Source organism: Xenopus laevis, chromosome 1S (assembly GCF_017654675.1).
Source record: "Xenopus laevis strain J_2021 chromosome 1S, Xenopus_laevis_v10.1, whole genome shotgun sequence".
NCBI lineage: Eukaryota > Metazoa > Chordata > Amphibia > Anura > Pipidae > Xenopus > Xenopus laevis.
In genome coordinates, this window is record NC_054372.1 from 9205493 (window position 1) to 9277581 (window position 72089).

Below are 72089 nucleotides of genomic sequence, written 5' to 3' on the forward strand. Positions count from 1 at the left end.
CCCAGGGTGCCACAGAGGATGAAAAAAGTGACACTTGAAGGGGCCGATTCACTAAGGGTCGAATTTCGAAGTTAAAAATACTTCGAAATTCGACCCTCGGATTGAAATCCTTCGACTTCGAATATCGAAGTCGAAGGATTTAGCGCTGATCCTGCGATCGATCGATCGAAGGATTTTTCGTTCGATCGAACGATTAAATCCTTCGAATCGAACGATTCGAAGGATTTTAATCCAACGATCGAAGGAAAATCCTTCGATCAAAAAATCACAGGCAAGCCTATGGGGACCTTCCCCATAGGCTAACATTGACTTCGGTAGCTTTTAGCTGCCGAAGTAGGGGGTCGAAGTTTTTTTTAAAGGGGAAGTACTTCGACTATCGAATGGTCGAATAGTCGAACGATTTTTTGTTCGATACGTTCGATTTCGTTCGACTTCGAACGAATTTAACCAATTCGATGGTCGAAGTACCCAAAAAATACTTCGAAATTCGAAGTATTTTTACTTCGAATCCTTCACTCGAGCTTAGTGAGTCAGCCCCTTATTGTATTAGATTAAGGTACTGATGCCCATACATAAATTCTTTGAACCAAAGCAGTTTAGTACTGAGCACATAAGGAGCTTGTTCCTACATATTGTGTACGCTCCAATGGAGTATAAACTAAGCTGAGCATATGGACATGAGGGGTTACCCATGAGCCTTCAATTTTTTCTAACTTGTAAAGGTGCCAATGTTTTTTTTTTAAAAAAAAAATATTCTTTTGGGCCCCAATTTTTTTCTAACTTGTAAGGGGGGCCCTGGCACCAATGCTTTTAAAAAAAACTTTTATGGGGGGCCCTGGTGCTAAAGTTATTTTTTTAAACTTATAGGGGGGCCCTGGTCCCCAATAGCTTTTTATAACTTGTGTGGGGGGGATTACCTTTTTTAGTGCTGATGTCTGCGTGGTCTTTTAACTGTGGTGTGGAGTGTGGAGTGTGGCTTGGGGCCGGGTGAGCAGGGCCCAGGGGGCCCCAAAAATTTTGTTGTACGGGCCCCATGATTTCTAACGGGGGCTCTGGCTATATTATACAATAAGTGGAAAGAAATACAAGTCCCATGTATCTCAGCAATTGGGGCAAGTTGTGTTACAGGTGAAAAACAAGTTGATTTGGCTGATTATTCTCTGGACAGTTGCCTTATAGTTGACCAGCAAAACATAAAACTGGAGAGCCCAGTGACCCTGATCTGCTTTTGTATACGGCAACTGATCAGCCCAGAATGGCACAGCCTTACATTCCTTGCACTTCCATCCAAGTGTTCTCAACATTCAACCCACATCAATATCATTGGGGCAAATTGCCCAAATGGATCAATGTAATGCAATATAAGGGGAGGAGTTGAGGCTTCTCTTGCTATCTCATATGCTGGTGGCCTATCAGGTCCTTAGATTCATTATTGTGCTGTGATCCACTAAGATGCCAGTGTCTGTGTCCAGTTATATATCAAGAGCAAGTCTACCTTCTGACTCAAACATGACATATTTCATTTCAATTACTACACATTAGTAATAAAAAGAGTCCATTTGTGCCCCCCCCCCCCAGGGAAATGGGGCCATGTAGACTCATTGGTTAAGCAAACCCTGACCTACAGTAAATACTCTTGGAGATGTCATGCTGTCAGACATAAGATGTTAATTGGGACCAATTAAGGGCACATGACACAACGAGGCCCAGGTTTGTGAAGCAAATCCCAGCGGCCTCCCATACATGCTGAATGGGCACTAGACTTCATTTAATAATTACATGACTTTTTTGATCTGAAAGTAAATTGCGGGACCCCTTTTATTTGCAAAGGATTTCTGGGAGTGAATGTAAACTTATGCCCTTTCCTCCACTGAACCTTAATCTCTTCCTTTTCTATCTTTATCTCTTCTATCTTCTCTGCCTCCTTCAATCTGAGAGGCTCAGTGGCCAACAAAGCACTTTGGACTTTCAGTGGAAGAAAAAGATCGAGGCATCTCTGAGCCCTCCTTATACAATATGTACGAATATTATATTATATATACTACTCATTTATTATCCTTTATATATAATATAATTGTAAAACTATCCTCACTCCAGTGCAAAAACATATAAATCAGGGTGCACAGTCACATCCAATGTATAGAAAGATTTAAGGGCGGCACAGCCTTTTCTTTAAAAAAAAAAAAAAAAAAGTACAACTTTTAGGGAGTTATTTACTAAAGTCTGAATGCCAAAAAGAGGGGTTTTTTACTATAAAATCTGAATTTTAAGTGGAAAAAAAAACTAACATTTTTCGAGAATTATTATACACGGAGGATGGAAAAAAAATCAGAATTCGAACATCCGGCATCTCAGACCTGCTGAGGTTGTGATCGTATGATACGATTTTTTCTTATGATTTTTACGGGGTTTTCCCCAAACCATTTAAATTGTGCTTTTTTATTAATAAGTAAGGAAACATCGTGGATACTAGTTTGGTCTGACTTTTTTATTTAAAATAATCAGAATAGAATGGATTTTGACAAATAACCCATGTCCAACGTTTCAGTCCTCATTAGGACCTTTTGTATTGACAATAGGGGGGTTATTTATCAAAATCCAAATTTATCTCATTATTTTCTGAAATATACTCTGATTAAATCCGCACTGGTTATTTCCCCTTATTTATCAATACATTTTCTAGTTCCAAAATGCCAGATCATGAAAAAATTTTGAAATTTGTCCGAAAATTCAAATCTTACAAATTTTTCAGATTTTCCATCAGAAAAATAATTTTGACCCGGTGACAGGTAAGACATTTTTATTTTTTGTGCTGAAGCATGCAAGAATTTAGGGGGTGTGTACAGGAAAATGGGAGTGGTTTATGGGTGTGGCTTTAAAAGTGGCTGTGGCCTAAGCAATTTTGCCCCGGCGCACGCTGTGCGCCACCTACTTTTCCCTGTCCCCGAATTTCTCTACAAAAATCTGGTCACCTTAATTCAAACCCGTTTTTTTTTAAATGATATTAAAGAGGTGGTTCAGCTTTTTGTTATTTCTACTTTTTATTACTCATCTTTCTATTCAGCCCTTTCCTACTCTTATGCAAGTCAGAGCATGGTTGCTTGGTGCATGGTAATTTGGATCTTAGCAAATAGATTGTTGAAATGGCAAACTGGAGAATTGCTGCATAAAAAGCCACGTAAAAGACACTGCAACATAATAGATATGTTACACTTTATCTTTTATTAAAAATATTATTATATCATATAATAATGAAAATATAAAAAATATTTAGGAAACGAGTTGCTATTGACGGAGAAAATCAGTCTGTAGTCTTGCACGTGTATTTACTTATTTACATTGACTTGTTTAACTGTACTGCTCCAATCACATCATACAGCAGCCCTGACACTGGTTAGCGATGACATCACAATGCGCAGACATGTGACACCTGTAATCTCAATATGAAAGATTAAATATAATGTACTTTCTAAATAACATTACACAGGAAAGTAAAATAACACCTATAATGATATTAATACAATTATAAATGTATTTTATTCACACACACACCATCCCTAGCTCATATTAATATATCCTTTAGCCATTCTATATAACTGTAATGTGTCAGTTACCAGCCATACTGCAGCCCTGACATCACAATGCAGGCTATGACTTCACAATGCACAGTCATGTGACCTCATCCTGTATCCTGACCAGTAGCAACAACACAATCATCAGTTGGAGCAGGAGATTGAACGAAGCAGAGTCATGCAGAGTTTTATCTTCACCCAAATCTTTATTTTTCTATTTTTAATCAATTTTATCTTTATTGCTACGGGCTTCCCAGTTCACAGACTGGATGGTAATGTATCCTCTATTTATATTTATTCTCAGATAGATTTATTTCAAATTTTTGGAAGGACTTTGAGTGTCAGTGTATTCGGTAATGCAAGAGGGAGTCGGGAAGGTAGAGTTATTGTGTAAGACAAGATGTCAGTGGATGGGTGTAATTGTGGGACAGAGTGTATATAGTAAGACAAGATGTCAGTGGATGGGGTGTAATTGTAGGACAGAGTGTATATAGTAAGACAAGATGTCAGTGGATGGGGTGTAATTGTGGGACAGAGTGTATATAGTAAGACAAGATGTCAGTGGATGGGTGTAATTGTGGGACAGAGTGTATATAGTAAGACAAGATGTCAGTGGATGGGTGTAATTGTGGGACAGAGTGTATATAGTAAGACAAGATGTCAGTGGATGGGGTGTAATTGTAGGACAGAGTGTATATAGTAAGACAAGATGTCAGTGGATGGGGTGTAATTGTAGGACAGAGTGTATATAGTAAGACAAGATGTCAGTGGATGGGGTGTAATTGTAGGACAGAGTGTATATAGTAAGACAAGATGTCAGTGGATGGGGTGTAATTGTGGGACAGAGTGTATATAGTAAGACAAGATGTCAGTGGATGGGGTGTAATTGTGGGACAGAGTGTATATAGTAAGACAAGATGTCAGTGGATGGGGTGTAATTGTGGGACAGAGTGTATATAGTAAGACAAGATGTCAGTGGATGGGGTGTAATTGTGGGACAGAGTGTATATAGTAAGACAAGATGTCAGTGGATGGGGTGTAATTGTAGGACAGAGTGTATATAGTAAGACAAGATGTCAGTGGATGGGTGTAATTGTGGGACAGAGTGTATATAGTAAGACAAGATGTCAGTGGATGGGTGTAATTGTGGGACAGAGTGTATATAGTAAGACAAGATGTCAGTGGATGGGGTGTAATTGTAGGACAGAGTGTATATAGTAAGACAAGATGTCAGTGGATGGGGTGTAATTGTAGGACAGAGTGTATATAGTAAGACAAGATGTCAGTGGATGGGGTGTAATTGTAGGACAGAGTGTATATAGTAAGACAAGATGTCAGTGGATGGGTGTAATTGTGGGACAGAGTGTATATAGTAAGACAAGATGTCAGTGGATGGGGTGTAATTGTGGGACAGAGTGTATATAGTAAGACAAGATGTCAGTGGATGGGTGTAATTGTGGGACAGAGTGTATATAGTAAGACAAGATGTCAGTGGATGGGGTGTAATTGTAGGACAGAGTGTATATAGTAAGACAAGATGTCAGTGGATGGGTGTAATTGTGGGACAGAGTGTATATAGTAAGACAAGATGTCAGTGGATGGGTGTAATTGTGGGACAGAGTGTATATAGTAAGACAAGATGTCAGTGGATGGGGTGTAATTGTAGGACAGAGTGTATATAGTAAGACAAGATGTCAGTGGATGGGGTGTAATTGTGGACAGAGTGTATATAGTAAGACAAGATGTCAGTGGATGGGGTGTAATTGTAGGACAGAGTGTATATAGTAAGACAAGATGTCAGTGGATGGGTGTAATTGTGGGACAGAGTGTATATAGTAAGACAAGATGTCAGTGGATGGGTGTAATTGTGGGACAGAGTGTATATAGTAAGACAAACGATGCTCGAGTGGATGGGGTGTAATTGCTGGGACAGAGTGGTATATAGGTAAGACGAAGATGTCAGTGGATGGGGGTGTAATTGTGGGACAGAGTGTATATAGTAAGACAAAGATGTCAGTGGATGGGGTGAATTGTGGGCACAGGAGTGTATTTAGTAAGACAAGATGTCATGATGGTGTAATTGTGGGACAAGAGTGTATATGAGTAAGACAAGATGTCAGTGGATGGTGTAATTGGGACAGAGTGTAGATAGTAAGACAAGATGTCAGTGGATGGGGTGTGTAATTGTAGGACAGAGTGTAGTATAGTAAGACAGATGTCAGTGATGGGTTGTTAATTGTGTAGGACAGAGTGTATTATAGTAAGACAAGATGTCAGTGGATGGCGTGTAATTGGTGGGACAGAGTGATATAGTAAGACAAGATGTCAGTGGATGGGTGTAATTGTGGGACAGAGTGTATATAGTAAGACAAGATGTCAGTGGATGGGTTGTAATTGTAGGACAGAGTGTATATAGTAAGACAAGATGTCAGTGGATGGGGTGTAATTGTAGGACAGAGGTGTATTATGTAAGACAAGATGTCAGTGGATGGGGTGTAATTGTAGGACAGAGTGTATATAGTAAGACAAGATGTCAGTGGATGGGTGTAATTGGGGACAGAGTGTATATAGTAAGACAAGATGTCAGTGGATGGTGTAATTGTGGGACAGAGTGTATATAGTAAGACAAGATGTCAGTGGATGGGTGTAATTGTGGGACAGAGTGTATATAGTAAGACAAGATGTCAGTGGATGGGGTGTAATTGTGGGACAGAGTGTATATAGTAAGACAAGATGTCAGTGGATGGGTGTAATTGTGGGACAGAGTGTATATCGTAGGCAGAGGGTGTTAATAGAAGAAACCATAACTGTGGTGTATATCAGATCTGTCCAACACCTACAAATCCCAGTATCATCCCCATTATGTCATTATGGGATAAATAGTTTTGTTAAAAAAGTGTGTGTTGGTCTCTTAGTGTAATATATAGTAACTATTAGCAACTCAGTATTATACACAATGCACAGGCTCCTGTAATCTCAATGTGAAAGATTAAATATAATGTATTTTCTAAATACCATTACACAGGTAAGTAAAATAACACCTATAATGATATCAATACAATTATAAATGCATTTTATTCACACACACCATCCCTAGCTCCTATTCTTATATCCTTTTGCCATTCTATATAACTGTAATGTGTCAGTTACCAGCCATACTGCAGCCCTGACATCACAATGCAGGCTATGACTTCACAATGCACAGTCATGTGACCTCATCCTGTATCCTGACCAGTAGCAACAACACAATCATCAGTTGGAGCAGGAGATTGAACGAAGCAGTTATGCAGAGTTTTATCTTCACCCAAATCTTTATTTTTCTATATTTAATCAATTTTACCTTTATTGCTACGGGCTTCCCAGTTCACAGACTGGATGGTAATGTATCCTGATTTTATACTTATTCCTATGTTCTGGGAATGTGAGTGATTGATTATAACTATCCTATAGTGTGCATGCATTCTCTATTACTGCTATTTATATACTGTAATGTTAATTATGTTTATTCTTTATAGGACCCAATGATCAGGAGGCAGAGATTATTACAACAACAACACAACATAAGGAGCTAACAGGTAAACTATCACAGCTTCAGTACATGTCCCAAATACATCCGCCAATATTTTCGACCCTAACATGAGACAATGGTGTCCTTGCTGCTTTCTCTGCCCTTGTTGAATGCCAACCAAGCGATCTTACACAGTTAAAAAGTGCCAGAAATGTACCGATGAGCCCAAACTTTAGTAGCTGTTTCCAGTGTTGCCAATTGATCTGTATGTTACTGGCCTGGGCAGTTATAATTGTTAGCGATGGGTGAATTTATTAGGCAGGCGCGAATTCGCGGCGAATCTGCGCGATTCGCCACCGGCAAATAAATTTGCGAAATGGCTGCAAAAATTCGTTGGGGAAAATGGCATCAAAAATGAGACGCTACGCCGTTTTCGGGAATTTTTCGCCCATCACCAGTGTCGGACTGGCCCGGCGGGAAACCGGGAAAAAACCCAGTGGGCCCCGACCCTCGTGGGCCCCCGCCGGGCCAGAACCCTTCTCTAGATATTTCCAATCGCGGCACAGCGCTGTTGCGCATGCACGCCGAACGGCGCTGTTGCGCATGCGCGCCGAACGGCGCTCTTGCGCATGCGCGCCAAGCGGCGGTGTTGCTGGGCCGACGCATTTTAGTAGGGGTGCAGGGGGCCGGAGGGGGGCCCCTGGACAGCAGTCCCGGTGGGCCCTGGGCCCCCCGTCCGACCCTGCCCATCACTAATAATTATGCCTGATTCCAATTCTATTAATACAGAAGAATGTAAGAAAAGATAGGAAGGCTGTTACTTGTACCCCTATCAGTTCCATGCTTGGATTTTTTCTCAAAGATTATTGAGATGTTGGTTTAATCAGGGAAGAATTTGAAAGTAGAATCAATTTATAGATATTTCTTGACATTTTATTCCTTCCATTTAATGTATCAATATGTGTATTATTCTTTCTACTTATCCTCTTAACATAAAGTTTCTTTTTTGAAGTCTCATTTCTTGAGGTTTTTAATTTCTAACCCCCAGATGTGCATCCCATCCAGATTGCTGGCAGCATCCGTGTTTTTGGAATTGGTAAGATTTCTGTGGCCTTTATCCATCTCTAATATTCACTATTTCCTTTGATCCTACTTTCCTATTACTCTGCTTCACATGTAATTCTACGTCTTCTATATGATTACAGCTATACTAATCACATATGTGTTTGTTGTGTTGCAGATATCAATATTAATATCCCAGTTGGACTACTAATCCGTGTCGCTGGTGGATGCTTTGGCTTACTCATAATCGCAGTCCTGGCGTTATACATTCGATACTGGTAAGGACAATTAGGGTGCTATATAGATAAACAAAGTTAAATTCACATTAATTTTCTTAAATAAGTAAAAATATATTGCCATGCTTTCCTATTTTTATGAAGCCATGCAATGCCTGTAGTGTTTTCTAAGCCCATAATTTATACCATCCCTTGCCGTTTTCTATGTACTTTTTGGAGTAGAATGTGCTCCTAAAAATTATATTTCTCTGTTCTGTCGTAGCAACAAGAATGTAAGAGATTTAAGAGAAGCCGAGGAAGAGTTGCGCTGCCTCCGAGTTGTTGTACAAGGTAAAAAATGATGAGATTGTCGTTTGTTTGTGATATGTCCGCCCTATAAATGTCTGAAATAGGTTCATATGGATAAAAAGGCACTACTGGGGCAAATTCACTAACATTCGCAGTTTCGCCAGGCGCAACTTCGCCGCACTTCGCCAGGCGTAGTTTCGCCAGCGCTCCGCAAATTCACTAAAATCCGAAGTTGCGCACAGGGGGTAGCGTAAGATTGCGAAGTTGCGCTAGCGTTGATTCACTAAGTGAAGCGAAGTTACGCTAGCGAAGGTTAATTTGCATACGGCGCCAAATTCAAATTTCAATGGAGGAATACGTATCAGCACTACAAATGCCTAGAAAACCTTCAAAACATCAAATAAAAATATTATTTTGCCCTACACATGTGCCCACTGTCTAGGTAAGTTGCCATGAGTCAGGAAATGTAGGGGGGAAGGAGGGGAGCCCCAAAAAATTTTTCGATCTTTTTCAGCCTATCACCCATAATGTAGAAAACACGCCAGCGTTTTTTGGGACTTAGAAAAAATGTTGACTTTTTTTGAAGCAATCCCTATCTACTCTATTGCGCTTCGCCAGGTCTGAGGTGGCGAAGGAAGTCTAGCGTAAAAGGTAGCGTTCAGTACACTGCGCAAGGTAGTGAATTTGCGTAGTTACGTCCGTAGCGAAAATTCGCCAGGCGTAAGGGTGCGAAGTAACACTAGCGAATCTACGCCAGCGTTCGTTAGTGAATTTGCGCAGTAACGAAAATGCCAAACGCTAGCGAATTAACGCTAGCATTCGGCGCTTAGTGAATTTGCCCCACTGTCTCTATAAAATAACATTATTCAGGGCTAATAAGAAAGGATTTTTCTCTCCTGTCAATATTTTTGAAAACATATGTGAGATTAAGGAATGTGCTTTAAGCCTCTCTACCATTTCCACTTGTAGATTCATTTGTGGGAATTATACAACATAGGAGGCAAGGCAGGTGATAAGGGAAACTATAAAACTACAATATACCAATTAGACAGTTACAAAAAATACATCCTATTGATGGAAACCTTCATCAGCTCCAGTAACTCCAAGAAAACAATGAGAAGTTATTATTTGCTGGTTTGATATTTAAAAGAAGGCATCTGATTGGTTGCTATGGCTTGCCACCGAGCAAACCTTCACTGCCTTGTTTGAAATAGTTAATTGAAGTGTTGGACTCTTTACTTTTTAGGTGACAAAATAGAGAGGCCACAAGAAGACACTAAGGAAAAGGATGATACTCCTACTAAAGAAATAGAAAATGAAAAGAAGGAAGTATCTGTGCCTACCATTAAAGCTGAACCCCTGAATTAGATTTGTGCTGATAGAGAGAAAGAGATAACAGAAAGTAAGTACAAATGAAATCAAAAGGAAAAATGAACCACAGGTTAAGAGAAGTTGATAGGGATTGAATTTGTAAGTCTCATAGTTTGGAGCTGTATTGTTGTATTGGCAGGGCCACTGCAGAATAATTAAATAAAGGGCTCACTTTAAGGCATTTTGGTAAAAATAAAGAATATAATCTAAAGGAAATATAAAATATGGGGGCCGATTCACTAAATTCGAGTGAAGGATTCAAAGTAAAAAGACTTCGAATTTCGAAGTATTTTTTGGGCTACTTCGACCATCGAATGGGCTACTTCGACCTTCGACTACGACTACGACTTTGAATCAAAGGATTCGAACTAAAAATCGTTGGACTATTCGACCATTCGATAGTCGAAGTACTGTCTCTTTAAAAAAAAACTTCGACCCGCTAGTTCGGCATCTAAAAGCTACCGAAGTCAATGTTAGCCTATGGGGAAGGTCCCCATAGGCTTGGCTAACTTTTTTTGATCAAAGGATATTCCTTCGATCGTTGGATTAAAATCCTTCGAATCATTCGATTCGAAGGATTTTATCGTTCGATCGAAGGAATAATCCTTCGATCGTACGATCGCAGAATTTGCGCTAAATCCTTCGACTTCGATATTCAAAGTCGAAGGATTTCAATTCCTAGTCAAATATCGAGGGTTAATCAACCCTCGATATTCGACCCTTAATGAATCAGCCCCTAAATGTCATTTCAACCTATAACCCTTAGGCTGGATACTTTGGAGCAGATATATCTAAAAAAAATTCACCCACTTTCTGAATTTTTCAGAATACTATTCAGCAACGGGTGGAAGTAAGTGTAACCATTTGATAAATACAAAACTAAACATCCCATAGGAATAAACAGAAAGTGGATGAAATTGTCTGTGCTGAGCTCCAATCTCACATTTTGATAAATACGCCCCTTAGTTATACTCTTACTACACCTAAAAGGACTTACTAAATTACAGCCAATTCTATTTGTGGCTAGTGATGGGCGAATTTGCGCCATTTCACTTTGCCGAAAAATTCGTGCACCGGCGTCTCGTTTTTGACGCTGTCGCCCGTTTTTGACGCCGGCGTCCGTTTTTTTTGACGCCGGCGTCCGTTTTTTTCGATGCCGGCGAAAAATTTTTTTGGACGCCGGCGAATTTTTTCAGCCGAATTTTCGCGGGCGCTTCATGAATTTATTCGCCGTGAATTCGCGCCTGGCGAATAAATTCGTCCATCACTATTTGTGGCAAAACAGAAGAATGAGAGATGCCTCGGGGTACAGGAGATTAGACATTAGTGCTTGTCATATGGAACACTGAATGGAGAGTTTGCTGAACAATTTTATGTTTTAGGTGTCAAGGAAATCATAAAACCAGAATTGGTAGAGGAAATAAATGAACACGAGGAAACAGAAGAAATGAGAACTGATAATAAGAACCAAGAAGCTCAGAAAGCAAATGAGACACAACAAAAACAAGGGAAGAAGAAGAAACAGGAAACACAGAAAGTAAAGAGAAAAAGAATCATATGGACCTGGGGGAATAAAAGCCAAACGTTGAAAGAGCCGCCATTCACAATACAGAATGGAATCACAGCAGCCCTTTGCTGAGCAACTTCCAGACTATTTCTAACCCTATGGATTATGGACACATGATGTTTGGCTGCTGTGTTGCTCTTACTGAATTAAAGGCAGCGAGTCACAATTAAATCGCTATAGAATTACCACCAAGTGGTGAAAAAGTCTTCTCCAAACAACGTCAGCTTGAAGCAACGTCAGTGTCTATCTTTGCTATTACGTGCCAAGAGGATTTATGTTACACAATCCCCCCAGATAGAGCTCAGCGGATATCAGAGACTAAAGCAGCTCGCTCTACACCCCTAACCACAGTTCCCTTTTATGTGCTATGTGCACAAAAATAATTTGAAATAAAGTTTCATATTATAAAAAAAACACTGCCTCTCTGTATGAACTTTTTTTCACTACTATATCAAGAGATGTCTAGAGAGTAAAGATAAAGCTCTGGCTTAAAAGGCCACATGCTGAAACCAATATGGGAGTTGACCATTGATGACTCAGTATTATTGCTAAACCTATTCAGTTTGAGACAAGGGTGGTGGCCGACATGGCTACTGGGGGAGATTAATTGCCCAGCAACAAATCGCCTCTTCTTCAGGCGACTAATCTCCCCTAAATGTCTTCCCGTCTGCTAGAATGTAAATTGCCGGCGGGATGGGGCTCAGATCGCTTCAGCTTTCCGAAATTGCCCAAAGTTTCCTCTTGAGGCAAATTTGGGCAACATTGGAAAACAAATCAGAAGGCTTCACTTTGCATGTAATTGCTTGTGAAGGGCTTTTTAGCTCCTTTCAGCCGTCCTCATCCTAACCAGGTTCGGTTTTCCATTTCGCTACTCTCCAAGTCCTACCCCCTCAGAAACCATGTTCCAATATGTTGCACTGATGAGATCTAACATGATGGAAACAGTCTGTGTGCTAGTTTGGATATATGGCTCTCAGCTCTGGACTATTAGGCTGTATCTGTGCTAATAACCAGCGGTTCTGGATGCAGAGTTGGCCAAAGGGACATAAAGGAGTGATTTGCTTGTCTCCGCCCATGATGCCTTATGGGTGAACTAAAACTCTCATTTATGGTATGTAGGCAGTGCTGTGTGTATGGCATGAGACAAGTAAATACCTTCTGATTTCAGAAGACTTTGCAAGTAATTGCTTGTGAAGGGCTCTATGGCTCCTTTCAGCCCTCCTCACCCTAACCAGATTCGGTTTTCCCTTTAAAGAGTAAAGCCAAGGTCAGAAAAGAGCAAATTTATACCTCACTCCCCCCCAATTAGGCCAACCGCCTAATAGCATAATCATACTGGTGACTGAGGGGCCAACAATTACGTCATATAGGTGGTCCCATGAGACCTGATGGGATTTTCAATAGATAAATGGCTGATATTAAACTGAGTAAAATTTCCACATGATATATAACTTTAAGGGGCAGATTTACTAAGCTCGAGTGAATAATTCGAATGGAAAAAAATTTGAATTTCAAAGTATTTTTTTTGGGTACTTCGATCTAATGATTCGAACGATTCAAAGTAAAAATCGTCCGACTATTCGAACCATTCGATAATCGAAGTACTGTCTCTTTAAAAAATACTTTGACTTCATACTTCGCCACTTTAAACCTACCGAGGTGCAATGTTAGCCTACGGAGACCTTCCCCGGCACTTTTCTAAGTTTTTTTTTTGGTCGAATAAAAATCCTTTGATCGATCGCTTAAAATCGTTCGAATTGTTCGATTCGAATGATTTTATCTTTCGACCGAACGATTTTTATTCGATCGTTCGAACGAAGCTTTGCGCTAAAATCCTTCAAATTCGATATTCGAATGCGAAGGATTTTACTTCGAGGGTCGAATTTGAGGGGTTTTTAACCCTCAAATTCGAACCTTGATAAACCTGCCCCTAAGTCTCTCTATGGTGTTGTTAAATTTGCCCCTCACTGAGGAGAGAAACGTGGAATGTGTAAAGGAGGAGGGGCTGGGAAAGGGATAATTTGGAGTGGGGGGAGGTAACGACTTATGGTGGTTCACCTTCCAATCTAGAAGAACCTGACCATCCACCTTCCAGATGGCTGGCTTCAAAGGTAACCTCAAAAAACAAGTGATACATATCTTGTTGGCACTATTTAAATTAAAGGCGGAGTTCACTAATAAATTAATTTTGGGTAGATTATAAAGCAGCCTCTTCTAAACAGATTAATTGCTCTTTATTATTTATTTAGCAAACGTTTTGATTGACATTCCTATTCCTATTCCAGACTGTAACTGTTTTACACATGGAATGTGAGGCTTCATTACTAACATTGTCCTTATTTTGTATTGCTTCTGTTTCTGTTATGGTCTTCTCCTGGGCCTAAATAGCAGGGATTTTATTCTGACTTCTACTTCCACCTCATTCCCTCTTTCTGGGAGTTCCTCAAGGCTCTGTCTAATTCCTTCTGTCAGGTCTTAATGTGAGAGGACCAAGGGGAGAGTTGTGGGCAGGCAAGGGAACTGAATGTGTATTAGAAGGACGGGGAACAAGGAACAAGGTCGTGGGACAGGCCGATTCTACACCAATCAGGCAGCACAGTTTTGGAGACAAGAATATGACCATGATCACATGCCAGGTAAAAAAAAACAGAATCCAAGAGAGTGGTCAATAAATGAAAATTATTATTTTTTTTTTTTTACAAATATTGGTAAACCTGCCTCTAAATGTAAAGTGAACATTAAAGAGGTGATTCACATTTAGGGGCCCATTTACTAAGGGTCGAAGTGAATTCAAAGTGAATTTTCGAATTCAAAAATTTCGACTTTCAAAGTCATTTTTCGGTACTTCGATCATCCAATAGGCCAAAATTCAATTTGAATTGAAAAAACTTCGAATATTCGAACATTCGAAAATGTAAGTACTGTCTCTTTAAAAAACTTTGACTTTGACACTTCGCCACCTTAAACCTGCCGAATTGCTATGTTAGCCTATGGGGCCCTCCTAGAACCTAAAGCCAGTATTTGGCTAAGTTTATAGAAGTCAAAGTTTATATTTTTTTGAAAATCGTTCAAATCGTTAGATTTGAACGATTTCTACATACAATTGAACGATTTCAATTTGATCAAAAACTGCTAAAATTAATTAAAAAAAACCTTTGACTATTGAATTTTTACAATTCGATGTTCGAATTTCGAAGTGGTAAAACTTAGTAAGCACTGTCTCTTTAAAAAACTTCGACACTTCGCCACCTTTAACCTGCCGAATCGCTATGTTAGCCTATGGGGCCCTCCTAGAAGTTTTGAGTAGTCAAAGTATTTTTTTTTAAATCGTTCAAATTGTTAGAATCAAACGATTTAATCGATTGATGGAACGATTTTTACTTCAATCGAAAACTGTCGTTTTCGAGCGAAAAAATACTTTGACTATCGAAGTTTTTTAACTTCGAAATTCGATCCTTAGTAAATGTGCCCCTAAATTCACATGAATGGCCATTTCTAATCAACTTTTCAAATGGTCTTTATTATTTTTTTTATAGTTCTTTAGTTGTTTGCCTTTTTCTTTGGATTCTTCTCAGCTTTCAAATGGGGGGTCACTGACCCCATCTAAAAACAATTGCTCTGTAAAGCTATAAATTTATTGTTATTGCTACTTTTTATTACTGATCTTTCTATACAGGCCTCTCCTATTCATATTCCAGTCTCTTATTCAAATCAGTGCATGGTTGTTGGGGGAATTTAGACCCTAGCAACCCGATTTTTGAAATTGCAAACTGGAGAGCTGCTGAATAAAAAGAAACCACAAATAATAAAATAACCACAAATAATAAAAAATAAAAAACAATTGCAAATTGTCTCAGAATATCACTCTCTACATCATACTTAATTTAAAGGTGAACAACCCCGTTAATGGGGACCAGTACGCCTGATCTGTCATTGCATTCCATTAAAAATGTGCCCATAAAATGCATTTTCTCAATGCTTTTACATCACCTCCATAGATTTCAACTATTGGAAAACAATAGCAAAGATTTGATCGGTTGCTGTGAGCTACATCACCGGTAATGTTTCTCTCCCTTTTTACATAGAATGATAAATAGACCCCTAAATGTACATTAATAATATCATAAAGAGTATTTTTTCTCTCATGTCAGATTCCCTTTAAATCTAAACGTAATGCAGGAAGCAGCTTTTGACGCTTCTCTGCTCAGTTCTGCAACCAGGTCATGTCAGGCAACTGCTATTTTTGTTCTCCACTCACAGAGCTACTGAACACCTGGCTGACAATACACTCACCCCATCTGCCATTGTCCTAAAAAGAGACTAGAAAATACAAAAGTGTGGCAAATAAAAAATACATAAAAAAAAATCAGTGAGCAAATCTTTAATATTAAAAGTTCCATATCATTTCTTTAAAGGGGTAAGTTAACTTTGGTCTTCATTATTTATTTATTATAGTTTTTAAATTATTTGCAGTTTTCTTCTGACTCTTTCCAGCTTTCAAATGAGGGTCACTGACCCCATCTAAAAACCATATGCTCTGTAAAGTTACACATTTAGGGGCAGATTTACTAAGCTCGAGTGAAGAATTCGAATAAAAAAAAAATCGAATTTCGAAGTATACTTCGACCATCGAATGGGTCAAATTCGATTGAATTCAATTGAATCTAATGATTTGAACGATTCGAGGTAAAAATCAATTGACCATTCGATAGTCGAAGTATTAAAAAATACTTTGACGTCATACTTCTCCACTTTAAACCTACCGAGCTGCAATGTTAGCCTATGGGGACCTTCCCCAACACTTTTCTAAGTTTTTTTTTTGATTGAATGAAATCCTTCGAATCGTTTGATTTGAAAGATTATATCGTTCGATCGAACAATTTTTATTCGATCAAAGTATTTGTGATCGAATTCATAATTGATAAATCTGCCCCCTATTATTATTGCTACTGTTTATTACTCATCTTTCTATTCAGGCCTCTCCTATTCATATTCCAGTCTCATATTCAAATCAATGCATGGTTGCTAGGGGAATTTGGACCCTGGCAACCAGATTGCCGAAATTGTAAGCCAGAGAGCTGCTGAATAACAAGATAAATAACTCAAAAATAAAATAATAAAAAAATGAAAACCAATTCCAAATTGTATCAGAATATCCCTCTCTTCATCAGACTAAAAGTTGATTTAAAGGTGAACAACCCCTTTAACTGCCCCTATCTGCCAAAAAAAAAAACCCCAGTAAGGACAAAGTAAAAAGTGATTTCATTAGCAAAGCCGGCACGTTTGTATAAACTTGGATTGCCCCAAACAGCAAAAATACATAGAAAACAGACTCATACAAAACAGGGAGTATAAATGAGCCCAGACATTTTCTGTAGGCAGCACCCCATGTTGTATAATACAAGTGTTGTAGTTTTAGATGGAATAAACAAAATACCTCTGAGTGGCCAGCTGTAAGAGAACAAGCAGAGGAATAAAATATTCACTATATATATACAGGTACATAAGGTATGGGATCCGTTATCCGGAAACCCGTTGTCCAGAAAGTTCCAAATTACGGAATAGGCTGAAACAGAAGAACCCACCAGCACACCCTGGTCTCTCGATCCCAAATAGGCCCGGTGCATATTCACAGGGGTCGGCACCAGGTCCGGACTGAGAATTAAAATAGGCCCTGGCATTTCAGGTACATAGAGGCCCAAACAGCCCACAGCAGCCCACTAAATACTGACTTTCTATGGGACCTTATAGCCCCTCTGGCATTTGCCAGAACCCACAGATTGCCAGTCCGGGCCTGGTCGGCACCCTCAATTAGAGTAGTAAAAAGAAAATGAACCGGCACTACAGACTCTATACAAGCGGGACAAGCCCTGTGTGTTTATTCAAGGTAACGTTACCTTGAATAAACACGCAGGGCTTGTCCCGCTTGCATGGAGTCCGTAGTGCCAGTTCATTGTCTCCCATAGGCTCCATTTTATCCAAATAATCCAGTATTTTAAAAATAATATCCTTTTTCTCTGTAATAATAAAACAGTAGCGTTTCAAACTCCTGAAAGCAGGATTTACATAGCGTGCGCCCCAAGGCCTGTTGCTTTTCGTCACCCCTTCCGTTTGCCTGAAAACCAAAAAATCTTCAGATTTTTGCATGAAACCCAGCACAGATCAGGATATCTTCGGAACTTCTCCAGATTGACTTATATACAACCTCGGCAGGTCTGAGTTGCCGGATTTTATCGTTTATATAAATAACAAAAAATTTGAGGGTTTTTTTCCACCAAAAATTCAGTTTTTCGACTAAAAAAACTTGTATTTCTCGAGTTTTTGGCATTCGGATTTTAATAAATAGCCCCCTAAAAGTTTAAAAACATTTTTTAAAGAAAAGTGTGTGCCGATCTTAAGATATATATATTTATTGTAGGCATTACTGGTCAGACATCCTATATTCCTTCTGCTTTACCATTGAAAGAGGCTATAAGTAACATAGGGGCTAAACTGCCAGATTAAGGGGCCGATTCACTAACTTCGAGTGAAGGATTCGAAGTAAAAAAACTTTGAATTTCGAAGGCTTTTTTGGGCTACTTCGACCATCGAATGGGCTACTTCGACCTTCAACTACGACCAGGGGTGCTTCGCCAATGAGGCAAGTTGAGGCTGTCGTCTCAGGCGGAAGCGCCCCACTAGGTACCAGGGGCAGCAAAAATGCTCGTCCTGGTACTTTAAGAGCGAATTTCTGGGGGAGGGGGGGCAGCAGCAACTGCTGCTGCCTCAGGCAGCGGATGGGCCAGGATCGCCCCTGACTACGACTTCGAATCGAAGGATTCGAACTAAAAATCATTCGACTATTCGACCATTCGATAGTCGAAGTACTGTCTCTTTAAAAAAAACTTCGACCCCCTAGTTCGGCAGATAAAAGCTACCGAAGTCAATGTTAGCCTATGGGGAAGGTCCCCATAGGCTTGGCTAACTTTTTTTGATCGAAGGATATTCCTTCGATCGTTGGATTTAAATCCTTCGAATCGTTTGATTTGAAGGATTTAATCGTTCGATCGAAGGAATAATCCTTTGATCGTTCGATCGAACTATCTGCGCTAAATCCTTCGACTTCGATATTCGAAGTCGAAGGATTTAAATTCCTAGTCGAATATCGAGGGTTAATTAACCCTCGATATTCAACCCTTAGTGAATCAGCCTTTAAGGGTCAGATTTCTCAAGGGTTGAATTTCGAATTAAAAAAACTTCGAAATTCGAATAAAAAAATACCAACCGAAAATTATTAAAAAAAAAAAAATCAAAGTTTTGGGTGAATGGGCCATTTTCATTTGAATTCAAACCATACGAATCGAAGTAACATCATATTCGATCGAATTCGATTCAAAGTTTTTTTTCTAAAAAAACCTTTGATTTCTCAAAGTCCACCAGTTGACTTTATTTTTCAAATTCAAATCAGATTTGGACTATTCCCTAGTCGAAGTACACAAAAAATAGCTCGAAATTAGAATTATTTTAATTCTAATTTTCACTTCGACCGTTGATAAATCTGCCCTAATTGTCAGGAGCCTATAGGAGCTCAGTAGTCAGTTATGAAACAGAGAGGCAAATAATAGGGGGCAGTTTGTCTTTATTAGAGGGAAATTGTGGAAGCACTCAAGGCTAAATCAAAATATATTTAAATATAATGGAAGTGCTACTTACAATGCACTTCCCTGGGCCCCTGTCTCATAAGTAATTCAGTATAAATGCAAGTGCATGTTTACAAAACAGGGGTTTTTAGTTACCAAAGTTATGATCATAAAATTGAAAAGCCACCATACCACGTCAAGGTAAACCCCATATGGCGGTCCCTAACTTACTTATTAAAAAGAAATGTTTCTCTGCATAATAGCATTACCTGTGTTCAGTGTATTTTGAGCATTGGTTTCAATTTGAAGGCTGAATCCTCCCCCGCCAGTAAAGGCTTTTAAGAGAGAGTGATTGCCCAAACCAACGCCCACATTTAAAAGCATAGGACCACCATTAGTTTTAAGGGGTGGGTATGGGGTGCTATTGAAAAACCACATGAAGCTAGGCCACAGCTTCAGGCCAATATACTATATTAGAGGGAAATTGTGGAAGCACTCAAGGCTAAATCAAAATATATTTAAATATAATGGAAGTGCTACTTACAATGCACTTCCCTGGGCCCCTGTCTCATAAGTAATTCAGTATAAATGCAAGTGCATGTTTACAAAACAGGGGTTTTTAGTTACCAAAGTTATGATCATAAAATTGAAAAGCCACCATACCACGTCAAGATTTAGCCTTGAGTGCTTCCACTATTTCCCTCTAATATAGTATATTGGCCTGAAGCTGTGGCCTAGCTTCATGTGGTTTTTCAATAGCACCCCATACCCACCCCTTAAAACTAATGGTGGTCCTACGCTTTTAAATGTGGGCGTTGGTTTGGGCAATCACTCTCTCTTAAAAGCCTTTACTGGCGGGGGAGGATTCAGCCTTCAAATTGAAACCAATGCTCAACATACACTGAACACAGGTAATGCTATTATGCAGAGAAACATTTCTTTTTAATAAGTAAGTTAGGGACCGCCATATGGGGTTTACCTTGACGTGGTATGGTGGCTTTTCAATTTTATGATCATAACTTTGGTAACTAAAAACCCCTGTTTTGTAAACATGCACTTGCATTTATACTGAATTACTTATGAGACAGGGGCCCAGGGAAGTGCATTGTAAGTAGCACTTCCATTATATTTAAATATATTTTGATTTAGCCTTGAGTGCTTCCACTATTTCCCTCTAATGCAGTTTGTCTTTAGACCATTTGTTGAGTAAAGGGATGAATGTAACATCGTTAGTTTACTTTTTGCGCTTAAAACTTTAAAAGGACCGAATGCTTAGAGGTCTTTCCATAATTCTCCTGCAGTTACTGAACAATCACCTAGGGGCCGATTCACAAAGGGTCTAATATCGAGGGTTAATTAACCCTCGATATTCGACTGGGAATTAAAATCCTTCGACTTCGAATATCGAAGTCGCAGGATTTAGCCCAGATAGTACGATCAAACGATCGCAGGATTATTCCTTCGATCGAACAATTAAATCCTTCGAATCGTTCGATTCGAAGGATTTTAATCCAACGATTGAAGGAATATCCTTCGATCAAAAAAACTTAGGAAAGCCTATGGGGACCTTCCCCGTAGGCTAACATTGACTTCGGAAGCTTTTAGATGGCGAACTAGGGGGTCGAAGTTTTTTTTAAAGAGCCAGTACTTCGATTATCGAATGGTTGAATAGTCGAACGATTTTTAGTTCGAATCGTAGTCGAAGGTCGAGGTAGCCCATTCGATGGTCGAAGTAGCCCAAAAAACACTTCGAAATTCGAAGTTTTTTTACTTCGAATCCTTCACTCGAAGTTAGTGAATCGGCCCCTTAATGATCACCCCACGGCATCACTTGTTTGGAGAAAAACCAACGCAGGGGGCAGATGAGTCAGGGTCTTTCATTTCCAAACATCTCACAATACCATTCCTAATGGAATTAGTAGGTGTTAAAGGGATCTGCAGTATTTACTTCCTATAGCTGCTGCACAGATTCATTCCTGCTCATCAACAAAGGCCTTTCTTAAGCTGAGAGCTCGTAAAATCAGTATCTCTCCATCTATCAGTTGATCCTCCCATTACTCTCTCTCTACAAATATTTCTACATCAGTCTAAAAACAATTATCGCCACTTAATGTATTTATTTGCTGCTAACTGCCACATCTGAGCTTATACCTTTTACACTCATTGAAGACTGAATTAATTATATATGTGTCCATAGTACCTTGTATGTTCACTGAATGCAGGGCCTCTGTGAATTGGTTACTTGCAGTGATGGGGCGAATTTTTCCCGCGAAATTTGAGTCAAAATGGCCGCCACGGGCCATTAAAGTCAATGGCCATCCATTAATGGTCGCCGGCGTCTACATTGTTGCCAGCATTGATTCCGTCGCCAGCGTCACAAAACCCTTGACGCCGCAGTCGATCCCGTCGACACAAATTCGCGCCTGGTGAATAATTACTTTGGTAGATATAATGTGAGTAAAAACATGGTACTGAAAGAATCCTTGTGTAGCTCAGAAATAACTCCTAAAATAGAATTACTAAATGGCACATTTGTAGAACAGCTGTGATTTAAAATCAAGCAATATATGTTACATACACTGTACAAAAAGGAACAACAAAATTACTACTGGTAGTATTACATTACTTTCGGCTTGCAACAAGTAACAACTTCCTCTTATTGTGGTAGAATGTAGCTGAAAAGGGGAACCTAAACCTATGGTCAGAAGGAATAAGTGAAATTATGGGTTGAGTATTTTCTTGTTTGCCCTGGGTACCCTTGATGCTATAGTGGTTTCTATAGTTTCTATATGTTTTAACCTTGTTACTATAGTTTCTATATATCTGTAACCTTGTTATGAGCTAAGGGGGCCCAGTCTGAAGGTCAGTTAGGGGAAGATTTGGGGTGAGTGTTTATTTGTACCCTGGGTACCCCTGGAACTATAGCAGGGTGACTGTTACCCCAATGTTTCTATATATCTGTAACCTTGTTATGAGCTAAGGGGGCCCAGTTTGAAGGTCAGTTAGGGGGAGATTTGGGGTGAGTGCTTATTTGTGCACTGGGTACCCCAAGAACTATAGCAGAGTGACTGTTACCCCAATGTTTCTATATATCTGTAACCTTGTTATGAGCTAAGGGGGCCCAGTCTGAAGGCCAGTTAGGGGGAGATTTGGGGTGAGTGCTTATTTGTGCCCTGGGTACCCCTGGAACTATAGCAGGGTGACTGTTACCCCAATGTTTCTATATATCTGTAACCTTGTTATGAGCTAAGGGGGCCCAGTCTGAAGGTCAGTTAGGGGGAGATTTGGGGTGAGTGCTTATTTGTGCCCTGGGTACCCCTGAAACTATAGCAGGGTGACACCCCAATGTTTCTATATATCTGTAACCTTATTATGAGCTAAGGGGGCCCAGTCTGAAGGTCAGTTTGGGGGGGTTTGTACCCTGGTTAGTGATAACTGGAAAGAAATGTCTACAGAGATCTTATTACCCAAGAACCTACTGTTGAAAATACTATAAACCTGCCCAAAGTAAAAGATGGAAATTTTAAAGCAACACTAGAGCCTTATTTTTAACTAATGACTATAAATATACGCTTATATTGATATCAGAATACATGATGGTGAAAACTTGTATGTATTTTTCTATTAAACAGAACATAAAATACAATGTATAACTTATATACCTGCATCAGTTTTTTAAATCAATTTACTGCTCAGTAGAATGTTCCTCTCATTATGTGGGTTGTGAGGAATGTTAATTGTATTTAAATGTTCTTGTATAAATTCAGGAATGAATGAATCGAATTGGACACTTAGGGCCTTAATCAAAATCAGAATTTTTCTAAATATTTAAATAAAAAAACTAGAATCCACGATAAGACCTTATTTATTATTAAAAAAGCACATTTTAATCTGGACGGGAGACAAACACAAAAAAACACAAATCACTCAATTTTTTGGATTTTTTTCCCGAAAAGCCTTAATTTTTCAGATTTTTGCCCGAAAAGTCAGAAATAGTCAGATTTTCAGGCTAATTCCAGCACATGCCCCAGAAACTTCCAAACAGGATAGGGACCTCTCCCATTGACTTCTATACAACCTCGGTAGGTCTGAGATGCCAGATTTTCAGATTCTGACATTTTTCCATCCATTTTTTTGCACTAAAAATTCAGATTTTATAGTAACATTTTTTTTTATAGTTTTTGCCATTCAGACTTAATAAATAACCCCCTTAGACCCAAAACATTTTTTACAATTTTTTTTAAGAATATTTATTGCAAAATTAATTTTTTTCTTTTAATGTATCTAGTCAATATAAAAAGTATACAAAACAGGGGGTTTTATAAATAAAATAACTATAAAAACATAATTTACAAAACATGAAATGCATCCAACATAATTGAAAAGTGGACCAGTTGCAGCCATGAATACATTGTGTGCCGACCCTGTTCTCATCTGCAATTGTGACGGTTTTCATTCCCAAAATCTCAGGTGGTGCAGTTGTACTTTATTTTTCTACTATTCAGCCATTATCTTGGGTCTAACCCAGAGTTCTATTAAAACAAAAGGTACACTGAATCCAGGTTTCGTTATTTTAAATGATTCCGATTCAAACAAATATAAAGAGACAGATTTATTCATTTTCAAATTTGAGTTTTCCCGGAACTAAATTGCAACAAAACAAAAATATCACTAGTATATTTACAAAAAAAAGCCTCTAATTGGATAGGCTCAATCTTGTTAATTTGCAGAAAAAACTTACATAAAAAGTGACAACAAAAAGCTTGTTATGCTACTGACAAATGTGTTAAATTTAAATGAATAAAATAAGTTGAATGCTGAATCAACCTCCCCTTGATTTCCATCAAGTTCTCCAGGTTTTTAACTGCCCACTTTTTGTAGTCGAATTTCTGAGATTTTTTCTTTTGACAATCTCCTTAGAGTTACCCTTAAAGTCATTTGACAGCTCTTCACAGCTGAACATTTGTTTCGTTCACAGGTGATGTAGTCTGTATATATTTCTCATATTTGAATATACAAATTATAATTAGGATTTGTTCAGTATTTGCTAATAAATATCAAAAACATCCTGTACCTCAAAATCCATAATAATCAAAGTTTATTAAAGTTTTACTTACTGAACCACTGGAAACCCACCTTAGGCTTTTCATACCCTCCGGTCATAGGTTCGGGGTACGAAATGCGTAAGGTGGTTTCCAGTGGGTCAGTATGTAATTTTTTAAAGTTTTTATTTTTTTATGGATTTTGAGGAAAGAGGTATTTTTGATAATTATTAGTTTGTTGTGCCTTGGGGATTGGGGTGAGATCCCAGTACTCTCTAGCCCTGTTAATATTTTGTTCAGTAATTGGACATATGCAAAAATTATAGACATGGAATACGCTTATTTGAAATGCCAATAATATCTCTAGAAGAAAACCAAATATATCAAACAAATTGAGCAGAAAAGAAAATTCACGGTTCATCGTCTTGCTTTGGCAACTATGGCTTGTTTGTTTATAAATGATATTTCAACCATGTTATTCATCAGGCAGCTCATGCCAAATTAAACGGACAGCGACAATTAAATGGACGCTCATTGACTTTAATGTGCGTCAAATTCAGACAGTTCTGACACCGTCAATATTCTGGTTTGTGAATTTTTCGCCCGTTTCGCTGGAAATTTGGGAATTTCGTGGCGAAGCGAAACTAGACAAATTCGCCCATCACTAGCTGTCTCCCATATGGGCCCATTTACTTAGTTTGAAGGAATAGAGGAAAAATAGTTCAATTTTCGAATGTTTTCTTTGGCTACTTCGACCATCAAATGGGCTACTTCAACCTTCGACTTCGACCTTCGACTTCGAATCGTACGATTCGAACTAAAAATCATTTGACTATTCGACCATTCGATAGTCGAAGTACTGTCTCTTTAAAAAAAACTTCGACCCCCTAGTTCGCCACCTAAAACCTACCGAGGCCAATGTTAGCCTATGGGGAAGGTCCCCATAGGCTTCCTAACAATTTTCTGATCGAAGGATAATCCTTCGATCGATGGATTAAAATCCTTCGAATCGTTCGATTCGAAGGATTTAATCGTTTGTTCGAACGATTATTTCTTCGATCCTTCGATCGAACGAATTGCTTGAAATCCTTCAACTTCGATATTTTCTAGTAGACTTAAGGTAAGAAGATTCAAATTACATTCTGTTATCCGGAAAACCCCAAGGTCCCGAGCTTTCTGGATAACAGGTCCCATATCTGCAGTAGCAGGTTTCATTATACTTTTTGCCTTTTCATATTTTAGATTTATTTGATGAAGGTTGAGGAATGGTTATTGCAGAGCTCTGGGACCTAAGGATTGTTAAATTATGCCTATTTACCTGTGTACCCATTGGCTGGATTCTTCTTGTATTTTTTTGCTAGGCTAGTCCTTCCAAAGGTCTGTCCGTATGTTTAAAAAAAAACCAATAAAATAGTTTCTGAGGGAAGACCAAGAACACCTAGGTATTAGATGAAATTGATATAAACTTCTCTTTTTTTATCAGTCTCATTCTTTTCACAGAATACAGGTATCAGTTCCGTTATCCGGAAACCCGTTATCCAGAAAGGTCTGAATTACAGAAAGGCCATCTCCCATAGACTCCATTATAATCAAATAAACTATATTTCCTTTTTCTCTGTAATAATAAAACAGATCCTTGTATTTGATCCGAACCAAGATATAATTAATCCTTATTGGAAGCAAAACCAGCCTATTGGGTTTATTTAATGTTTACGTGATTTTCTAGAAGACTTAAGGTATGAAGATACAAATTATGGAAAGACCCGTTATCCAGGAAGCCCCACATCCCAAGAATTTTGGATAACAGGTCCCATACCTGTACATGTTAATTGAAAGTCAATGCGATTTTCAAAGGCAGTCCAGAAAAGGCACCATTATCAATGTCTTTCTTTTTCCTGCAGAAGGCTGAGCCTTGAACCTATACTTCACTGCCTTCCCTGGCGTATATAAGGCTATTGACGCTAAAGGTGTTGTAGAAGTGACTGTTGAACTGGTTGTTCTGGTGAGTGCTTGAAAAGGTGCTGTAATATGAGGGCCGGCTGAGGCTCAGGCTGTTGTCTTGTAGGTCCACAGATGGTTCAGCAATGGAGCCTGAGGTGAAACTGCCTAAGCCAGTGATGTTCCTCTGAGACAGTTCATTTACAAGTCCTAAAGACATCTGTCTGTTGACAGAAGTTGAGTCCAAGGAGGTCATGCTGCTGAAGAAGTTGTTCAGACAAGGACTAGAGGTGATCCCACTGGGGGAGGTGCTTCTCCTGTCATCTGAGGCAGCTTCCAACTCTGGAGAGGACGGGGTCAACATTGAAGGGCTCTCACCACCTTTCCCCCCTAGTGCTGGATGACCTTCCTCAGCCTTAATTGGAACGACTTCTGCACTGCTTGAGTCTGACCTGCGCTTTCTCTTTCTGCGGAAGTTTCCGTTGTCAAACATCTTCTCACAGTTGGGGTCCAGAGTCCAGTAATTCCCTTTACCTAGGAGGGAACAAAATTGTTGAAAAATCCAAATCATTTCACAAATGACGTACATTTTTTTTATTTGTTATTTTTGTTAATGTTAACCATAATATAATGTCCTGTGGTGCAATCTTGTATACGTGCCATTTAATTGGATAACATCGAGTTCACTTATTTAATGGTATAATCATTTATGTCAGAGGAGGTTCAGGTTTTAATGAGCTTTTATAATGTTTCACATGGAGGCAATATAGACATATTTATACTTGATCTTTTTTCCTTTTTTATCAGTTTTTTTCTGTTCTATGCCTCTTTCCGAAATGAAAAACATAAAACAAGATTGTTTGCTGGAGTTAGATTTAGGAGAGTAACAACCTGGACCCAAGATCCCACCACCTCTCCTGTGTCTGTGCTGCAAGGTGTAGTCATGGGGGTGGGGGGGGGTATACTGGGGGAGAGGGGCCCAGAGATCAAATTTTTTGGGGGTGTTAATTTATAAACAGTAGTGATGGGTGAATTTATTCACCAGGCGCAAATTTGCGTGTTTCAACGCCGATGGAAATTCGCCGGCATCAAAGGTTTTTCTGACGCCGCGTCAATTACCGGACACCGGTTCTTTAATGCACGTCAAATGCCGCCGGCTTCGAAATCATCACCGGCATCAAAAACATTTTCTCCGGTGTCGAAACACACAAAGTCACCAGCGTCAAAATTCGCATTTGCAAATTTTTCAGCCACTTCGCAAATTTCCCTTGAAATTTTGTGTCGAAGCAAAACAAGACAAATTCGCCCATCACTACTTGCCAGATATACATGTTACTGCTTTTCTTTCCACTACAACTCTTCCCCCCCCCCTTTTCAGCCTCCTCTCAATAAAAAGCCTCTGCCTGGTTGCTACAGTAGGATAACCTGACTACCACATTGCAGATCACTTTCCAAACTAGAGACCTACACAGCAAATAAACACATTGCAATAATATTAAAGGGAGAAACTGATATTAGGTTTTTGTTTGTTTTTATTAAGTACAAAATCCGAATTTCAATGAAAAAAAACTAAAAATTTTTCAAAATTTATCAAACCCTGAGGATGGAAAAAGTCCCAATCTGAAAATCCGACATCTCAGACCTACCGAGGTTGAAAATAAGTCAATGGGAGATGTCCCTATCCTATTTGAAAGTTTCTGTGGTCTGCGTTGGAATCCAACTATTTCTGACTTTTTGGGTAAAATACGAAAAATTCTGGCTTTTCGGTGGAAAAGCCTGAAAAAAATTGAGCGATTCAGGAAAAAAACTTGATTTTTCCTTGTTTGTCCCTGATCTGATTAAATCGGCATTTTTAAGTAGGCCAAATATGTTCCCCTATTGACTCATCCAGGCGATTTACAAAATCTATTATGGTTTGGGTGAGCCCTTATATTATGGAGTTTATTTATCAAAATCCAAATTTATCTTACTATTTTTGGAAACCCACTTCGACTAAATCCACGCTGACTTTTTTCCCCCTATTTATCATTAAATTTTACCAAATAAATTCTTGTGTGAGAAAGGTCTCGATAAGATTGTAAAAAAAAAAAATTCGAACCCACAAATCTTTTCGAATTTGCTGCCTTTTCGGAAACCCAGCGCAAATCAGTATCTTCAGGACATCTGCCATTGACATCTACATGAACTCAGCAAATCTGAGTTGGAGTCGTTTTTTATTCCGACTTTTAACTCCATCGGGGTTTAAAAAATTAAGAAAAATTCTAGTTTTTTTTTCTACGAAAAATAACTACGATAAATAACCCCCTAAATTATGTATATATGTATTTGTATGTATTATAATACAAGTGCATGATCATGAAAGAAGGAGCTGATACCATAGTGTTTGGTACAAGTATGTGATCAGTTATCTGGAAACCCTTTATTCAGAAAGCTCCACGTTATGGAATGTTTGTCTCCCATAGACTGCATTTTATCCAAATAATCTAAATTTTTAAAAACAATTTCCCCTTTCTGTGTAATAGTAAAACAGTGGCTTGTACTTGATCCCAACTAAGATATAATTAATCCTTATTGGAAGCAAAACCAGCCTATTGGGTTTATTTCATGTTTATATGATTTTCTAGTAGGTATGAAGATCCAAATTACAGACAGATCCATTATCCGGAAAACCCAAGGTCCCGAGCATTCTGGATAACAGGTCTCATACCTGTACAAGTAACTGAGGACATGGTTTGTAGAAAACCACTTTCAAATCTGGTTGAGTAGTGTAAGTATACTAGGAGCACGGCTGTAGGGAAGGAGTACAATATATTGCTCTCCTATAAGACAACAGATGTGATTGAGTTTAGGTGAAATGAAGGACAATTAAATTTGCATTTTTTCCTTAGTAAGCAAAGATTGTGCTTAGATATTGCAGCCGTACTTGGTGTAAATGTTACACTTCGCTTAAACCACAGCAGGTACTCGGCTACTAATGTTCTCATATAATAAAAACAATATGGCAGCTCCCTCTCACATACATATGTCATGTTACTAAGACTTTCTGTGTCCATAGAGATATGGGTGGTATTCAAGAGAAAAATGTAATTTTTTTTTTACTTTTCTATATTGCTGGCGCTAACCCCTGAAACAATGTTGCAGGCCAGCCAATTAACAGACCTGGAGGAGTCCCGACTCCTGTTACATTGAGACCAGAAAGGGATAAAGAAACATTGTTTTCAAAAGCAATCACGTTTCCTAAAAACTACAATGAGTTTAATTAATGTTCAGGTATGGCATCATTGTCCTCAATTCCATTAACCTCAAAGCTCGGAAATTACAGCAAAATCATCTTACATAGAGTTAATTTGGAAAAAATTATTTCATTTTTCCCTGTAATAATATAACAGTATGTTGTACGTGATGGTAACTAAACTGCACATAAACCATGTTTATATGATTTATGAGCTATAAATAGTGATTGGATGAATTTTTTCGGCTGCCATGGATTTGCGGTGAAATTCAACATTTCGTCATCTAGAATTTGCGGCAAAATTCACAGCAGAAAATTTAGCCGCAGCAAAAAAGTCACAGAGAGAAAACGCCCATAAGAAAAAACGCCCATTGACTTTAATGCATTTGGACAAAAAAGTCGGCGTAAGAAATAAATTATGACAAATACTGTAAACTTTTTTTGCTGCTTCGCAAATTTTTTCCGCTGTTTCGCAAATTTTTCAGCGAAGCAAAACAGGTCAGATTCGCTCATCCCTAGTTATAAAGATACAAATTAGGGAAACCCCCATTCCATATAGGAGATACCATACCTGTATATTGGCAATTACAGAAACAATTGCTTAGTCTTAACAAATTCATTTACATTGGAACACAGAATCCAATCAGTCACCAATGAGTAATAGTTTTAGTGGAATTACCTGGGTCATCTTCATCTCTTGGGACCTTCTTAAAGCAGTCATTGAGGGACAGATTGTGCCGGATGGAGTTCTGCCACCCTGCTTTACTTCTCTTGTAGAAAGGGAAATTGTCGGCTACATATTGGTAAATCTGACTCAGAGTTAACTTCTTCTCTGGTGCATTTTGTATGGCCATGGCTATGAGAGCTGAGTAGGAATATGGAGGCCTCACCACCTTGAGAAGTTCTTCCTGTGATGCTACAGAAAGCCAACTCAGATCTGTCCCGCAAAAACTTGAGGAATTTGATAGGAACTGTCTTTGGGATCCGTAGGGTTGAGGTATAAAAGAAGAAGGGCTGTTTCCGTGCAGATAGCTAGAAGAATTGCTTACTCCAGGACCTCCAAGCCACAAGTAAGGGTTAGTGGAGGGCGCATAATCTCCAATGCCATAGTTGGGTGCCCTCTGAGAGGAGTGTAGATTTTGCTGGTGGTACATGCTGAAATTGTCACAGTAAACTGCCATTTCAGAGGCTTCCTGAGCTCCTTTCGGGTGATTCTGGTGTAGGCTCGGCGCTGAAGTTCTTTGATGAGATGGAAGGTAAATGGAGTTCATAATCTTTTCCAGCAGCACCTTGAAGCTTCAAGGTGCTTCCAGCAACAGGTGTCTACTGTGTTTGGTTTGCTGTCTTTATACCTCCCTAGTTTACTGATCTTCCCTGCCCCAGGCCACTAGTGGGTGTGCTTTAAGGTTTTCTTTCACTCACAACAGCCAGTCGGATTCTTCAATTGAAAGACAGGGGTGTGTAAAGTGAGGAGCTGATGCAGCAGGCAAGACATTCCGTCTTTTTCATTCATTCTTCTACTCATCTTGCTTTCTGCTTTCTTAAACTTATTAATGAACGTCAGTTTGAAAGATTTCTTTCCAAGTGCAGGTTTTTTGGAAGATGAAATGTTATCAACTTTGTTTCTACTTTCAAGTATTAAACTTTCCCAAAACTATTTTATAGTTCATGCAAAAATGTAAATCTGTTAACAAAAATAATTTGTGTTTATTGCAGTATTTCAAAATAAATGAATGTTTTTGACGTCCTATCGGAACACAATTTATTTCACTCTATGCTAATTATTAAATTCAAAGTAAAGTTAAGTGCTCTTTTAAAGATTTTTTTAACAAATTTGCATATTTTTTAAATGTAGATGCACCACCATTGTGTGTTTTACTAAACAATGAAGATTTGTTTATCAAAATTTGCTATTTTAAGGGGTTTATTTATTAAAGTCCAAATGCAAAAAACTTGAAAAATTTGAGCTTTCTTTACAATAAAATCCTAATTTTTAGTGGAAAAAAAACTCGATTTTTTTTTTTTGATTTATTATACCCCAAGGATGGAAAAAGTCTGAATCCAAAAATCTTCCATCTCAGACCTTCCGAGGTTGTATAAAAGTCAGTGGTAGAGGTCCTTATCCTATTTGGACGTTTTCTGAGGTCTGCGCTGGGTTTAGTATGAAAATCCGACTTTTTTTCGGGCAAAAATCTGAAAAAAATTGTGACATTTCAGGAAAAAGCCCCAAAAAATCAAGTGATTTGGGTATAAAATCTGAAAAAAATCATACAATTCGGATTTTCACTTGAGTTTGTCCACGATCCGATGAAATCATCCTTTTTTAATAATAAATATGGTCCGTGGATTTTAGTTTGGTTGGACTTTTTTTATCTAAATAATCAGAAAAATTTGGATTTTGATAAATAAGGCCCTAAATGTACTCCTTTACCTTTGAGAACATTTTGAAAATTCTATGAATAACAAATAAAAAAACAAAAACAAAAACAAACAAATACAAAAGGTTCTGTAGAACTGATACCTATATTGGCTAACAATAAAAATACAAATAAAAATAGCAATGTATTTTTATTGTTTGTTAGCCAATATAGATTTCACTTCTACAGTACTTTTTGTATTTGTTTGTTTTTTTATTTGTTATTTTTGCTGCTGGTTAACACGGCACCACAGTTTTGGTTTTGTGCTTAAGAATATGAAACAAATTCATATTTTATTATGAATAACAAAAGAACCAAAAATAAAGATATAATCGAAAAATTATCAGTTTTGAATACCTATACATGTCCATTTTTCAAAAACTCATTATTTAGAAAACAAAACGCGTTATTAAATATATCACACACAACTACATTTTTCTGTCGTTTCTTTTTAAAAAGTCTGTTTATTGAATGAGTTCATAAATCAGCATGTTTTGTACAGGTATGGGACCTATTATCCAGAATGCTCAGGACCTGGGGTTTTCCGGATAATTGATTAAACATTAAGGGGTCGATTCACAAAGGGTCGAATATCGAGGGTTAATTAACCCTCGATATTCGACTGGAAATCAAAATTCTTCGACTTTGAATATCGAAGTTGAAGGATTTTAGCGCAAATAGTGCGATCGAACGATCGAAGGATTATTCCTTCGATCGAACGATAAAATCCTTTGAATCGAACGATTCGAAGGATTTTAATCCAACGATCGAAGGAATATCCTTCGATCAAAAAAACGTAGGAAAGCCTATGGGGACCTTCCCCATAGGCTAACATTGAGTTCGGTAGCTTTTAGATGGCGAACTAGAGGGTCGAAGTTTTTTCTTAAAGAGACAGTACTTCGACTATCGAATGGTCGAATAGTCGAACGATTTTTAGTTCGAATCCTTCGATTCGAAGTCGTAGTCGAAGGTTGAAGTAGCCCATTCGATGGTCGAAGTAGCCCAAAAAACACTTCGAAATTCGACGTTTTTTTACTTCGAATCCTTCACTCAAAGTTAGTGAATCGGCCCCTAAATAAACCCAATAGGCTGGTATTGCTTCCAATAAGGATTAATTATATCTTAGTTGGGATCAAGTACAAGCTACTGTTTTATTATTACACAGAAAAAGGAAATTGTTTTTAAAGATTTGGATTATTTGATTATAATGGAGTCTATGGGAGACAACCTTTCCATAAATTCATATGGAGGTAATTCTTGCCTAGTGCGAAAATATTATAACTAGCGATGGGCGAATTTATTCGGCAGGCGCAAATTTGCAGCAAATTTTCGCTCACTTCGGGACTAAAGAGCAATTTTTTCCCATTTTCTGTGTTTAATAAAAAAAAAAATTATATAAAATTATAATTATAAAAATTATACATACCTTTTTAATTCTTTTGTTTCAGTGAATAAATATTAGCAGGAAATCTCTAGTCTTGAATAAAAGTAGTGGCATCTACACAATCAAGTTTGCATCATGAAACTTGGGAATGCATGAAATATGCTTGGATTTGTCTGAACAAAGACTCCTATGAAACAAAACCCCTTTAGGAAGATCATGGTCAGCTGTAGATTCTTCCTGGTATTGATATGTCATAACTCCTGGGGGCAGATTTATTAACATTCGAATGGTAAATTTCAAATTCGAGTTTTAGAGTTGAATTTTTGGTCAAAAATCACAAATTCGAGTTGGGCAAATCCAAACTTGTATTTGAAATCCAGATTTATCATACCTTGACCCTGGAAGTAACGAATTTGATAGGAACCTCAAATTTGATAGGTCACCACTTAAAACCTGTAGAAGTCAATGGCAGAGGTCTGTTGGCCTGTTTGAAGATGTAAATAACCTTCCGAGTTTTTTTCCAAAAAATTGCATTTGAATTTTATTTGAATTCAATTCGAGTTTTTATGTCTATAATATTCCCTCGAATTTTAGGTTGTTCAAGTTTTTTCTTAAATAAGATACCATTTGAGTTTCGAGGTCATTCAAGTTCAATCGAGGTATAAAAGAATCTATCACTTAACCTTGGAGAAATCTGCCCCCTGGTGTTCAGATGAAGTATAGAAGCAGCACAATGTAAATGTTATGGGCACATGTTGTTCTTGTCTCGGCCGTATTCATGCTGATATTCATGCTCCTCCTATTTGCCACTCATGCTACGCTATGCCTTTTTTGGATTTAAAGGAGAAGTAAAGCTTAACTAAAGGAGTAGGTAGAAATGTTGTACATTATATTTTATGCTTCTGTACCAGCCCAAGGCAACCACAGCCCTTTAGCAGTATAGATCTGTGTCTCCAAAGATGCCCCAGTAGCTCCCCATCTTCTTTTCTGCTGATTCACTGCACATGCTCTGTGCTGCTGTCACTTACTGAGCTTAGGGAGCCACTCACAATATACAGTACACATAGAATAGAAATGTCACAATATAAGGCTGATTAGTAATTAATACACATAATTACTACATGGCAGCACAGAAAGTTCAAAATTATTTTCTACTGTGTTTCCCAAGCAACGTAAACTTTACATTACACTTAATAAATTATTTAAATCTTGTTTCCTTCGATCTTGGAATTACACAATAACATAATTTACATCAATTACACAAATCATCATTTACATCAATTACACAAATAGCATCATTTTGTGGGCACTGTTATTAAAGGCAAGCTCATCATCATCCTAAAATCTTATTTATGCACCAAAATGGGGGGCTTCATGCCCAGGCTACTTAATGATAGACAGTGAGGGGGGAAAGTTTAAATACATGAAGTTTGTCACCAACTGCAACTTGTTGTATACGGTGTAAACTATTCTGTTGAGAATCATGAAAACTAAGTAAAGAATTGTAGCAGCAGAATTTCTCTCTTTTCTCACAGTTTGATCAGGCGAAAATATGTCCCACTATGTTTGGATTGTCAAATAGAGACACCTATAGACTCATTCTCTGCACTGCAGGAAACTTATCTATAATGTTTCAAGAGTTTTCGGCAAAGAAAATATAAATATAAAACAGATTTTAAATCGCCGGTGGGATGGCACGCGGAGTGCCTCGTTTTCCGAAGTCGCCTGAAGTTTCCTCGTGAGGCAACTTCAGAAAACGAACCCACCGGTGATTGACATTCTAGCCGGCAGGAGGCAGTCCGGGGAGATTAGTCGCCCGAAGAAGAGGAGATTTGTCGCTGGGTGACTAATCTCCCCGTATCTGAGCGTGTGTCTCTACCCTTAGGGTAAGGGCACACGCTGCTATTTTGGGAGATTAGTCACCCAGCAATGAATTGCTTTGTCTTCGGGCGACTAATCTCCCCGAACTGCCTTCCCGCGGCCAGAATCTAAATCATCGTCGGGTGGCACTCGGATCGCTTCATTTTCTGAAGTCGCCCGAAGTTGCCTCACGAGGCAACTCCGGAAAGCCGAATGGATCCGACTGCCATCCCACTGGTGAAATAAATTCTAGCCGGCGGGAAGGCAGTTCGGGGAGATTAGTTGCCTTTTCTTTGCATTTGTATAAAACTTGTATAACCTGCAGTCATTTGAGCATTAGGTGGGTTGTAACTACAGAGGAAGCAGACCCTTTGTCTGCAGGGGGCCCAGGAGGTATAGGGGCCCCATGGGGCCCTAAATAATGAGTATGTACAACATACAGTATATTGGTAAAAAAAAGGACAACCTCTGGTTATGTTGAGGACCCTAAAATTAATTTGCTTTGGGGCCCAGTAACATCAAGTTACACCACTGGGCGCCATCTTGTGAATGTGAGAAGTGCTGGACAGAAGAAAATCCATTAGGGAAACTCCAGGCCATTTGCCTTTTCCACCATTATTCACACTGATCAGTTAATGGTTGGACAGGGTGCTGATAGTATCACAAGCTGGGCTGGTAAAACAATGACATGTTAATCCCCCTGCCGCAGAAAGGTGTTGACTCTGATTTCCAGATAAGACGCACTTCCCAGTGCAACTCATCCCCCTCTAATGGAAAAACCTTCAAAGGGTATTAAAAACAACTTAAACTGGTCTTAGCCTCAGGGAAGGACATACGCCAAGAGCAGGGGAGTGTAAGGGAAGCTAGAGAAATTAAGAACAAACCTTTAATGCTTGAAACCATTCAGGAGAGTAGAAACGACTGGACTTGCTGTGTTTTTTCCTTGAAGACGTTTCACCAGTCATCCAACTGGCTTTCTCCAACTGGTGAAACGTCTTCAAGGAAAAAACACAGCAAGACCAGTTAATTCGACTTATTTCTACTGATATGCACATTGGCCTGGATGAATGAGAATGAGAATCTTCACAAACATTCAGGAGAGGTTTGGATGCTTTAGGGTCAGGGCACACAGGCAGATTCGGGGAGATTAGTTGCCCGGCGACCAATCTCCCCAAATTGCACTCGGAGCAATTCGTTTTCTGAAGTTGCACAAAGTTTCCTCGTGAGGCAACTTCGGCCAACTTTGGATAACAAATCCCCCCGAGTGCCACCCCGCCGGCGATTTCCATTTTAGCTGGTGGGAAGGCAGGGGAGGCAGTTCAGGGAGATTAGTCGTCCTGAAGAAGAGGAGATTTGTCGACAGGCGACTAATCTCCCTGAAACTGCCTGTGTGCCCTGACCCTAAAGGAGAATTCAACCCCCCATATAATAAAACCCACAACCCCCTGCCCTCCATAGTCCCCCTTCCCTGCTCCCCCCGGCACAGGAGTTACCACAATTAAATACCCCGAAGCCAGTAATTACCCCTTGTTGCAGAGTCATCGCAGTGCAGCTCACGGGGGCCATCTACAGATGCTTCGGTAATCTCAGTAAGGAAGCACCGTGTTGACGCATTCGCAGTTGGAGCATTTTCCCAGATTGCTGCAACTGCGAATGCGTTGACAGTGACGATAATTACCGAAGCACCAGAAAAAGACCCAAAAATGACCAAAGTGGCTGACGATGGCCTCCGCTATGCTTACTCTGCAACAAGTGGTAATTACCAGTTTAGGGGTATTTACTTGCGTTAACTCCTGTGTGGGGGGGACTATGGAGGGCAGGGGGTAGTGGGTTATATTCTCCTTTAACCAGAATGGGGTCTATTGAGGGCAACAAGAAAAGATCTTTCCAGGAAAGAACGTTTGTTTCAGTGCACACATACACAGCTGAATCGTCAGATATACATATAGAAACAATAGTATCTGAAGATTCAGCACTAACAATGGGCAATGTTCTGGTGCCTTCAAAGGTGCCCAATCAAAATTTTCCTTCCATCCCGATCAACAAGCCGATATCAAAGTCTTCTGCCGATATCGGTCGGCTCTTTTCCCACCATACACGCACCGAATATCGTACAAAAATTTGTTTTGTACGATATTATCTGTGTGTGTCTTTGGCCACCTTAACCCATGAGCCACTGGTTGGGGATCACTGCTCTGGTGGGTCATGTTCAGTCCGTGGACCTCCATGTGGGCAGCCCTAGCCTAGGTGATTCGATACCATCGCCAATTTTCCTCTAGACTGGTTCCAAAATATAAGCATCCTAAACAATCACATTCTTCCATGGTTCTTCCGTCATCACAATACAGTTGTTCAATCTTGTGCCCAAACTACCACAGTCTTCTATGGTTCTCCAATCTAGGTGCATAGATGTCACCACCACTTTTTGATGGTAGAAAGTGGTTGTTGTGTGGGCACAGGCTGGGTAAATGTTCAACACTGCAGAACACATTAGTCTTTTGAAGCTGCACTGATACCATTTTTTATCAGGGATAAATGTAATAGCTGCTAAACCTTCCAGTTAGACAGCTTCTTTATGTCTGCACTATGGCTGTGTCCTTGCTCTGAGACTACAACTTCATTCTTTTGCTAATGTGCCTTCTACACAACCTTTCTATCCTTCCTCTGATATATGATCTCCCATGTTTCTTTCTACTGATCTGGCTAATCTCGTATCACTAATCCTATATGCCCCCCAGTACATCCATCTGCAGATATTTACATTAAGATGCAGGACACATAGTGCTGATCATGCTAAGACGTAAACTCTACAGGAACCAAGAGGATCATCACTCATTCAAAACTGAAAGAAGGAGTAAAGGAAGGTTATTTCTAACACTTAAAATGGCAGTGTAATCCAGTGGCACATGTTATTAGAAAAATGATTTTTCCTAAAAAAAAAAAGTTTTAAAGCATTGCTTGTTTGAGGTGATTGCATAGAGACCTGTGATGTGTATGGTTCCCCTTTAAAGGTGGCCATAGATGTAACAATTACGTGTAGAGTCAGATATACATATAGAAACAATAGAATTCTACCTGTATCTGATGATTCAGCACTAACAATGGCCGATGTGTGGGAGCCTTCAAAGGAACCCGATTAAAATTTTCCGTCCCGCCCGATCGACGAGCCGTCTGATATCCAAGTCTTCTGTCGATATCGGTTGGCTCTTTTTCCACCATACACGCACCGAATATTGTACAAAAATTTGTATTGTACGATATTATCTGTACGTCCATGATTAACAATAATTATTGTTAGCCCAGGCTTGCCATGGCAAAGGACCGACACCATAACTACATAACTAACAGGGGGGTCAGACCCTGACTCTGCATTGGGGCCAGCAGGTGCCTGTTCAAGCTTATTGATCCCACTCCCTCTTGGGCCACGGTCCCCATCCCCATTCCAGCCCCCACCATGGCACTCAATTCCCATTCTGCCACTGACCATTTAGCACTATACACCAATGGGTAGTAGTCCCTGCCAACACAGAAAATGGCACCCCAATGATAAAAAAAAATGCACATTGATTCTATTTATGATTTTGCCATAACAGTATTTGCCCAGTGCCAATCTGATGCCCCATGCTCTTCTTTGAGGGGGCTGCCATTAGGGATGCCAACTTTTGGCCCGGTTGAAGCCAGGTAGAGCCTTGACACTGCGGGGGCAGGGCCATGATGTTGCAGGGCGGGTCGTGACGTCAGGGGCTATGACATTGGCCAATTGTCGCGTCAGTCATAGGGAATCCTCTACTGAAGAGCTGCTGAATAAAAAGTTAAATAACTGAAAAACAACAAAAAGTAGAAAATGCAAACCAATTGCAAATTGTCTCAGAATATCCCTCTCTACATAAAACTAAAAGTTAACTCAAAGGTAAACAACCCTTTTAGGGGGGCCCATTTGTAAATTTCTGTACCAGGGCCCTTAGGGGTCTAGTTATGCCACTGTACACACACATTCATGTGCACTGATGAGAGCAAACAAGAGCTCATTCCTATGGTTTGCCTGGAGAGGGGAACTCTTTCAACTGGACTAGGGAAAGGCAACAGGGTAGGTAAGTGCCTGGCATCCCCCACGCACCCTAGGCATGTGCCTCTTCTGTTGACCTCTTGTCTTGGCCCTTACAGGCTCTGAAACTGTTGGGGACCCAGGAACTATAGGGACTTGTCTGAGCAGCATCTGCAATATACAAGGTCACAGGCCCGTCATCAGGGGGCACAGGGGGTACTGCTATACCAGGCCTGGGACTAAAGGGGGTTGTACACTTTTCGAAATAGCTGGACCCCCTTTGATAGTGTGAAGTCGTGTTGTACCTGCCGAAGTCCCGAATTACTGAAGTCCAGAAGCCGCGAAAAGACCTGAAGTGACGAAAGTAACCGAAGTTGAAGTCCTGAAGCCACGAGTTCAATTCTACTGAACACCAATGTGTGTGTTTTATTTTTTTATTAAACCCCTGGCCACCAATGTATTATTTTAATACTCTATAGGCCCCTGGGGTGTCGCTTGGGGGCTGGGGTGGACGGGCCTAGGGGGCCCAGAAAATTTTATTGTATGGGGCCCCGTGATTTCTAATGGCGCCCGGCAAGGTCAGACCGGACCTGTTCCAATGTTCAGCCAATCAGCTGTTTTAGCGCCGCATCTTTTGCACATGTGAGCATCGCTTGTTTTTGAAGGTCAGGGACTGCCAGGAAAGCCCTTTGATTTTGTAGCCCCAGGGGACCCTCAATGCTCCAGTCCGACCCTGGCTCTATACATTTATGGAAAATGTCTTAAATGTGTAATGTAATTCACGTTTCTATGCAAGTCACAAAAGTTTTTACAGAAGTTTTGAAAAATTATAAATAAGTTACACAATGATGTCACTTTGCGCTATTTCTCCTTCCAATCAGAATTTGACAGGGCCAAGGACAAAGATTCCCCCTGTCTGTACAAACACTGCTATAGGAAGTAATATCTCTCTGTCCTTGGAGGGGTTCTGACTTTGAAAACAATGTAGCAGAAGCCAGTTGATTAACAGGCCCGTGAAGAGGACATGCCAAGTTGGCTTCAGCCACATTGTTTCAAGAGGCAGAACCAGCAGTGCAGAATGGGAACAGCAAAAACGGTTTTCCATTGCAACTGCATAAAAAACGAATAAATGTGTACAATAAATGTATATTGATAAACTGCTTAGAAATACACTTTCTTTCTTATGGCAAAACGTTATTTTCGGGTTTAAGTTCCCTTTAATAGAAGTCACACCAAAAGTTGGTTTTCTTCCCTATTCGCTTGCAGCATTGCTTGGAATAAGAACTCGGAAACTATTCCCACTTATTTGATTATTTGATGTATTATTGTGTTACAGAGCAGTGCAGATCCCAGAGGTGCTACATCTCTACAGAGGGCTCATTTCTCGAGCTGTTAGATCAGGATACTTGGGGGCAAATTCACTAAGATCCGAAGTTGCGCTGGCGATAGCTTCGCCGCACTCTGCTGCACTTCGCCAGGCGTAGTTTCGCCAGCGCTATGCAAATTCACTAAAATGCGAAGTTGCGCTCAGTGAGGCGAACGGAAACTAAGTTGCGCTTGCGTTAATTCATCAAGCAAAGCAAAGTTACGCTAGCGATGCCTTATTTGCATATGGTGCCAAGTTAAAGTACAATGGACGTATATGTAGCAACAAAAACATTACACTTCACAAGGCTGGGAAAGCTTCATAAAATAAGATAGAGTTGTTATTTTGCCCTATACATGTGCCCACTGTATAGTTTATGTGCCATATGTTAGGAAATGTAGGGGGGAAGGAGGGTACCCCCAAAAAAATGTACGATCTTTTTCAGCCTATCACCCTTAAAAAAGGAAAAGACGCCAGCGTTTTTTGGGACTTAGAAAAATTTTCAACTATTTTTTGAGGAAGTCCTATCTACTCTATTGCACTTCGCCTGGTCTCAGTTGGCAAAGGCAAGTCTGGCGCAAGAGGTAACGTTCATGAAAATCCGCGAGTTAGTGAATTAGCGTAGTTATGTCCCTATGTCCCTTCGCCATAGCGCAACTTTGCCTGGCGTAAGGGTGCGAAGTAGCGCTAGACTAGGTCCACTTCGCTATCGAATTTACGCCAGCGCCGTTAGTAAATCGGCGAAGTAACTAAACGTCACGCGGGCGAATTTGCGCTAACGTTAGCCACTTCGCTCTTTAGTGAATTTGCCCCTGGGAGTAGAATATGTGCTCCTGCCGATTCGCTCAATTACGGAAAAAAATTTTTTTTTTTTTTCCTGAGCTGCATGGGCAGAAAATGAGATCCTTGCATTAACATGCATGGGGGTGCTGAAAAAATGCTGCCTCCATCCAGCGAGAGCAGACTACAGCAAAATTAAATAGAACTTGGTATCAGAAATTTATATTAAATGAGTTTTAGAACAATTCGCAGCTGAAACCTGCTGGTTCTCGGGCACAAACTGAATGCTCAGTAAAGGTTGCCATAAACAGAGAGATCCGCTAGTTTGCCGATGGATCTCTCCCCGATATGCCCATGTTGAGGTGGGCAATATCGGGCTGGTCCGATCGTGGGCCCTAGGGCCCAATGATTGGATCATAATGATGGGAAAACGGGCGGTTGGATCACATCAACGAACAGATGTGGTCCACGATCCGACTGGATTTTTAGTCCCGTCCAATTGACATCTGGCAGACTTTCGGCCAGATATCGATCAGGGAAGCCCGTCGGAGGGCTCCATATACGACTCGGTCTGTCTGCAGCTTTTATCGCCCCATGAATGGCCACCTTAAGAGAGATAGAATTTCAGCCACAAACAAACTAGACCAGTGGAACACAGGGAAAAAACTCTGTAAGCCGCAGCCACACCAGGCCTGCTCCATGGCCAAACTTTGGGCAGTCCATCCTAGAGTAAATTTGAATGTAATTCAATGTAAAGTCATGTAGGACAGGGGGGGGGGAGTCGATTCATGGAGGAACAGACAAGGCAACTGGGGTGGGGGGAACCTGAGGTGATTCTGGTGGACCCTGGATACCCCAGTCCGACACTGACCATAAAGCAAGGCAGGACTGCTGTATTTATTTCTACATAAGTTTTTTCTGGGAATGTAAATATAAGATAAACTCCACGTAAATAAACAGTAGATGATATATTCTCTTCAATTAGGATAATAGCCAGAGCCAGCTAATGAATCTGATATTACCAAGTAAAGCAATTTATATAATAAAACTGGATTTTCCCAGCAGGAGACTCTGGAATAAAGGTCATACTCCAGTTTCTTTTCCGGGTGCTGGTACAGTAGGAAATACAGTCACAGCTATTGCCCCACCTCTTCTATATAGATATTTGTGCATTTAATGGATTGCGTGCATAACAGGCAGTTGTATAAGTTGCAGTTCCCAATTTGCATCTCATTAGCGCTGCTTGTCCGCTGTCATTGATTTGTATTTACAGCCACTTGCTTTGAATATCACTTGATCACTAGCAGGTACAATAGAGGGTGGGACATCACTAATTAGCTAATAATTGTCATGTATTTGCAGACGTACAGGGACACAGACTAGCGGCTACATCTACAGAGCAAGGTGCATTTTCAATTAAAGCTAATCAAATGCTTCTGGGCAGGATTCAGGCACTTATATGTTGGCACAAGAACACTAGCAGGAATATATAAATATATACAGTTATACAGGTGAACTCCACAAACAGAGTCTGTGACCTGGGTGTCAAGTAACAAATATGTAAAGCAAAAGGTAAAGACTCACACACTCAGGGTTTGTATATTATGCAAAAAAGGAGAGTTTATTTGATGTTCGGTCCAAAACCAGAACCTTCATCAGGGAAAGCGACAGATAGATATAGATAGATAGATAGATACTGTAGATAGATAGATAGATAGATAGATAGATAGATAGATAGATAGATAGATAGATAGATAGATAGATAGATAGATAGATAGATAGATAATAGATAGATAGATAGATAGATAGATAGATAGATAGATAGATAGATAGATAGATAGATAGATAGATAATAGATAGATAGATAGATAGATAGATAGATAGATAGATAGATAGATAATAGATAGATAGATAGATAGATAGATAGATAGATAGATAGATAGATAGATAGATAGATAGATAGATAGATAGATACTGTAGATAGATAATAGATAGATAGATAGATAGATAGATAGATAGATAGATAGATAGATAGATAGATAGATAGATAGATAGATAGATAGATAGATAAATAGATAGATAGATAGACAGACAGACAGACAGACAGAGAGAGACAGACAGACAGACAGTGTAGATAGATAGATAGATAGATAGATAGATAGATAGATAGATAGATAGATAGATAGATAGATAGATAGATAGATAGATAGATAGATAATAGATAAATAGATAGATAATAGATAGATAGATGATAGATAGATAGATAGATAGATAGATAGATAGATAGATAGATAGATAGATAGATAGATACTGTAGATAGATAATAGATAGATAGATAGACAGACAGACAGACAGACAGACAGAGAGAGACAGACAGACAGACAGTGTAGATAGATAGATAGATAGATAGATAGATAGATAGATAGATAGATAGATAGATAGATAGATAGATAGATAGATAGATAGATAGATAGATAATAGATAAATAGATAGATAGATGATAGATAGATAGATAGATAGATAGACAGACAGACAGACAGACAGACAGACAGACAGACAGACAGACAGTGTAGATGATTCATAGATAGATAGATAGATAGATAGATAGATAGATAGATAGATAGATAGATAGATAGATAGATAGATAGACAGGCAGACAGATAGATATAATATACAAATACATATAATATATTTTCTCAATACAGTGACACCATTATAGAGCCAAGTCCCAGGTGTCAGTTGCAAGTGCCCGGACCTTCCAACAGGGTCGCACAGAAGGTACAAGTCCAAGTGAATGTTAATGGGGGTCACAGACCCCCGCAGAGCCAGACTGGGGAGGGGACAATGAATGAAAGGGTCAGATTGTTCTCCCTGGTGCCTCTGTTGCTAATGGCACCCAGGGACACACCCATTACCTGCCCGGGGGGAGCGGGGATATAAGGCCGGACCTGGTGGCATTTAGTTCAAGTGTCAGTTGGGAAAGAGCAGAAGCCGCTGATCAGGATGAACCCGGTGCAACAACCCGCCCAGCACAAGTGTCCGGCCTCCAGTCTGAACCCGCCGCACCCTAAACGCGCCCAGGAGGCTCCGGACATGGGACTTTATTGTGACAACTTCATGTACCAACAGCACAACCTGCACCCCAGCCACAGGGCGACCAACTTCAGCATCGGGGACTTCACCCACCAAGCGAACCCTTACTTATGGCTGGGGGGCCCTGGGGTCAACAACTCACCCAGTTACAGCCCTACCCCTGCCCCTTACATACCCCCTGCCTTCAGCGCCCCCCAGCGGCAGTTCCTGGCCAACTCTGCAGCCTTTGGTGGAGCCGATCTGGGCTGGATGTCGGCGGCCTCCCAGGAGGAGCTTCTGAAGAGGGTGAGACCCCCTTACTCGTACTCTGCCCTCATCGCTATGTCCATCCAGAATGCGACCGACAAGAGACTCACCCTGAGCCAGATCTACCAGTATGTGGCAGAAAACTTCCCTTTCTACAAGAAGAGCAAAGCAGGCTGGCAGAACTCCATCAGGCACAACCTGTCCCTCAATGACTGCTTCAAGAAGATGCCAAGGGATGAGAATGATCCAGGTAAGTCCAGTAATGCCCCTGCTCTTCCACTATGTGCCCTGGATGAGAATATATTGCATTCCCATTAACCTGCCACACACCCCTCTACTTGACAAATTAGCCTGCCCTTTCTCTTACTTCATTTTTATGTATTATTGCATTATTTCTTGAATGTTCTACCTTTCGAATCAGTCGTTAGCATTTAACTGGCCACCAAATAGCATTTAAAGGATAAGTAAATCTTTAAAATAAATGAATGTAAAATTGGCGAGGGGGCTATTCTAATGACTTTTGCAATGTACACTTATTTTTTATTTATTTTTTAATTCCAAGATATTAAGGGATACATATACTGTTAATATGAATGAATTTAGTTACAACAGCGCCACCTGCTGGTCAGTTTCCCACCAGTCTGACCACCAAGTAGTCAAGGAAGTTGTCAGGAGAAAGAAAGAGGCTGATGTTCTTCTGCTTAGGAAAGATGTGAAAGCAGTTTCTAATTTTATTCCTAAGCAGAAGAACATCAGAGCAGCCTCTTTCTTTTTCCTGACTAGTGATGGGCAAATTTCTCCAGTTTGCGAATTTCCTGCAAAACTGCGAAAAATGTGCGAAACTCGAATTCTGTCTCTCACATCAATTTTGGCGCCTGCTTTAAAGTCAATGGGCATCCGAATAATTTTGATGCATGATGGGTTTGACACGAGCGACTTTTCCGAATTTTTTGACGCTGGTGAATTTTGGCCAGAGTTTCTTAAATGTATTTGCTGGCGCCGAAACAAGGAAATTCGCCACAAATTCCCTCGGGCGAATTTATTTACCCATCACTATTTCCTTGACTACTTGGTGGTCAGACTGGTGGGAAACTGACCAGCAGGTGGCACTTTTGTTACAAGATTCATTCCTATTAACAGCACATGTATCCCTTAATATCTTGGAATTAAAAAATATATAAATACATAAATATAAATAATGGATGTACATTGCAAAAGTGCTTAGGATAGCCTCCTCATCAATTTTACATTCATTTAATTTAAAGGTTTACTTATCCTTTAAACATAGGAATGGGAGCTGCCATTTTGCTTGCTACCTTTTCTGCATACTATTACCCAATCCACATACGTTCCTGTATTTAAGGTAACTGGAAGGTAGACCCTATGTATGAACGAGTAGGACCAACCCCTGGTTATGTGTTTTGACCCTTGGGAGTTCAAGTAGTCAATGAAACAAACGGGCTTTATAAATAGAGTATTTATACGTGTTTTTTTTCCCCTCCCTTTCTCTGTAGGAAAAGGAAACTACTGGACTCTGGACTCCAACTGCGAGAAGATGTTTGACAATGGTAATTTCCGCCGGAAGAGAAAGCCCAAATCTGAGACCAACAACATTAAAATCGCTAAGAGGGAAGAGGATCACGTGAGCCCAAAAGGCAAAGAAAGCCCACCCATGATTACTCCCTCCTCCCCCAAGGAGCTGTCTCCCACAGGCCATAGCAAGTGCCCATCTCCCCCAACTGTCACCTACACCCCCTGTCTAACCAACTTCATTGGCAGCATGACTGCCGTGGACTCAGCTACAATGAACAGACAGGGCCCCCTGGGGCTTCTCAATGAATTATCTCAGAGGAACCTCAATGGCTTGAGCAGCTTCATCTCGGGCTCCGCAGTTGATCAGAGCCCTGAGCATCAGGACAGTAGCCTGTTCTATAACAGAAGCCCCTACTACAGCTCCTTGCCCACCTCTAACCAGAAGCAGCCACCGTACCTTCAGCAGCTCCATCCCCAGCAGTCTCCTCTGTACCAGGGAAGGTACTGACGTGTAGTTCTACGTGAGATTTGTAGGAAAAGACTGGGAGTGGACATGACGCTTATGGAGCCCAGAACTGAAATCTTAGCAATTTCCCCTTGCAAGTTGGGGGAGAAAACATGAGAGTACTGTGAACTACAAATACCATCACCCATAGCTGGCTGAGGATGCTGGGAGCTGTAGTTCAGGTTACCAGGGACATCTGTAGCAAGGAGATTTTTTTCTTCTTCAAATGGGTGGCTGCCTGAGCATGCTGGGAGTTGTATGTCAACAAGCGATAGAAAGTCAACCTCTGGCTTTATCTTTGTTATAAGACAAAAGAATGAGCATTTTTTTCATTGTGGACGTGTAAGCTGTAAATATATATATATATATTGTTTGTCATTCATATGGTGTGACTTGCGCATCACATGGTTCTTTATTTATAACTGTATTTAATAAAGAAAAGAAAAACATCAAGTTGGGGTTTTGTTTGTTAACATAAACATGAACTGACATCACTTAAAGGAGAACTAAACTCTAAAAATGAATGTGGCTAAAAATGGCATATTTTATAGTGAACTTATTGCAGGAGGCTAAAGTTTGAGCTTGTCAATAGCAGCAATGATCCAGGACTTCAAACTTGTCACAGGGGGTCACCATCTTGGAAAGTGTCTGTGACACTCACATGCTCAGTGGGCTCTGATTGGCTGTTGAGAAGCTAAGCTTAGGGCTCGTCACTAATTATCCAGCAGAAAATGAGCTTCCCTGGCTGTAATATAAGCTGATGCTACAGGTTTGCTGATTATTAAATTCTGATGCTAATTGCACTGGTTTCTGTGCTGCCATGTAGTAATTATCTGTATTAATTACTAATCAGCCTTATATTGTGACATTTATATTCTATGTGTACTGTATATTGTGAGTGAGTCCCTAAGCTCAGTAAGTGACAGCAGCACAGAGCATGTGCAGTGAATCAGCAGAAAAGAAGATGGGGAGCTACTGGGGCATCTTTGGAGACACAGATCTTTACTGCTAAATGGCTGTGGTTGCCTTGGGCTGGTACAGAAGCACAAAACATAATGTACAATATTTCTACCTACTTCTTTAGTTAGACTTTAGTTCTCCTTTAATGACCCCAGTGTTTATAAAATCTTCCCATTTATTGTCTCTTTGCAACTTATTCCTCACATTTATGGTGTGAAACCACTTTAAAAAGTGGTTTTGTTTGTGCTGCTTTTGCCAAGCTTTCTTCTTTCTCACTCCCAACAGTAAAGAGATCACAGGTATCTATGCTCAGCAGTGCTGTAATGCTTGTTGTTCAGATAAAGGCGAACAGATTCTGTCACACACATTTAGTAGAAATGACCAATCCAGACCCACCGTCGGTTCAGTATCCTTTATACAGCTCCTGTGTGTGTAAGTTACAGACTTACCGGGTGCTCAGCCTCCAGCATCCCAGCTGTAATCCCTTTCCACTCAAATATATACCATTTTAACTCCGGATTTTTAAAGGAGACATTTTCTGTAAAAAATAAGAATTTACCAGTGCATTATACTTATTTATATATACAAGAATTGTGCTTAAAAAAGTAGTATTTCAGGCTGATTTATTGAATATTTCTGCAGAAACCCTAATAATCCCTCCCATTTCTCAAAAGAGCAAACAGATTTTTTTATATTTAATTTTGAAATCTGACATGGGGCTAGACATATTGTCAGTATCCCAGCTGCCCCCAGTCATGTGACTTGTGCTCTAATAAAGCTCAGTCACTCTTTACTGCTGTACTGCAAGTTGGAGTGATATCACCCCCTCCCTTTCCGGCCAGCAGCCTAACGACAGAACAATGGGAAGGTAACCAGATAGCAGCTCCCTAACACAAGATAACAGCTGCTCAATAGTAAAATCCAGGTCCCACTGACACACATTCAGTTACATTGAGTAGGAGAAACAACAGCCTGCCAGAAAGCAGTTCCATCCTAAAGTGCTGGCTCTTTCTGAAAGCACACGACCAGGCAAAATGACCTGAGAGGCACCTACACACCAATATTACAACTAAATACACTTGTTGGTTCAGGAATGAAATTTTATATTGTAGAGTGAATTATTTGTAATAAATTTGTGTAAACAGTGTCATTTAGAAATAAAATCTACATCATACAAATCATGTCAGAATCCCTTTAATATCTTGGAATTGAAAAAAATGAATGTACATTGCAAAAGTGCTTAGAATAGCCCCCTCATCAATTTTATATTCACTTATTTCAAAGGTTTACTTGTCCTTTAATCATAGGCTCTAGTGCCTTTATGGGAGGGGGGGGGGTTCCCGGTGATTGTCTGGTACATAATTTGCTGTCATTCAGTAACTGTATAAATTTATTTTGGGGGGGATTGTGGCTCTCCCAAGGCATCAGTGTCCTTGTTTGCAAATACAGCAGTTAGGTTTTGCTTTACTGCATTCTCTTGTCATAGACTCATTCAGGTCTCATTGTGACTGAAGAAACCTATGGGGCCAATGTTTTGCAAAGTGCTTGTTGTTTAAGTATAGGTGAGAATGGAAAGGGGGCTGGTTTATGGATGTCTCAAAGCCGTGTGCAAGTTTGGACGCAATTCGCCATTCTTTTTATCCTCATTGTTTTATCCCCGTATTTCCAGAATAATTGCGCCCACACAGCGGGTAGCAGCTTATGCATCAAAAACAGCGCATTGCAGGGTGGCGGCACCTCCAGGAGGGGCATTTGCATGGGATTCATTATGCGCATTTACATAGAATTCAGCAGACGCAAATTGACAACTATATGGAAACGCAAGGAGCATGCACACAAATACTCTGTGCTACAAATGTATTGTTATTGCTACTTTTACTGCTCATTTTTCTGTTCAGGCCTCTCCTATTCATATTCCAGTCTCTTATTGAAATCAGTGCATGGTTGCTAGGGGAATTTGAAACCTAGCAACCTGATGGCTGACATTGCAAACTGGAGAGCCGCTGAATAAAAAGCTAAATAACTCAAAAAACACAAATAATAAAAAATGAAAACCAATTGCAAATTGTCTCAAAATATCCCTCTCTACATCATACTAAAAGTTAACGCAAAGGAGAACAGCCCCTTTAATACAAACCCTTACGATGGCAATTGCATTTACGAATAACTTTGAAACCAGTGACAATGTTTAATGAATTTATACTGAAAAGGTGCTTGAAATGACCATTTATTTTATAATGCAAAAACCAGTGGGTAGAGTTCCCCTTTAACACGTCTATAAGTTAGGGGCAGATTTATCAAGTGTTGAATTTCGATTATGAAAAAAATCATATTAGCTCCGTTTTTGATTGAATAGGTCGTAATAACGCATTTGAATTGAATAAAAAAATGGAATCGAATAAAAAAAGACCAACTGCAATTTATTGAAAAAAATCAGTGGTTTTTTTTCCGGGTGAATAGGCCATTTTCATTCGAATTCAAATTGTACAAATCAAAGTAATAGCGCATTCAATCATATTCCAAAAAAAAAAAAATCAAAAAAACCTTTTATTTTCCAAAGTCCACCAATTGACCCCAATTGGGTTCTAGGAGGTCCCCCATAGGCTAAAACAGCAATTCGGCAAGTTTTAGATGGCAAATGGTCAAAGTCAAATTTTTAAAGAGACAGTACATGATACATTTCAAAATTCAAATTTTTCAATTTTTTTTCAAATTTGAATTGAATTTGGACTATTCCATAGTCGAAGTACACAAAAATAACTTGAAATTCGAATTTTTTTAATTCGAATTTTCACTTCGACCTTTGATATATCTGCACTAAGCCCTAGCATTTTAGCATTGGTATTACTTTAAAGGGGTGGTTCACCTTTAAGATAACTTTTAGCATGTTATAGAATGGCCCATTCTAAGTAACTTTTCCGTTGATCTTTATTATTTATTTTCTATGGCTTTTGAATTATTTGCCTTCTTCTTTCAAATGGGGGTCACTGAACCCACCTAAAAACAAATGCTCTGTAAGGCTAAACATTAAGGGGCCCATTCACTAAGTTTGAGTGAAGGAATAGAATAAAAAATACTTTGAATTTCAAAGTATTTTTTTGGCTACTCCGACCATCGAATTGGCTACTTCGACCTTCGACTACGACTTCGAATCGAACGATTCGAACTAAAAATCGCTCGACTATTCGACCATTAGTCGAAGTACTGTCTCTTTAAGACAAAACTTCGACACCTAAAACCTACCGAGGCCAATGTTAGCCAATGGGGAAGCAGGGGAGCACAGCTTCAACCGCTCGTCAGTAAGAGCCCTTACTTTTATTAATACCAACACATTAGTGAAAAACAAACTAGACAACGAGGCACGCTTATTTGTTTGTACATAAAATATTTACATTCATTACCAGGAATATGCGACTGCCTGGTCTCAGCGCGCCATGAGCAGTTTACTGGCAGCTCCTCATTATTTCCTTGATTCTTTCCCTTTCTTTCTAAAAGAAACGACCCCTATTTAAACGACCCGGGGGAGTCGCACACTAAAGATATGTGTCTGGACAAGTAATTAGAGGCCCACTAACTAAAGAAAGCAATTTTGGAGAAAATGAGCCAAAAGGTAGATAAAAAAAAGAGCAAAAAGAGACAATTGGGAATTCGGGCTCCGCCTGTCTATTCCTTTCTGTGCTCGTTCCCTTTCAGCAGGACTGGACTGGGGGCTATAGAAATGTAGAGAAGTCCCTGTGAGCAGGAGACAGACATTTCTTCTGTTCTTTAACATTCAAATCAGCCCCAACCAGACAGACTACAAACCATAGTGACAAACTAATAGGAGTCTTACATCTTCCCTTTACAATCACAACATATCAATGAGATATCCGTTGTTCCGGATAATGGATCTTTCCGTAATTTGGATCTTCATGCCTTAAGTCTACTAGAAAATCATATAAACATTAAATAAACCCAATAGGCTGGTTTTGCTTCCAATAAGGATTAATTATTCATTATATCTTGATTATTAATTATATCTTATAATTAACAATATCTTAATTAATTATATCTTAGTTGGGATCAAGCACAAGCTATTGTTTTATTCTTACACAGAAAGAGGAAATAGTTTTTTTTTTAAAAATCTGGATTATTTTATTATAATGGAGTCTATGGGAGACAGTCTTTCTGTAAATCAGATTTCCAGATAATGGATCCCATACCTATATATATATATATATATACATATATATATATATATACATATATATATACATATATATATATATATACATATATATATATATATATATATATATATATATATATATATATATATATATATATATATATATATATATATATATATATATATATATATATATATATAAAACCTTCAAAATGGACCAGCACTCAATAAAATAGTTTTATTCCACCATCACTTTTGTGTCCAACATTTCGGCCCACAATGGCGCCTTTATCAAGGATGGATGAATGGATTTATATATATATATATATAGATATATATCCAAAAGAATCCACACTCACAGGATTTACGAAATACAAAATGAATCTTTATTCCAGAACTTCAGCCCGACGTTTCGGCCCTATCCCGGGCCTTTCTCAAAGTACTGAAAACATTGTGAGGCACATTTACTAAGGGTCAAATTTCGAAGTGAACAAAACTTCGAAATTCGACCATCGAATTGTAGTAGTACGATATTCTAAGTCGGAGTCTTTTTTGATCGAATATGAAAATATTCTTCAAAGTAAAATCGTTTGATCGAGCGATTAAATCCTTCGATTCGAACGATTTAATCGATCAAACGAACGATTTTCAAAAAAAAAAACTTTGACTTCAAAAAACTTAGCCAAATGTTGGCTATAGGTTCTAGGAGGTCCCCATAGGCTAACATCGCAATGCAGCAGTTTTAAGGTGGCGAAGTGTCGAAGTCGAAAGTTTTTTTAAAGAGACAGTACTTCTTAAAACAAAACATCTTCTGACTCTTTCCAGCTTTCAAATGGGGGTCACTGACCCCATCTAAAAAACAAATGCTCATATTCATATTCCAGTCTCTTATTAAAATAAGCGCATGGTCGCTAGGGGATTTTGGACCCTAGCTAACCTGATGGCTGACATTGCAAACTGGAGAGCTGCTGAATAAAAAGCTAAATAACTCAAAAAACACAAATAATAAGAAAACCAATTGCAAATAGTCTCCGAATTTTAAGCAATCTTAAGGGCAGAGACACACGCTCAGATTCAGGGAGATTAGTCGCCCTTTGGAAAACTAAGCGCTCTACGGGACAGATTTACTAAAGGGCGTCATTTACTTAAGTGACGTCATTTTGTTACTTCGCCGATTTACTAAAAGGCGCAGGCATAACTTCGCTTGCAAAGGAGATCTAGTGGTAATTTGTTCCCTTACACCTGGTGAAGCTGCGCTCTGGCGAATGGACGTAACTACGCAAATTCACTAAGATGCAGATTTTACTGAACGTTACCTCTTGCGCCAGACTTGCCTTCACCACCTCAGACCAGTCGAAGTGCAATAGAGTAGATAGGACTTTCTAAAAAAATAGTTGAAAAAAAAACGCTGGCAACTTTTCAATTTTCAGGGTGATAGGCTGCAAAAGAGCGTAAATTTTTTCTGGGTTTACCCGGCTTCCCCCCTACATTTCCTAACATATGGCACATAAACTATACACTGGGCTCATGTGTAGGGCAATATAACAACTTTATTTTATTTTATTAAGGTTCCCTGGACTTGTGTAATGTAATGTATTTGCTGCAACATATACGTCCATTCCACTTTAACTTCCCGCTGTATGCGAATTAGCCAACGATAGCGCAACTTCGCTTTGCTTGGTGCAGTAACGCTAGCGCAACTTTGCCAGCGTTCGGTGCCCTGGACGCAACTTTGGATTTTAGTGAATTAACGTTGTCCTGACGAATCTACGCCTGGCGAAGTGTTGCAATGTGAGCAAAGAGGACCCTAGCGCAAATTCGGCGCTTAGTGAATCTGCCCCCAAGTGCTGGTGGGAGGCAGTTCAGGGAGATTAGTTAATTCTCCGAATCGGAGCTTGTGTTTCTGCCCCTAGAGACAGCAAGATGGACACTTGCGGCCCCCCGCTGAGACATATCGAGGGCTTCTTAAGCTCATGTGAATAGACTTTCCTCAGTGTCAGTTACAGGCTAAAACAAGTTGTAAAGTAGAAGACAAGTGGATGGAGACAACATCTCTGAGCAGCCAAACCAAACAAAGGCCATGAAGTGTCTCATTGAATAGGAGGGGCAGGGGGACAAAGGAATCACATTTAACAATTAACCCCAAACCTTAGGGCTATGGATTCCCAGTCCAACGATATAAAGTTACAAATCAGCTAAAGAAGGATTAGCCTTATCCTGTGCGACCTTGCGCCCTATTTTATTCTATAATGATTAACCCTGCAATGCCAGGTAAGACTTCTGTAGTTGCCATGTACACACATATTGGGGCCTTTGATTAAATGGTTTCCATTTTTGCACTTTTAGCTCTTATTTCATTTAATTACTTCCAGCAGTTCGCTAACCAGGGATCTTTTTTTTGACAATTCTAATTTTACATCATTTTGACTGTTCAGAAGTGGAAAAGAATAGAAAGTGAAAAAGCGAGCAGTTTCTTAGCAACATAAAATTCATATCTAATTGCAAATAAAAAATAAAAAAAATTGCCAGAAACCATGAGCCTAGGATTCCCCTTTTTATCTCATAATTAATGATAGAATTATGGTAACATTTTCTTAAAATGTGGGATTTTTTTTAATAAATGGGACACAATTTAAAAATGTGCACGAAACATGTGCAAAGCTATACATTTTTCAAAACATGAAACAATTAGTGATGGGCGAATTTGTCCCGTTTCGCTTAGCTGAAAATTTTGCGAATTTCCTGCGAAATTCTCGAAACGGTGAAAAATCCGTGAAACGCAAATATTTTGGCACCAGCGTTAAAGTCAATGGGCATATGAAAAATGTTGAAGTGCAATGTTTTTGACGTGAGCAACTTTTCTGTTGCGCTTCGAAATTTTTTTGACGCCGCAAATTCCCGCCTGCCAAATTTATTCGCCCATCACCAGAAGCAATGTCTTCAAGATGGTGTAAAGTAGTGATCCCCAATAGTGATCCCCTATAGAAGCTCCAGCTCCTTAGTTAATAGTCATCTGGTGAGTTTATTCTATCGGCTTGACCTGGAAATCTAAAGGTAGATCAAAAAGGTGAAACCTTACTTTACCTGAAGATTAGGGTTCCACCTCAGCCCTTTAAACCCAAAATCTATTTGGTAAACTGATCAGACTATCCATTTATCTGGGGGGGAACTTGTTATCTATTGTTTGTCTTTCAATCCAGATTATGAGAGGATCAAACACTGAAGCACAAAACTTTGTTTCTCATTTATTTTGGGTTAAACAAATTATTTGACAGATGCAGCCTCATTTTCTGCTCAACCCAGTGTTTTGCTACATTATTTAAAACAGTTAGCACCAACAACAAGCCAGAACAGTAAATTTTGTATTGTCAATATATCAAGAAGTGTGTCAACTAAGATACATTGGCAGTTATGGTAGAATCCCGGATTGAATCTACTCTACCTCGTTGCTGGGCTTGCAGAAGAACCCCCTTTACATAAACGTGTCAGACTCTACTGGTATTCGAGCCAGAGAACTTTTGGTTTCTGACTTGGTGCCTTGATCATTGGGCCAGGTGAGCAGTTGGTAGGCTGGCCTTTGCAGCAGCCTGATTGGTGGGGAAGGGTCAGCCAATCAGGGCTGACCCTGTCCTATATAAGGCCAGCTCTCCTCACCCTTAATGCCTGAGCATTGACCTACCATAGCACTGCAGCATTGCCCCTAGCTAGGTTCCTGCTCTAGCCTTTCCTGACATGTCCTTGACCTTGCCTTGTCTGACCTTGGTCTTACTCTAGCCTTGTACCTTGAACCTTGTCTTGTTTACCTTGTCTTATTCTGATCCTGCCTTGCCTTGACTTTGCCTTGCCTTGTCTGACCTTGCTCCTGCTCCAGCCTTGTATCTTGAGCCTTGCCTTTAACCTTGATATGCAGTACTGTTTGTGTTGCCCTCCTGTTTCTGCTCTATGCCCGCTCCATCCCTCCCTCTCCAGTCTGACTCATTGGCCTCTTCACCCTGTTCCTTTCCTCCCTCTCTGTTATTCGTGTGCACAGCCAATCCCTGCCTTAACTCAACTTCCCACCTCTGCCTCCACAGCCCCCCCTAACCTCACCAATGACAAAACATAAATCATAGCCTAATTTAGCCTAATTCTTTGCCAGCTTTAGCTGCTCTTCAGTCAATGGGTGACTGATATTAAGTAAGTGTTTATATTGAATACCGTGATCAGTATACTTTGACCCAATATATAAAGCCTTTAAACAGTGATGTGAACTACGTAAAAACCATCTCCATCATCAGATATATATATATATATATATATATATACACTGTATGTGCACAATAACCTTGAGAAAGGTCCCCAGGAGGGACCGAAACATCGGATTGTGATGTGAGAAATAAAAGTTGTTATACTTTGAAACGAAAAGGAGAGTGCGGATCTTCTATTCTTTATATATATATATATATATATATATATATATATATATATATATATATATATATATATATATATATATATACATATACAAATAATTAATAAAACTGCAGAAATGTCTGCTGATGTCTGGGGGAGAGTCATTGTCAATTTAGTATCGGAAATAGTTGCAATAGTAAAAAATAACATTGACATCTCATTAATTCGTCACATTTCAATAACGTTGAAGAGTACTAAAACATCAATGATTTCTTCATGGTGACCAGACATAGGGGCAAATTCACTAAGCGCCGAAGCGCTGAACGCTAGCGTTACTTCGCTAGCGTTTGGCATTTTCGTTAAAAAATTCACTAACGAACGCTGGCGTAGATTCGCTAGTGTTACTTCGCACCCTTACGCCTGGCGAATTTTCGCTACGGACGTAACTACGCAAATTCACTAACGCGCGCAGTGTACTGAACGCTACCTTTTACGCTAGACTTCCTTCGCCACCTCAGACCTGGCGAAGCACAATAGAGTAGATAGGGATTGTTTCAAAAAAAGTCAAAATTTTTTCTAAGTCCCAAAAAACGCTGGCATGTTTTCTACATTATGGGTGATAGGCTGAAAAAGATCGAACATTTCTATGCCTTAGGCAATTACTTTCACTTTCCATTCAGCACTTCCTACATGTCACTGCTCTCCCCACATTCCCCCCGTTCTCTTCACCATTTAATTGTGTAACCAGGACATGGGGATGGACATCAGGTCCCCCATTCTGGTGCACAAACAAGATTCTGAGATGATACAAGACTTGTCTTAATAACAGTGTCCCACAATATGGCTCCTGCCTGCTTGTTATAATTATGAGTTCCCAGACTGAAGGAAACAAGATTCAAATAATTTATACAGTGTAATTAAAGTTCATTTTGCTTGACTAAAATAGGATTTTAAATAATTTTTTTGGGTGACGGGTCCCCTTTAAGAAAAATTTAAATCACAGGTTGGAATGTAACAAAATAGGTAAAAAGCCAAGGGGGTGAATACTTTTGCAAGGCAGTGTACATGTGATACAGAATTCAGCTGTACATAAATATATATTTGACTTGAAATGATCAACATCTGCCACTCAAAAGAGAAGTATATACAGGTCTCGTGTTTCTGGTTATTATACACAATAACAAATAGGCTGACAATGACACTGTTTACTTTGGCTCAATGCCTTTGTTAGTTGCCATAGAGAGAGAGATGCAGGGAGTTGTGGGAGAAAACAAACAGAAAATAAATGGTAAAAGCCAAGTACAGAGATCCCTGATGAATCATTTGTTTGTGGTTGGATAACTGGTAGGGAAAGGATACTTCTGTGGAATGTGCTATACAAAGACAGGTTATATAGTTAAATTGGGTTGAAAAAAACAACAAAGTCCATCAAATTCAACCCCTCCAAATGAAACCCAGCATTCATACACACACTCACTGACCCCTCCATACACTCACATAAACTATATATACTCAGGCCCGGATTTTTGGCGAGACCACAAAGGCCCGGGCCTAGAGGGATATGCTGTCCAGCCGCTAACTGAGTAGCACTGAGGATGGGCAGCACCCCAGTGCTCTGGCCAGGGCCGCCATTAGAAATCATGGGCCCCTTACAACAAAATTTTCAGGGCCCCCTGCGCCCATCCCAGCCCCCATATCCCGCCCACTTCACAGAACAGTTAAAAGACTACACAGATATCAGTGCTAAAAAAGGTAACCCCCTCCCCACACACAAGTTATAAAAAGCTATTGATGGTCAGGGTCCCCTTATAAGTTAAAAAAAACTGTGGTGCCTAGTCGGTAAAACACCTTCCAATGCCAGGGCGGGTATTACAAATTTACCGGCAATGTAGTTGCTGGTAATTTGTAATACACTTAAAAAAAGCCCTTGGCCCAATTCGCTTAAAACTTTTTTTTGCATCACAATGCGTGGCTCCACATCTTTTTTGCATCATGGACCGCCCACCGGCCGGTAATCTTTTTCAGAAAAGGTGGCAACCCAAAGAATATTTTTTAAAAAAACATTGGAGGCAGAGGCCTATAGAATATTAAAATAATACATTGGTGGCCAGGGGATTAAAAAAAAAAGAAAAAACACAAATTGGTGATCAGTAGAATTGAACTCGTGGCTCCAGGACATCAACTTTGCCTCCTTTTGTGACTTTTGGTCTTTTTACCACTTCAGGTCTTCAATTTCGGCTGTTTTCGTGACTTCTGGTCTTTTCGCCACTTCGGGAGTTCGGCTTTGGCTGTTTTCGTGGCTTCGGGTCTTTTTGCTGCTTCGGGACATTCGACTGTATGGCTTTTCGGCACTTGCGCTTTTTGGCTGTTCGTGACTTCAAAAATGATCTCAGGCTTCTGCGCTGTTAACTGCCGGGCCCCCCTTCAGGCCCGGACCACTCGTACCCCCTGTCCCAGTAGCGTCACTAGAGGGGGGCCTTGATGTCCCCCTTGATGGCAGCCCTGGCTCCAGCTCATGGGTTCACGGGTGGGGGTGGGGCGCGGACGAGCGCACGCCAGAAATTCCTGGCAGCATGGGGCAATTTTCTATTTGGGTCCGCAGAAATCTGCTAAATATATGAGAAATCCAGTTGTACAATATTGGGGTAAACTCACCAATACACATAGGGGTGCAGGTAACTTTGCCCCAGACCTTCATCTTAAGGGGGCACAGAAAACACAAACAGCACCTTCACCTCTATATTTATTGCACAGAGGTGTATATGGAACCCACCAAACATTCAAAATTCCACACTATGGATGAAACCTATTCTGAGATATTGGACCAGCTGATCCAAATGGGAAATATCAAACTAGTCTGAGAGTTGGGCATTGGTGTATAAAGAATATCAAGGTCAAAAATTAAGTCGTCCAAAGGAAGAGGCACAAAATGATCCCTGAACTAAAAATGGTGACGGGCGAATCTGACCCCTTTCTATTTTACCTAAAATTTGCTAAACCACAAAAAGTTGCCAAAATGCATTGCAGTCTATGGGCGACAAATTATTTTTGACCAGCGAGGTTATGCAACAAATCTTGTCCTTTGAAATGTCAGCGTGTGACTACTAATAGCAGCCTGACCTTGCACTGACTGCATCAGCTTTCAGCACTTAGGGCCTTTAAGTCGATTCTCTGCTTCTTTCTCACCCTTTGGTGTTGGCACAAAAACGAGAGATTTCCTCTCAGATTACAATCTCCAGTCCAGGTGCAGCGAGGAGCCACCTATAATTATTATTAACACCCAAACATCAGTCCAGTCACAGAGTTCTTTAAGGTGTCCTTAGGGCCCCTTTATAATATAGTTATTGGCTCAGTAACAAAATAATCAGCTCATCTTGACAGTGCCCTTGCCAAATGAGTGGCTCTTACAGTGTATTCCCACTATTTCACTAGTGTTCTACCCAATCTTCTATAATAAAGTTCCTTATTGACTGCACAGCAGCCTTCAAAAGTAATGTCAAAAGTAAAGCATATGATGTCATCTCACTCATGTGATGTAAAACATAATTTCTCCCCTTATTTTTCAATACATTTTCCCTAACAAATTCACAAATTGTGAAAAAATCTGAATACCTGAAAACTTTTTCGATTTGATGCCCGAAAACCACAACTTTTTAAGATTTGACGCCGAATACCACAACTTTTTTGGAAACCCAATCCAGATCCAGATCCAGGCCTGGATTTGTAGAGAGGCCACCAAGGCTTGGGCCTAGGGCAGTAGGATTTTAGGGGGGCGGCATGCTGCTCAACCACACCTACATTTTTTTCAGAAACACGGGATGCACAGGCGATATGATAGTTTTTTAAAATTTCTCGTGCGCCAATACCCATTGCTCTGGTCCCAATGACCAAAATTTGCCTGAATAAAGGGGCAGGGGGAGGGGCAAACGGCAGTGGGCCTAGGGGCGCCCGCTATGTAATTCCAGCCCTGCGTAGATCAGGATATCTTCGGGATATGGGACATCTGCCATTGACTTCTACATGAACTTAGCTGGCTTCCCTGCAAAAAAATCTTCAGATGGACACGGAGCACTCCGATCCCCATCCTCCAGCCCACTTCCTGCCCTGCCTCTGCCCCACCCACACTGCACCCCAATCCCTCCCATATCCCGCCCTGACCCCACCCACTCCCATCTGACATGCTTCCCCCTTCTTTGCTGGTAAGAGAGAGAGGCTAGGGAGGGAGGTTTTTTTTATTATCTATAGAGGGAGCAGACCCCACAATCCAGACCCACCCTGTTCCCTGGACCCCCGGCACCTGCGGGTTCTGCTTCCTCTATAGTTACACCACTGATGTTGGGATATAAAACTGATTAAGATATCAGAAGACACCTGAGAGTTATTGGGTCATTGTGCCTTTATCTTGCCATAGATTGGACATAGATTATTCCCAATATAAACATTGTCATTAGGCATAAAAGTTTTTAATGGTGTTCCATGTGAATCTTTTCCATTAGGAGAAATGATTCACCCCTTTTGTGCAATGTAAGAAAACTTGAAGTCATCTTTTAGTCCCATGTACTGTATAACAGCACCCTATGTGTATTTATAGAAGTAGCCTTTAGTTATCAGTAGGATCCCAACTCATAAAAGGCCCTGGGAATGTTATCAGCATCTCTTTCAAAGATCTGAAATAAAATTCTCCAGAATGGGAGAATGTTCTCTGAAAGGATTACAATCCATTTCCTTCTTAATTTGGCTAATGCCCAGCAGGAAGCCCCCTGGATAAGGATTATAACATTTATACCTCTAATTAAAAGAAACACTTCTTTAAAGTTCTTTAAACAGATTACAAGGTGTACAAAGAGCTATACCTCAGCCCAGCTTTGTTTTGATCCCATTACAGTGTAAACGAAGAAGAATCTGCCCCAACGGTTTCCTGTATGGAGAGGACATTCACCAGCTCCAGGATAAAGCCATATGGAGTTGGCTGCACAGTATGTATCTTATTTATATGGTGCTCTGTCCTACACATCCCACCAATAATAACCGTTCAATACCCATACACACATAAATATATACACACAGAACTGTCCATTGAGTATCTAGATGGTGGTGACCTTCCGTGGTCCCACAGAGCAGCAGATGCTGGTAGGACATGTGAGTTGTAGTAGGTTACATTGGTGGAAGAAGAACAAGATGGTAATCTTGAGTGTTGCCCAGGCTGGACCCCTCAGTTGCTGTTGAATGATGGGATACTAGGTGATGGAAGGTATAATGCTACAATAGCTGAAAGGTAGGAGAAGGACTATGAAAGAGTAGGTACAATAGGACAACATGTAAACAGTAGCACTCTAATCCTAGAAGAGTGCTGTTACAGGTATGGGACCTGTTACCCTCAGGACCTGGGGCTTTCCGGATAATGGATCTTTCCAGAATTTGGATCTTCATACTCTAAAGGTGGCCATACACGGGCCGATAAAAGCTGCCGACAGACCGTGTCGGCAGCTTATTGGCCCGTGTATGGGGCCCCGCGACGGGCTTCACCGATCGAGATCTGGCCGAAAGTCGGCCAGATCTCGATCGGATGGGACAGAAAATCCCGTCGGATCGCGGCCGCATCTATTCGTTGATGCGGTCCCGCGATCCGACCGCCCGTTTGGGCATCGTTAGGATCCGATCGTTGGGCCCTAGGGCCCACGATCGGATCAGCCCGATATTGCCCACCTCAAGGTGGGCATATCGGAGGGAGATCCGCTCGTTTGGCGACATCGCCAAACGAGCGGATCTCTCCATGTATGGCCACCTTAAGTCTACCAGAGAATCATGCAAACATTAATAAACCCAAAAGGCTGGTTTTGCCTCCAATAAGGATTAATTACATCTTGGATTGGATCATGTACAAGATACTATTTTATTATTACAAAGGAAATCATTTTTTAAAATATGGGAGATGGCCTTTCCATAATTCTGGATAACGGGTTTCCAAATAACAGATCCCATACCTGTACCTGGAAAGTTGAGATCAAAACCAGGCTAAGTAGTATTGGTACCCACGCAATACTACTTGGCACTGCACCCTAAAACTAGCTAAGTGTGAGAAAAACAACTCACCCTGATGGTCCAGTGGTGCGACGGGAGCTTCCTGATGGGCCCGCCGCTCCTCTTCGTCAAAGTCATCCCATATCTGGCCAGTCCTACGCTCAACTTTCATTTGATTCATTAAGAATTCTATTGCTTCATTATACATTTTACAAAGGGACTAAGTTTTACCTGCAATTTACCTGCTACTTTCAAAGTAAAACTCCCAAACTTGGCTGCCCCACTGGTGTCTAATAAAAGGGCAGCCAAGTTTGGGAGTTTTACTTTGAAAGCAGCAAGTAAGTTGCAGGTAAAACTTAGTCCCTTTGTAAAATGTATAATGAAGCAATAGAATTCTTAATGAATCAGATGAAAATTAAGCGTAGGACTGGCCAGATATGGGATGACTGTGACGTAGTTGTTCAGCTTAAATATATTGCAATATATGGACAAACAATCCCTGTGTTGTTTAAAGGGTAAGGCATTTTTCAGTAGCAGTATGCACAAAATGTCTCTGTCTTAAATATATTGATAATGGGTTGAGTGCCGAGGACTCTTGTATTTGGCTGTTGTAACAAATTCATTCATATTAACAGTACATGTATCCCTTAATATCTTAGAATTAAAAAAAAAATAATGAATGTACATTGCAAAAGTGCTTAAAGGACCAGTAACATCAAAAAAAATGTTAAAAAAAATTCGTTAGTTTACAACAAAAAACAAACACCAAGAAAAAAATATACTTTAAAATCACAAGTCTGCCGCTTACATGTGCTAAGATGGTATGGTAGCGCCTGTAATGCGGTGCGCAAACTGGGCGTTCTAACTAGTGCTGATACCACGATCTGAGCTGCAGCTGCCAAGTAGCAGATGTAAGCGGCAGCAGGAGAAAACTTTTCCCACCGGGATTGGATGGCGTGCGGCTGTATGTGCGGTCCACTGGGTGCCAGGTATCTGTCACTATACTCTACTTGGAACCCCTGTATCGCTTCTCCAGCGCACAGCAGCACCATAAACTATTCACAAGCGGATCCCAGCGCGCACACAATAAACTCCATGCATCCCAGCAAGTCTCCGTCTCGCCAGGTCTCCATCCACATGCAGCCCAATAAATCCCACTTATTCGTGCCGTGGCTGCAGCTAAGGGGCTGGAGGTGGATGAAGACATGCCTGTACACTACGTGCCCGCTTCACTCTCCCAGAACCTGTCCCAGTGCGGCTGCGATGCTGCTTCAGAAGGTTGAGAGGACCGGGCTGAGCCGGAGCCACTCCCAGGGCAGAAGCTCATGCCTTGGCCTGTGTGAGCGCTGCAGGATGGATGGTCGCCGTCAGGCCCGGACTGGCAATCTGTGGGTTCTGGCAAATGCCAGAGGGGCTGCTATAAGGTCCCATAGAAAGTCAGTATCTAGTGGGCTGGTGGGGGCTGTTTGGGCCTCTGTGTACCTGAAATGCCAGGGCCTATTTTAATTCTCAGTCCGGACCTGGTCGCCGTATCGCCTTTTTTGAAGAGGACAGGAAGTGGAGATTTGGTAAGTTATTTCTTAATAAAGACTTGATTTTAAAGTGTAGTTTTTTCTTGGTGTTTGTTTTTCGTTGTAAATTAATAAATTTTTTTTTAAAAAAAATTTGATGTTACTGGTCCTTTAAAATACCCCCCCTCATCAATTTTACATTCACTTATTTTAACGGTTTACTTATCCTTTAAAACAAATCAACGTAAAGTTGCTCAGGGAAAATCTGTATTGATTGTTTTTTTCGAGTTTTTAAGAGATGACTAGATTTTAAATGGCTAATATAGGGAAGGGATTCGTTATTCAGAAACCCGTTATCCAGAAAGCTCTGAATTACTGAAAGGCTCTCTCCCATAGACTCCAAATAATCAAAATTTAAAAAAAAACAATGTTTTTGTTTTTTTGCTTGTACTTGATCCCAACTAAGATATAATTAATCCTTATTGGAGGCAAACCCAGCCTATTGGTTTAATTTAATGTTTACATGATTTTCTAGTAGACTTAAGGTATGAAGATCCAAATTATGGAAAGATACATTATTCAGAAAAACACAGGTCCCGAGCATTCTGGATAACAGGTCCCATACCAGTATAATGAATTTGAAACATCAGCGCCACCAGCTGTTCATTTTAGATCATCACAGAGTCTCAGGGAGAAACCTAGACATCTAATTATCCATCTCTTCTGACTTGGTTTCCCTTCTTTTTAGTGGGAAATGTACTTTTGTTGTTGGACAAACAAACCACCAGTGGAACTAGAAATATAAAGTTATTGCTGTCACTTAAACAAGAGTGAGAGTTTGGGGAGCAGGAGCACAGCAGGCAAGGGACAGGACTAGAATTCAGAAGGAAAGGTTCCTACAGGCAACACTGCCCTCCAGTGGATCCCACAAGGTAAACCAGTTAATTTCACTTACAGCAGAAATCTTGTATGGGATCCGATTTCAAATCATTCCAAATTTTTTAAAACTTCCCTCTGTAACAATAAAACAGTCGCTTGTACTTGATCCCAACTAAGATATAATTAATCCTTATTGGAAATAAGAAATATTGGGTTTATTTAATGTTCATTGGGTTTATTTCATGTTTACGTTTACATGATTTTCTAGCAGACTTAAGGTGGCCATACACGGGCAGATAAAGCTGCCGATATCGGTCGTTTGGACCGATTTGACAGCTTATCTGCCCGTGTATGGGGGCTTCCGACGGGTCATCCCGATCGATATCTGGCAACGATATCGATCGGGAAGGTTGGATTTTTACCCGACCGACCCGTCGGAGCCGCTTGGCGCATCGTAATTCGATCGTTCGGCCTTACGGCCGAACGCTCGAATTACCCCCGATATAGCCACTCAGTTTAGTGGCATATCGGGGAAAGATCCGCTCGTTTGGCGATGTCGCCAAACGAGCGGATCTTTAAGTCTATGGCCACCTTTAAACTATGAAGATCCAGATTACGGAAAGTTAAAAGGTCCTGAGCATTCTGGATAATAATAGGTCCCATACCATGACTTTATTTTTGTGGGATCTAATGGATTTTAATATGTCATAATAAATTCATCTTTTTAATTTAAATAAACGAGTATGTGGATTTTGTATTTCTATATTTGCCTATTTTGGCCACTAGAGGTCTCTCCTGCTTTAATTTATAAATAACAAAAATAGGTGTGCTGAACAGCTAAACTTTGTTTGATTTTTATTCTGGATAACAGGTCCCATACTTGTACTGACATTACAAAAAGTTGCACAATTTTCAGATGCAAAATTACCATATTTGCAATGTAGAGCCTCCCTTTTTTTTAAAAAAAAACTTTTATGGAGGACCCTGGTTGACAATGTTTTTTTTAAAAACTTTTATGGAGGACCCTGGTTGACAATGTTTTGTTTTTTTTTAATTATAGGGGGGCACTGACCACCAATGACGTTTTATAACTTGCGAGTGGGGGGGTTTACAGTTTTTAGCGCTGATGTCTGTGTGGACTTTTTACTGTGGAGTGGGTGGGATGTGGGGTGGAGCTTGGGGACCGGGCTGGGGTGGGCGGGAACTGGGGGCCCAGAATATTTTGCTGTTTGGGGCCCCGTGATTTCTGATGGCGGCCCTGTCTGTATCTTGTAAAACAAGTGCACCAATCCTGTTCAGCTGCCATAAAGCGAGGCAGCACTGCTGTTTTTTGCTAGGAAGGAAGCAAAGTCATTTAAGTAGCAGGAAATACACTCCCCCATCCAATGCAAACCAAAAAGTTTAAGCAAAATGTTTTCAGAAGAAATGTGAATTAAAACTGGATTAGCGCTATAAATGATGTTGATGATGATGATGATGATTATTATACTTAATATTATCTATTAGATCAGTTACAATTGATCACTTTTTGTTTGGACAATAGAAAGTATCCAGGAAGTTATATAATTAATTATAAATATAATAAGTGCAGCTGAATGTGACACAGTCTCAGTAATGTACAGGATAAAGCCCTTATTATTATTATTATTATTATTATTATTATTATTATTAACCCCCAGCACAAACTTACAGGATCCTTCAACTTCAGAAGCCAATGATTATTCATCTGGATGAGACCACAGGGTTTTTTTTTTTTTAGTTAATTACAATAAAAGTGTAAGTGGCCAAACAAAATGCCAATGTCGTTCATTTATTTTCCTGTTCACTTCAGGCAGCAGAGCGTGAAACGCTGGAGGAAATGGAAACGCCCACGGAAAGGAATTGATTTTTTAGAAATGGCTAATTGACCAAAAACGTTTCTGAAATTGACCAAAAACTTTTCTGAAATTTTAAGAATTTTACTTAAAAAATAACTTAAAGGGATACTGTCATGGGAAAAAAAATTTTTTTCAAAACGAATCAGTTAATAGTTCCGCTCCAGCAGAATTCTGCACTGAAATTAATTTCTCAAAAGAGCAAACAGATTTTTCTATATTCAATTTTGAAATCTGACATGGGGCTAGACATTTTGTCAATTTCCCAGCTGCCCCAGTCATGTGACTTGTGCCTGCACTTTAGGAGAGAAATGCTTTCTGTCAGGCTGCTGTTTTTCCTTCTCAATGTAACTGAATGTGTCTCAGTGGGACATAGGTTTTTACTATTGAGTGTTGTTCTTAGATCTACCAGGCAGCTGTTATCTTGTGTTAGGGAGCTGCTATCTGGTTACCTTCCCATTGTTCTGTTGTTTGGCTGCTGGGGGGAAAAAGGGAGGGGGTGATATCACTCTAACTTGCAGTACAGCAGTAAAGAGTGATTGAAGTTTATCAGAGCACAAGTCACATGACTTGGGGCAGCTGGGAAATTGACAATATGTCTAGCCCCATGTCAGATTTCAAAATTGAATATAAAAAAATCTGTTTGCTCTTTTGAGAAATGGATTTCAATGCAGAATTCTGCTGGAGCAGCACTATTAACTGATTCATTTTGGAAATTTTTTTTTCCCATGACAGTATCCCTTTAAAAAGAACAGGTGATTTGTATCCTAATTTTGCATCTCATTCTGAATACCTACGTGAAATTATAATGTTTTTATTTAAAGAAATGCCACGGATAATTATTTCTCATTCAGCCCTAAAAACATCAGCATCTACTGGTTTATCTTAGTCTAATGTATCCAATGCAACAATCCCTTTATTGAGATTATTAATCTACCAGCAGGGTCGGATTGGGATTCTTTAATTTTATGCATATTTTACTAAATGTGGCAGATTATGAAAGTTTGCTAATGAAGGTGAAATTGCCCTTTCAGCTGTGAGTCACAGTTCCCCCTTATATGGTTACAAATGTATCTAAGTGCAGGCGTTGGGTATTCTGGGCTCTCTGCCAAAAAGTCTCTTAATTAAGTTTCAGAAACTCTGTATCTTTTTCTAGCTTCAGTGCAGGAGATCAAACGGAAACTATAGTCCTGCAGCCGGTCGGGTACCCGCGGGTTACCCGCAAAAACCTGCGGTACCCTGCGGGTTGCATATAGAAGTTCTGGGTGCGGGTATAGACGCGGGTCGGCGGTTTTGCGGGGTTATGGGTCGCGGGTTGGCACGCAGGTCTTCTCAATAGCGATATTTACTCCTTTTTTCTGGTCACGTCTACTGATGTCACTTCCGGTTTACAATGACAGCACTTCCCGATTCTTGATGGTCATCGAGTCACGGGTCCGGGTTGCAGATAAAGTACTTGCAGGTTCGGGTAGCGGGTAAGAATGTGGGTTGCGGGTCCGGGTTGCGGATTGTAGGTTGCGGGTACGGGTCGGGTCCTAAAAAATGGACCCATGCAGGTCTCTAACGGAAACTCAGACTTTTAAATAAAAATCCAGGACTGTGGGCTGAGCTATCAAAATCGGGTCTGTCCCTCAGAAAACTGGACAGTTTGGGGGTATGCCTTTATACGGGTTATTATAGAACATCTAATAATTCTAATATCCTCCTATTTTACAGAAGTTGGTACAGGCATGGGATCCATTATCCAGAGACTCCATTTTAATCAAATAATGAAAATTTTTCCTTTTTCTGTGTAATAATAAAACAGTAGCTTTTACTTGATCCCAACTAAGATATAATTAATCCTTATTGAGTGGCAAAACAATCCTATTGGGTTTATTTAATGTTTACATAGTTAGTATGGAGATCCAAATTACAGAATGACCCCTAATCTAGAAAACCCCAGGTCCCAAGCATTCTGGATAACAGATCCCATACCTGTACATTTATTCATGCAAGTTTAAGTGATATGTGACATACAAGTGACATCACCAAGCAATGTACAGAAGGATGTATCGTATATGTTTTTCATGCAGCTCATTGCTGGTCAGTTCAGAGCAGTCTGTTGGACTTAAGGTCATTGTACTGCTGGGAGACCCACAGTTTGTATCATAGAATCAGACACTGGGTACAGCAAAGAGCTCCAGAACAGCTTGGTCCCCTCCTGAGTTCATTTTTGCAAGGCTCTCAATTCTGGGGCAGCAAAGCAAACTCAAACCATCAAAGTGTAAAGGTGGCCATACACTGAGAGATCCGCTCATTTGGCGATGTCGCCAAACGAGCGGATCTCTCCACGATATGCTTACCTTAAGGTGGGCAATATCGGGCTGATCCTAACGAATAGCAATGGGCGGTCGGATCGCGGGACCGCATCAACGAATAGATGCGGCCGCGATCCGACGGGATTTTTCGTCCCATCCGATCGAGATGATCTCAATCGGTGAAGCCCGTCAGAGGGCCCCATACACGGGCCAATAAGCTGCAGACATGGTCTGTCGGAAGCTTTTATCGGCCCGTGTATGGCCACCGTAACATTCTGCCTGGGCATGAACCAGTCAGCTGCTGGTTTCTCTGCAATCTCCTATACCTCCGCTTTATATGAGGAGTCAGCCAGGTCCTGGTTCACTTTTATTTGATATGTCCTAGTAGGTTTGATCCTGTTGCTATTAATATGGCCGCAGGTGACCAGTATTAGCCATTAATCTGGCTATAAAACCCCTGCTCTGCACTAACACATTGTCTGTTATAGTTCAAGCTCACTTGCTCCTAGATACTCTGAATACTGATTTACTGTATTTGTTCCGTGATTCCTGTTACTTCTTGCTATTCCCTGTGTGACTTACTGGTTCTGATCCCGGCCTGAAGCCGAGAAGCTGCCCAGATCATATGTTATAATATTGGGCTCATCCATCAACATGTCGCATTGCATTTGACTCACTATTACAAGTCATAACTGACATTTCTAGGAAATCTTGGTACAATTCCTTTTTTTTTCATGTTTCTGTTGCTCCCCAGATCTTGGCCGCAGTGGCTTGTCGGTAGCTAAACATACAAATAAATAGCAGGTGGGGCAGCAAAGAAGATCAGCAATCTTTGATTTAAGCTAAAGGAAAGGTCTTTCAATGGGGACATTTATTTAGAGCATAGCAAAGTGTAAAGTGACTAGGAACTAGGGGTAGGCAGAAGAGGCACCTGTCTAGGCGCAACGATGTGGGGGCGCTGGGCAGGTACCGGTTAAAAGGTCTTCTGCCTACTCCTAGTCCGGGTTCACTGCTCTCACCTCCCTCCTCCCCTCCCCTCTATCACTCTCCCTTCCCTCTGTCACATGTCACATGTCCTACCTCCCTCCCCTTCCCTTCCCCTTCGTTGCTCTACCCTCCCTCCCTTCTCTTCTATTATGGCACACGCACAAAATGGGTCCCAGGGAGCACGGTCGGCTTGGCCCGGCCCTGTAGGTGGGACACATAGGCTTCCCCCCCTCTTGTCCCCTACCTGCCATACACATCATTTAGATGGCAAGCAGTAAGGACGAGGTTGCCTTGTGTCCTCTGGCACTGTACTCTGCAGCCACACTCCAGACGCAAGTGCGTTTTAATGATCAGTAAGGGAACTTGTGTCTAGGGTAACTGTGGAATTAGTTGCAAAGAAGGCTTTGGTTTCCTTAAATGCTTAACTTATTTTTCTCTAGGGTAAATCTCTTATCCACAATGGATTAGGACTTTATCCAAAAGAGGTCCATTGCACTACATTGGTGTTCACTGGAAGTAACCTTTGACTCCTTTCGTGGCTTTGGGTATTTTCGAGGCTTTAGGACTTTAACTTTGGGTCTTTTCACGGCTTCAGGATTTCAACTTTGGGTCTTTTTGTGGCTTCTGCTCCGTTAGTGTCTTTGGTGATTGTAGTCTTTTTGCGGCTTTGGCTCCATTCGCGGCTTCGAGTCTTCTGAACTTCGGGACTTCAACTCTTCTGTACTCTTCTGTTAGCTGCCCTTTGAATTTAATGCATTTGGACAAAAGAGTTGGGCATATAAAAATTGTTGCTTGTGTCAAAATTCTCATGCAGCAAAATAATTTTGATGCCCATTGACTTGCAATGCGTTTCGCAAGTTTTTCGCTGTTTCGTGAATTTTTTCGGAGTTTTGCAAGTATCTTGGCGAATCGAAACGGGACAGATTCGCCCCCTACCAGTCACTTTAGAAGGCAAAGGAATCAAGTCAGAGAGACTTGGAAAGAACTCCCTGCATGCTTCTTATTTAACTTTATTGTAAATATACAGAAAAACTCAGTCTGGGATATTATTTTACCAGTGCTGAAGCTATAGGTTTCTCTTCTCTAATACCCAGGTCACAACCAGCCGCTGGTCTGACCCCAGGCAACTCCAACATGCGCACAAGTGATGTATGGAATGAAATGAAAATGGTAAACCCAGACCTTGACCTGGAAAGTAATTGCTTCAATAAAACAATTATCTTGCATACATTTGCAGGCAGATGTTAATTAGTCTCAAATGATAAACATCACACAGTTGCTAATTAGGATCCCGTTACACAGTATAACCTGACTAATTAAAGCCCATAAGCACAGGCTTATTTCAGGCAGGGGGATAAAGAGCAGAGCTAATACATTTAAATACAGACTAATGCGAGTAATAACCAGTAGCAAAGCAAGCAATTACTGAAAATGCTCTTCATCTTCATATCTGAGATCTTAGAAATTCCTTCAGCCGGTATTGGGAAGACCTTGCTAATGGTTACAGGTGCGTTTGTTATGTGCCGATGAGGGCAGAATATTTTATGGCTGATACCAGGGGATACACATTAAACGTTTAATGCCATCAATGTTTATATGTCATTAAATGCAATTTAATGAAAATAAAGTGTTGCTTTGGCATATTTGTGTATTTTAAGCAGTTTTAAAGCTAGGCAGGCTTTATGTAATGGCTCTCACTTACAGCAGCCTACGGCACAGCAACTCTCATATTTATATCTTAAGGAGGCCATACATAGGCCCACCAAACCCCCAACTTGATCCCTCCCAACCAAGGTTGGATTGTGCCAATGGACACGCATGAATGGGGGGGGACGTTGGGAGGAAGGTGAGCCTGGTGGTTGTCAGCAGGGCCCTTGGTGTTGCATGGACATTGTGGGCCTCCAATGCCCCAGTCCAACCCTGCTTCAAACATTGTTGGTAGCCAATTGGCTTGTGTATGGGGCACTTGGGTAGGCCTGCCCCATAAATATCTTGCCACATATTGGACAGGTTTGGAAATCCCATCGGATGACAAGCTTTGATGGATTTCTCATCTGACAGATCTCTGTAGACAAGCTGTAAGAACCTATCGTTGCCCTTCAGACTAATGAACAATCAGATCAATCCAAACTGGGCCAGTTGGATTATATAAGTGCCTGTTGTAATCTCCTTATATACTTCACTACAGGCTTACTGCCACTTGCAGGTTTTGCTCAAGGCTCGCAGCATTAATTTTATACCACTTGTCTGACTTTGTAATTGTTTCAGTTCCTCCAGACACAGTGCTGCGCATCTCTGTATAGGAAGCTGCTCAAATTTTAACATACCTGTCA

At 40.2% G+C, this 72089-nt stretch overlaps 2 protein-coding genes across 2 annotated transcripts; one reads left to right on the forward strand and one right to left on the reverse strand.

Annotated features, from left to right (window-relative positions):
- Positions 1–25965: 25965 nt before the first annotated feature.
- Positions 25966–30908, reverse strand: foxi4.1.S (forkhead box I4, gene 1 S homeolog). Its single transcript, XM_018242990.2, has 2 exons — positions 30115–30908; positions 25966–26737 (listed from the first exon to the last, which is right to left on the reverse strand). Exons 1-2 carry the CDS (start codon positions 30704–30706, stop codon positions 26184–26186), a joined length of 1146 nt encoding a protein of 381 aa, XP_018098479.1. The 5' UTR covers positions 30707–30908; the 3' UTR covers positions 25966–26183.
- A 13349-nt stretch (positions 30909–44257) lies between these two features.
- foxi4.2.S (forkhead box I4, gene 2 S homeolog) lies at positions 44258–47117 on the forward strand. Its single transcript, NM_001088148.1, has 2 exons — positions 44258–44876; positions 46141–47117. Exons 1-2 carry the CDS (start codon positions 44291–44293, stop codon positions 46665–46667), a joined length of 1113 nt encoding a protein of 370 aa, NP_001081617.1. The 5' UTR covers positions 44258–44290; the 3' UTR covers positions 46668–47117.
- The last annotated feature ends 24972 nt before the right edge of the window (positions 47118–72089 follow it).

Coding starts and splice junctions, on each gene's coding strand:
- foxi4.1.S (XM_018242990.2), bottom strand. CDS start 30,706: ATGAACTCCATTTACCTTCCATCTCATCAAAGAACTTCAGCGCCGAGC. Junction 26,738..30,114: donor AAGAGATGAAGATGACCCAG/GTAATTCCACTA, acceptor GTTCCCTCCTAG/GTAAAGGGAATTACTGGACT.
- foxi4.2.S (NM_001088148.1), top strand. CDS start 44,291: ATGAACCCGGTGCAACAACCCGCCCAGCACAAGTGTCCGGCCTCCAGT. Junction 44,877..46,140: donor AAGGGATGAGAATGATCCAG/GTAAGTCCAGTA, acceptor CTTTCTCTGTAG/GAAAAGGAAACTACTGGACT.